The 71,744-nt window shown below is 39.8% G+C and overlaps 4 protein-coding genes and 1 non-coding gene across 8 annotated transcripts in view; 3 read left to right on the plus strand and 2 right to left on the minus strand.

Moving 5' to 3' along the window:
• Window positions 1-7,767: 7,767 nt before the first annotated feature.
• IL6 (interleukin 6) lies at window positions 7,768-13,014 on the plus strand. The gene is made up of 4 exons (XM_041466808.1): window positions 7,768-9,848; window positions 9,944-10,057; window positions 10,269-10,415; window positions 12,634-13,014. Exons 1-4 carry the CDS (start codon window positions 9,591-9,593, stop codon window positions 12,823-12,825), a joined length of 711 nt encoding a protein of 236 aa, XP_041322742.1. The 5' UTR covers window positions 7,768-9,590; the 3' UTR covers window positions 12,826-13,014.
• A 7,892-nt stretch (window positions 13,015-20,906) lies between these two features.
• Window positions 20,907-26,191, minus strand: TOMM7 (translocase of outer mitochondrial membrane 7). The gene is made up of 3 exons (XM_041466472.1): window positions 26,018-26,191; window positions 22,333-22,381; window positions 20,907-21,129 (listed from the first exon to the last, which is right to left on the minus strand). The coding sequence occupies exons 1-3, from the start codon at window positions 26,118-26,120 to the stop codon at window positions 21,114-21,116; spliced, it is 168 nt and encodes a 55-aa protein (XP_041322406.1). The 5' UTR covers window positions 26,121-26,191; the 3' UTR covers window positions 20,907-21,113.
• LOC121352989 lies at window positions 26,159-37,561 on the plus strand. Of its 2 annotated transcripts, none has more exons than XM_041466473.1 (4): window positions 26,159-26,567; window positions 27,222-27,268; window positions 31,593-31,628; window positions 33,247-33,651. In XM_041466473.1, exons 1-4 carry the CDS (start codon window positions 26,159-26,161, stop codon window positions 33,385-33,387), a joined length of 633 nt encoding a protein of 210 aa, XP_041322407.1. In that variant the 3' UTR covers window positions 33,388-33,651. The 2 variants fall into 2 exon arrangements, 1 of the variants encoding a protein (XP_041322407.1); XR_005955018.1 differs by lacking the exons at window positions 27,222-27,268; window positions 33,247-33,651 and adding exons at window positions 34,599-34,647; window positions 35,604-37,561 and having other exon boundaries at window positions 26,335-26,567.
• LOC121353222 lies at window positions 31,883-31,970 on the plus strand. Its single transcript, XR_005955059.1, has one exon. It is a non-coding gene; the product is annotated as a small nucleolar RNA SNORD93 (small nucleolar RNA).
• A 16,700-nt stretch (window positions 37,562-54,261) lies between the features above and the next one.
• FAM126A (family with sequence similarity 126 member A) overlaps window positions 54,262-71,744 on the minus strand; it is a 43,320-nt gene continuing 25,837 nt past the window's right edge. For 2 of the 3 annotated variants that reach the window (XM_041466355.1, XM_041466354.1), the window contains exons 5-11: window positions 70,302-70,382; window positions 69,647-69,762; window positions 69,222-69,317; window positions 67,455-67,571; window positions 66,631-66,718; window positions 65,972-66,131; window positions 54,262-58,615 (exon numbers count right to left, since the gene is read on the minus strand). In XM_041466355.1, the coding sequence (XP_041322289.1) occupies window positions 58,059-58,615; window positions 65,972-66,131; window positions 66,631-66,718; window positions 67,455-67,571; window positions 69,222-69,317; window positions 69,647-69,762; window positions 70,302-70,382 (1,215 nt within the window). In that variant the 3' untranslated portion in view covers window positions 54,262-58,058. Of the gene's footprint in view, window positions 58,616-59,496; window positions 59,792-65,971; window positions 66,132-66,630; window positions 66,719-67,454; window positions 67,572-69,221; window positions 69,318-69,646; window positions 69,763-70,301; window positions 70,383-71,744 lie in introns of all 3 variants that reach the window. The other variant, XM_041466356.1, reaches the window with a different exon arrangement.

The following is a 71,744-nucleotide window of genomic DNA, read 5'->3' on the forward strand; positions in this document are numbered from 1 at the left end:
AAAAGGAACATCCTACGCAAAAGGAGATTTTGTGGAAAACACATTTGGTGAAGCTTAACCTAGGTGCAGGGAAGGGGGTGGGGATACAAAAAATGCATACAATATTAGTAGGGAACTAAGAGCAAACTTCAGAAGTATCAAGGGACTGTGGGATTACAGATTCCTACAGATGTCAGGGGGAGCTATTCAGGGAAAGGCCTTTACTGAACAAATTAGAAGTGCTACAACCTTTTTTCCAAATTAAAAAAAAAGTAATCTATTTCAAAATCTTTAACAATAAGTATCACTTCTGGCAAGTGGCCACAGAAAATCTATTTCAAAATAAAAATCTTGTTACTACAGAAAACCTGTGACTTCATTTTTGGAATTATGAAATGTCATGATCCTATCATGTACTTTGAAACATTTAATCTTCACACTCTAAGAAGAGTTACTCCAGGCTACATCAAGATTACTACTGCTTAAGAGACCAACTTGAAGGAGAAGTGGCAGAACAGGCAGAGTGACTTTGTTCCCTGGCAAAGAAGTGTCCTGCGTCAATGGCAAGCAAAGGATTTCAAACAGATATCATCTAATATTTGCAACTAGTAATTCTTCTTTTTCTGATATCATCTGACTTATTTTCCTCCTTGTGGTATCGCAAAAAAATTAGTGTATCTCTTACTATGCTAGCCTTGGTTTTGATGGTGCTGCTTTTAGAAGAGTTTCCTCGAAGCCTGCTGAGAAGGATCTCAGGCTCAGGAGAGAGTGAACAAATTATACAGATTTTAGGAGGGAAAGTAGGAGTCATTTCCTACTTTGTCTTTGCTTTTACATATAAGACAGTGCCAGTTTCATAATGAATTCAATAGAAATGTTGCCATCGACTTCACCCTCATACAGTAATTTTACGTTGCCTCTGTGACACTGATCTCACTCTTCTGAGAAGCAGATATTTTCATTACTCCTGTGAACTGATTCTCTGAAATGATTTACAAAAATTTTCTCAATAGAGACACAATAGGGAAACATGGAGCAAAACATGAAATGTGGAACAAAAAGTAACGGAATTCTAGAAATGTTAAAGGAGCCTTCCAACCATTTTTTCCATCTTCATCATAAGCCAGGAAAGTCAGCTTTGTTTCCCTGATTGTTTGCAGGCTTTTGTTCTCTGTAGACCCAAGAGCACCGGGAGCTCTGGTTAAACCATATGGCCACACATCAATGCTCCTTTCAAAAGCTGTGTTTCCAGGGGCTATCAGCTCTTGACATTTGCTGTCTGAAGGGTCTTGCAACTTCAACACATTGCTTAGCAGAAAAAGTTGACAGCTGTGGACATTCAGATAGCATGCACTGACAGTGGTCATGTGGCTGCATGACTCTCTTTACTCTTTCATCAGGCAAGTGAAGTTCTATCAAAACCAATGGAGTTATGACAGTTTAAAACATGTGCAATAGCTTTCTGTGGGCAAGAGGGTAGAGCTGACCAAAAAGACCAGTAAGGGATTAATAATAATAATAATAATAATAATAACAGCAACTCTAACAATTTGTCCTAAGTATTGTCTGGAGTTGAAAGCAGGTGGGGAGACAAAAATCCTTATGAATTCAAATTTACTTTAGCTACTAGCTTTGTTAATAAAAAGTGATGACCATATCAATGTCTTAAATCTTTCTCCTTTTTAAATCTGTTTTCAAGAGTGTGCTCTGCTTTGGAGGTGTGAGAGATGACATTTATTTTGAGACAAGGTATAACATTTTCATGCTCAACAAAAATCCACAGCGATTTTTATTCATTTGTTCTTGATACTCTCCCATGAGTCAGGCATTGCAACTTGCTCCACCATACTGACACAAGTGTTCAGGCAGGCAGGCAGACTCACTCAGATCACAGACTGGATCCTAAAGAAAACTAATAAAATTCCTTTGGTGTCTTATTTTCCAGCTAGGTTTCCCCCCCAGTCTGACATAATGGCTCAAACACCAGCGCTGACACACATGGAAGTGGTGAGAAAAAGTGACTCGTGGCAGAAGTCAGACTACAGACTGGCAGCCATACTCTTCCAGTAGCATCCTCCCCACATTTGTACCCATTTGATAGCATGTTCCCACTTCTCAGGAGTTAGCAGGGCTCCTTGAAAGAGTTTTAACTAAATTTGAATAACAAATAAGCCTGGGAGCAGCACACTAATGCATGATTCTGTTTCTGTATCAGCTTATAACAGTTGTCGAACTACATGCTAAATGTTATGCAGGAAGCAGCAGATTTCATTAAATAGTTGTGTGCTGCCCAGGCTGAATGGGAGATTTAATGTGAAATTGGTAACAGCATAGGAGTCTCCATGGAGTCTTCTATATGACTTTAAAAAAAAAAATAGTAGAACGTCACATTTCAGAAAGTAGTTATTTTGCAAAACGTATAAAATATGCAACTTCCCACAAGAAAAATTGCATAGACTATTGCAAACAGATAATGAAAATGAAACACAAAAGTTTAATTTACCCTTCCTTAAAAATGCCTGTAATTCTGACCAAGGCCTTTGCTCTGTGTTCATGTTTGCCAGTTGTTCCTGTATTCATAGGGAATAAAGACAGTACCCCTTGATGGCTTCACATAGGAATGTTTTGAAAGTCTAGGCACTTTCAAAATACTGACAAATCCAGACAAGGAGTATGAGAAAAAAATAGACCATAGAGATCTCAGTATTTGAGCATTTGTGAGCAACAATGAAAATCTAAGTAAGAGCAGCAGGGAGTGATGGTTGATGATGCTGAGCTAAAGTAAAAAGGGAGATTTTTAAGAAGTTCCCTCTCCACACCAAAACTGCCATTGTCACATGTAGCTGCAGCTGTAGAGAAGGGCAGGGTATAGCATCAGCTGTACAGAAGGGCTGGGGGGAAGGGGATGGTTTCGTATCAGAGCAGTTCAGCTTGACCACTTCTGGTTTTTATTTTTAACTTCTGGTCTCACACAATTTTAACATCAGCAGGGGAAACTGAGTACATTCTGCATTTTTGACGTGCGATACCAGGGGACTTCTCAGTGAGCAGTGTCTGTCCCCAGCGGGCAGAGCTGTGGTGTTCCCCTGCCAGGCACATACAGAACCTCTGCCAAGGAAGGGGTATGTGAGAGCTGGTGTGTTGCTCTTGAGAAGCTCTTGCACCAGTACAAAAGAAACTCCAGGGAGAGGAGCTTTTTCCCCTCAGGACTCAGGTGTGACTCCCATGTAGCCAGGACCCTTTGCCAGGGAGGACCTGCAAATCCTCCTCAATTTCACCATAGGAACCACCCAATCCTCCTCAATTTCACCATAGGAACCAGCTCTTCCTTCAAAAAGTAGCCCATGGAGGAAGTGAGGCCTTCACCTCCGCCCAGGCTTACTCAACAGCTCTGGGGTCAGAGTGTCCCTGGAAATCACTTTCTATTTCTGTCCAAGGTCTGAATTTTTTGTACTACATATTTGAGCAAACTTCCCTTGGAATCCACTAAGGTGGCACACAGGCTCTCTGATCCTTTCTTTCTGACCAAAAAGAAAATGGTTCACTTTAAGAGGAGCAACAGAAAAACATCTTGGCCAATATTCTTCTTGGGAGTTGGGAGACTTTCCTGTAAAGGAGTAAATCTGGATTCATGATCCATTTAAATAAGGAAGGGATATGATTCAACATCTCCCACATCCTGGTTGAGCAATCTAAACAAAAAAGCATCAGACCATCTAACTGGCCATCTGAAGGAAAAAATTAGCTGGACCTAGACCACTCAGATCCTCTGGTGATGGGACCAAAGTCTTTATAGATAACCTGGCTCCCCAGGACACTTTTGCTTCAAGAACAGCAGTGTGGGAAGAGTGACTATTACATAACTAGCACAATCTATTAACCCTATTATAGTGTGCAAGCATGCAATTAGAAAGGGCTCCTGCTACGGTCAGTAGGTTCCCTTTCACAAGTTTAGTTTAGAATAATAAAGAAGTTTGCTAGAACTCACCCAGAAAGGAAGAAAGACTCAAATACCCCAACATGCAAGGCACTTTCTGAGTAGTGATACTCAGTTTTTCTTAACAAGATGGTGTGACCAAAGTGGCAAACTCCACAGCAGCTTCACTGCATCACTACAGGATCCTTGAGCTAGAAAACCTTTATGAAAGCACACAACACTAATTGAAGGTGCACTCTGCATTTTGGTTTTCCAGTTACCCATCTGCTAAGAGAAACTTCCAACACATATAAAGTGCTATTGAAAAGTTATCTCCCAAAAGGACTGTACTGAAACTTTGCATCTCATTCTGACAATGGAGTTACAATGCTTTTACCACTTCTGTTCTCACTGCAGAGAGAAACCACTGCTTTCCAGGAAAAAAACATAAAAATTTTGTTTATGACTTGCCTTATGTGTAGGTAATTTGCAAAGTCACAAAGGCAATCATCAGGAAAAGCAGAAGGAGAACGCAAGAGAATGCACAGTTAAATGTCAAACCAAGTGAGATGATAGTCTGATAATGAGATTATGGGCACAAAAACATTGGGCGTGGACAAGGGTAAACACAGTTAGATTTACAGATGTCTCATGGATCAACACATGAGCTTTTGTTTAGGAGTGAAATAGATCCTCTTTACTGAGGTGAGCTAGAGTTGGTATGCATTCATGAGTGGGATTATAAACATTGACACCCTTCAGTTTCCTTTGGCATTGAGCAAGTTCCTTGGAGGGAAAACCCCCCTTTTGAATGCTTTGTAAAACACAATCTACATCTAATGTACCATGTTAAAAATGGCAAACAATAAAGACAAATACTTACACCATTCAGTACCTCCCATACACTCAGGCTCCTCAGTGTTCTCTTTTCAGTTCTGTCATCTTTTCTGGTGGCAGAAATACCTCACTCTTCTTTATCATATAACTTCTCTGAATTTTCATCTTTCATGCTTAGAAAGCAAGCTCAATGGGAAGTGAGAAGTTCCTTAAACACAAGTGGAACTTACAGTCAATTAACTTTTAAAAACAGACAGAGATTTCTTTTAGAAGTACAGCCCTATAATAATTCAAAACACAATGATGACAAAATGGGATCCCTGTCAAAACAGTGTTGTCCTCATGGGTGATGCTCACAAAACAAGCCAGATAACAGCATGCTGCTTGTGAAAGACCCACAGCCATCAGTATTTCTAACTTGACCAGCCCTCTGTTCTGGTGTCTCAAGCAGCCCTAAAAGGGGCACCATCCACCCCACCAAGCACACTGTGCTGTGATGGAGAAAAAGCAACAGCTGCTTTCCTTCCATGAGAAAAGTTTGTCAAATTGGTTCCTGGTGCCATTTAACAGTGCAGCCACAGCAGCAGAGTGCTCCTAGTGAAAATCTAATTTCACTGTCAGGTGCCACAACATTCCCATTCCAGCATTAAAATGCCTGCAATAATTTTGACTTGAAGGACAGGTACATTAGATGTGTCTTGCAGCATTCAGATATTCCCCAAGAACCATTATATTTAGGACCTCTTTCACCTAGGACTGCATGCTGGAAGTTGTTGTCTGCTGGAAGTTGGCTAGAGAAGACCATAGCATTATTTAGCTTTTTGAAATTAATCAGATAAAGCTGAAAACCAGGACATAATTTAAAGGTAAGTAAAAAATTTTTCCTCTAAACCTCTGATCTAGCTTAAGGCAAAGAAATTCATGGTACTTGCATATGATGCACTCAAGAAAAAAAAATCAAGTCTTACTACACATCTTAGCCTTTTTTAGAATGATGCAAGTCTTCCTTTAAGAATGAAAAATGAGCAATCCCCAAAGCTTTTCACCAAAAAATCCCCAAAAAACTTTGAAGTTACTTGGCAAAAAACCAAGAGAGAAGGAAAGAACTTGCCAAGCCACAAATCGATGGCCGTTAGTCAAGTGCACCAGTGCTCTTTGGTGACATGCAGCTTGTCAAAGCAATGTTTGCTTATGAGAGACATGAACACAGGGTATTACTGACCTGCTCAACCTGTTCACTTCAAATACAGCACAGAGAAGCTTGGTTTGACATTACAAAGCACTCTTTACAAGATCTGTAGGAATTCGAGTTCCCTTGTTACAAGCTTTGAGGAATTCGACCAAAAATATGTCAGGGGAATCAGGCATCAGCTTTCCTCCTCATTCAAAATATTTGGACATTATTTGCTTAGTGATTGTCATGATCCCAGTTCTGACAATTGGCATTTTCTTCCACACACAATCTAACACTTCTATAGAAGAACAACACATTTTCCAGTTGTATTTCTTTTCTTGCTACCAACAGTACTATTTTAAGTCATAATCCCCAAATAAGCATTACTGGTTTTCTTACTACTGTAAAATAGTGGAGATTATTAGAAAGAAAAAGACAGTCAAACCAAACACACAGGTCAGAGTGGAACTTACTGCAACCCTAGTAATTCTGCTTCATTGAAAGACCTTATTTTTCCATGTAGGAATGCCAGTTATGTTTGACTCACAACACTCAGCAAGCAAGGTCTTCTGCTGCTGCTGATAGCACTGGGTTTTGCCCCTGCACATGGTGGGGCTCCTTGTAGACATGTGCCTGACGGCTGACAGAAGAGGAGAGACAAGCTTTGACCATGACAGCTCTGCAGTTTGTTGAATTCTTCAGTGGCAATAGCATTTCCATGTTGGTGTCACCCTCCAAATCTCTCACCCAGCTTCTCTCTCCAAATCTCCCAGGTTATCAAGAGCAAAAGTGGCACAGATTTGCTCCCAGGAAGAGCAATTCTAGAAGAAAAATAACCTCTTCCAGAATGGGTCAGTGAGTTGCACATTGATCCCAGAAAACACACATGGGACAATCCTTGATTGGCTATAACTTGACTGGAAGCTGGAACAATTTTCATGTGTGACAATCGGAGAGGAAATATTTTTTTACCATTCAGAAATGGTCTCTCTGATCCTACAGAAATGTGCAGTAGTAGTAACAATGTAAATGTGAATAGTGCTCATTTCTCAGACAGAAGAAAAAGTTGGTTAAACACTGAGAATTTCTGAAATCCTACCTTAGGAAGTTTTTACATACCAGGATGCAGCCATCTTGTTGATAGTATAAATGAAAAGAGAAAGAAAAAATTTGTACAGTGAAATGAAGTGCAATAGAAAATAAAGGATGCAAGAACAGTACTCTACAGTATTACAAAGATGCTATGCAGGAAAGAAATTCCTTGGCATCTAGAAACTATGCCTCAGAGTCTCAGTTATAATACTCCTACATTTTAAGTACCAGGATCTCCTGATCTGTAGGTAACTCATGAGCAAGTGCTGTTTTTTCAAAGCTTATTAAATTTTGAACAATGTGACTACTGATGAATCAGTGTAATTCAGTGTAGTACAGTGCCAACTAATTAGTAATACAGTGTGGATCTCCTTTAAACCCTCCCCAAAATTTAACCATTATTACAGATAGATCAGAGCAAAAGTATTTCTTCTATGTACAGCACCAATTAAATAAGTGATTTTCTGTAAGAAACTGTCCAAAGCAATAGAAGTATTCTAACGCTATTGTACAAATTCCAGTTCCTTCTTCCTTTGAATGCTATGCTTTGTCCTAGATTATCAAATGGAGTTTCTAAGGCATTAATGAGCACCTTTCACTGGAGCATGTAAGTATACTTTGTACTTCTGAAAAGTCACATGGACATTCATATAAAAAAAAGTAAACAAAACCCCAAAATGAGAAAACAGTAACTGAAGGCTTAGAGACTTTTAGATGAGGAACAGTTGAAACTTGCTTTTATTTCACTCTGCAGATGCAACTACATACATCAGCAAGACTTTATAACAGTGACCAGCACAAAAATGTTCTCTAAAAATTTCTAAGGAATAGAGACTTTCACAATACAATGAGAAATTAATAAAATAAGTTTACAAAATTAAGAATTACAGAGCTACAGAGAAGACTAAATTACAAAATGCTTGCTGAAAAGATATTATTAAGGAAATACAACCTTTTACCAAGTTTTCATCATTTTAAGAATAGTATTTTCACTTAGGTTAGGTAAAGGAAAAGTTTGACTGTCTGCAGGGAACAGCCTATGAGTCGCCTGGCAGCGGAAGGAAATCCCTGAGACGTACATCCATGTGCTATCGCAAGTGGAAAAAGAGGTAGGCAGGACTTCCCTCCCTGATGTATCTGCCTCTGATGGTTATCCAAAAGCAAATACCAGGCTTTGAGCTCATCTGGCCTGGCTGTTTTAATCCTTTAACACATTTCAGTTGGATCTTTTCATTGATAATAGTCAAACGTACTGCCGGTGGCATGCTTTCTTCTATGCCTAATGCCACAGACCTGACATTACAGCAAATACTGTTCTGGCAATATCCCCCCTGCTGCACTCAGGGACCTGGGCAGAGGTGGATTGCTGCTGTTGAACACTTGCGTTCCAGCTCTAATACCTCTCCACTGGGCAAAATTACCGCAACAGCTTTTCTGCCACTGACAGAAAAAGACATTAAATAAAAACCAGTAGTACTCTGCTTCTTTCCTGAGGCTCTATTTTCAGGCTGTGCTTAGAAAATGAAGTATCTAGGGCATTTTTCAGTTTCTGTATTGTCTCTAACACCTCTCTTATGCCACATGTTCTGTTCTCCCAACTCTGTACTCTCCTGTTAGGAGTTCCCAATGCAGACTCTGGTCTTCCTTTTGTGAGAAAACATACACCAAAAAAAAAAAGGCAATTTGGCCAAGATCAGTTCAAGACATTCCACAAGTTCAATGTCAGCACGCCTTAAACAGTTTGACTCAGCCTGCATTCTACAAGATTGATCCCAACAGGCACACTTGCCCTGGGTGAAGAGTCCCTCTGAAAGGTTAAAATTCCTGCAACAGCTACCAGGTAGGCAGAAAGAGATAAGGCAGCAGATAACAGGGAACTTCGTGGCATTTCCTGCAGCCACCCTCCCGTAGGAGCTGGCTTTGGTCCATTTAAAGCATTTGATGTATTTCATCCTACTCACAAGTAGTTCACTCAGAAAGAGGCAACTTTCGACTTGTACTACCCAGCACCTAAAACGGGGCGTTTAGTTTCACACATATAGAAAATAAAAATAGCTAAAATACAGAGATAAATATACACCATACGAAATCCATAAAACATTAAACCACGTTAGAAGATTAAAACACACGGAAGCGTGTCACATATATAAAGTATGCGTGTATATAGGCAGGTATGCATGTATAATTTCCAGGAGTTTTTGTGCGGCTGGAGCTGGCAGGCTCCGAGGAAAGCCGGCCCGGGGGGCTCCCGCCCCGGCCGGGACCCCGCGGGGCAGGTGAGCCGGCGGTGCGGCGGGGGGCAGCCCGGACCTCAAGGAGTTACGGAGCACGATTACTTCATGTTCCCACCGGCCGCTTTCGGCTGCCCCCCCCGGCCCGTTTCACAATCCCGGCTCTCGAGCAGCCCTGTCAAGCCGGGCACGCTCCGAGAGCACACACCCCCCCGTGTTCTCATGCCGGATTTTCCCAAAGCCATGAATAATCTCGAAGCCCCCTCAATAAATACACGTTCAGGGATGCCCGGAGCTCATTCAACCCGCCAGCCTCGCCGACGAGAAGGGGCCAGGGCCGGAGCCGAGAAGAAGCCGCACCATGAAGTTTCCCCGGGACTGTGGCTGCGACCGTGCCCGCGCCGGCCGCCGCCGGCCGCCCGCCCTCCGCGCCGCGCTGCTGCTGCCGCCGCTGCTGCTGCTGCTGCTGGTGCCGCGGGCCGCCGCCGCCCCGCTGCCCAACGCAGACTCCTCGGGGGAGGCCGAGCTGGACGAGGCGGCGGCGCGGCGGGCGGCGCTGCCCGACAGCCTGCGGCTGGCGCGGCTGCTGCACGACCGGGCGGCACAGCTGCAGGACGAGGTGGGTACGGCCGCTCCGCGGGCTCGCACACGCCCGGCCCGGCCGCGGCTGCCTCCTGACAAGGTGCGACCAAATCTCTCCGTGTCTCTCCCCAGATGTGCGAGAAGTTTACCGTCTGCCAGAATAGCATGGAAATGCTCCTCCACAACAACCTCAACCTCCCCAAGGTGACGGAGGAAGATGGGTGTCTGCTCGCCGGCTTTAATGAGGCAAGGAACAGCTCTCCTTTTCCATCTAATCCTGTATTCCCGGGGCAGGTTTTGCCTGCTCAAAAGAACTGGGGAAGTTGACGTAAAGATTTGTACCAGCTCTAGCCAGACCTCCACACTATAAGAGCATCATCTGCTAATCTGCACACAGCATTGAGATCAAGGCACTTTTGAACTCTTAAGTGACTTTCTCACCTTTCTCTCATTTCAGGATAAATGCTTGAGAAAAATCTCCAGTGGACTTTATACATTTCAGACATACCTCAAATACATACAAGAAACTTTTATTAGTGAAAACCAAAACGTTGAATCGCTATCCTATAGTACAGAGCACCTGGCACGTACCATAAGACAGATGGTGAGTTGGTTTTAAATTTCCTCTGATGATTTTTGTGGCTTAATGCTGATGTGAAGTCAGAAATAGAAGATGCTATATGAAACAGAGGATGCTATGTTTCAGTTCCTTGAAAAAACAGGTACCAGTTCCTTATGCTCAGATCTTACCCTTATGACTTAGAGGTTTTACAAAGTTTTGCTTTCTTTTCTTAAAGAAACAACTCTTCTTCCTAATTTCTATTGTTGGTTATACTTTCCAAACCACCTAAATGCATCATTGTTAAGAACAAATATACGAAACTGGCTGATAGAAGTAAGATTTCTCAGCTTGTTTATAATTGCAGAACTGCAATTCAGCCTGCACTAATGTTGGAACCCATTGAGAAGTAGAAGTGAGCAACTTTTTTTTCAAGCCCACATTAAAAAAAAAAGAAAAAGCCAAGTGTATTTTTACAGTATTATTCATTTTTAAAACTCTCCAAACCAAACTTTTAAGTCAAGCTGTATGGTATATTGAGATATTGCTGTCAATATACCAGATAGCTCCCTAGTGAAAAACACATTTTTCTTGCAAAAAAAAATCTTTTTTCATAAAAATACCAATTTCTCTCTTGATTTGGTAAACTAAAATGGTATTAATTTCTGGCAGACACTTTTCATGTTTTGGAGAGCTTTGAAAGATCACAGTTTAAAATTTTACTTAATTACTGCAGTTCTTGCTCATTTTAATAATCCTTAATATGAACACTTCCTTTTGTCTTTGGGGATAGCATTTGCCTGATTAAGGCAGAAGTCTTGGGGCATTATTTCCTCCCAGGCAATTTTTGGCATGTGAAAAGCCTATTGTGTATTGTGTGTTTGCTATACTTTTCCTAACATATTTACTTATGCCCATCATTCTTTATGTGAAAGGAAGCTGAACTGCTTTTTTTCACACTGTGCTAGCTGAGAATAATAGTCCTGTCATAAGACAGCAACTGATTACTGACTTCCAGCTTGTGATACATGAGTTTGCAGAAAGTTTGTTTCATAACTGAGAGAGACTAGGTTTGTTGGGTTTAGGGCTTTGGAATTTTTTTTTTTTTTTTTTTTTTTTTTTACCAAGATAATCAAAAGAGGCAGAATTAAACACAGTGATCAAAAGCAAAAATTGCACCTGTAGAAACTGTGGGGTTTTTGAGAAAAGGCCTTGATCTTCACAATGTAAATTTTTCTTTGTGAGAGAAAAATCTGCTATTTAAGGCAAGGACAGCAAAGCTAGAATCCATCACTTGTGGTTAAATAGATCCACCAGCATGATACCATGTCTGGATATCCAGATACAAACTTTAACAGAGTACAAAAAGGAGCTGGGCATACCAGGAAAAGCGAATGTGACCAGAACACACTCCCAAGCAGTCTGGATAGGAAGAATATTTCTCTTATATCTCACAAAAAAGATGTTCCAGAAGGAGGTTTGCATCCTTTTGCCACTTGTTAAAGGGTAGGAGGGATCCTAAACACAGGATTAGGCAGATACTTGCTAGAATTTTGGACTCCAAATCACTTAAAACAGCTCCATTATTTGGGTATCTGACTTCCATTTTCAGAAGTCCCACTTCTTGGGACAAGTTCTTCAAAGGCCTTTAGGTAGTGGGTGCACAGTGCTGTGAGTCAGCATTAGATAAATAACTCATTAGATAAATAACTCTTACTCATCTTGTAGTTATGCTCTCACACATCAGTGAAAGTGGTGGCACTTAGTCTCACATGTGACTAAATGCCTGGAAAGTAAGAATTAAGCAGCTAAACAAGCCTGACATCTTTGGAAACTTGTTAATCTGTTACAAAATGTGAGAATACTCCAATGTCAATTAATTTATGACTCACAACGGAGCAGTGCAGGTTAAGACAAACCATGATCAGCATCTCCCTACCTAACCAACCACGTGACTGCCAAAGAGCAGGAGGGGTGTAGTGATCTGCTCAGAGCCTGCTGGACCACCATGCCAGAGGCTGCACTCAAACCATAACACCATAGCCCAGATTCCTACGCAGGAGTCATAGCAGGCAACAGCATTCCTCACACCTCTCCACAGAAACAGGGCTGGAGGAAAGCACGGGTCCCAGGGAGGGCTGGTGTCTGCAGTACAGAGAAAGTGGATAAGCAGCAGGTTGGGAAAATACAAACGGATGGATGCTCTCCAACAGGCTCAGTGACAGTGCTTTAACCAAGGCCCCCAATATCGTCTTTCTCACAGGTGATCAATCCCGAAGAAGTGATCATCCCAGATGCAGCTACCCAGGAATCCCTCCGCACAAAGCTGAAGTCCACTAAGGCCTGGACAGAGAAAATCACCATCCATCTCATCCTCCGAGATTTTACTTCATTTATGGAGAAGACAGTGAGGGCCGTGCGCTATTTGAAAAACACCAGGAGTTTCAGTGTTTGAATGTTTTAGTTCAGGCACAATCCTTTTGTTACAAATCTGTCAGGTGGCAGATAACAGTGTTGTTCTGTTTTAAGAACTAGAAATAGTAACAATGGTTTGCATCTATATACATTCCCATTTCCTTCTAGGAACTTATTTATTGTATTTAAGATATTTATTAGTTTTTAATATTTCTTATTTATATTGTCAATATTTAGAAATAATTTAAACAAATTATGTATTTTATTTCCTTTCTAATGGTACTATTCAGATTTAAACTTATTTAATATGTATTCAAAAAAACCATTTTCAGAACCCAGAAAAATTTTTGTATAACTTATGTTTTTATATATTTGAGAGATGGTATTTATGACTTTTTTATATTTTTAAGACAAATAAAAGCTGATTTTTAAAAAAAGCTTGTATAACCCCTGTGAATTTTAAGTAAGACTAAAGCACTCTAATATATCCAGTTTTTAATACCTGCAATTATCAGAATAACCATATTCAAGATCTTCTCTGTATAATTAGGCCAGTTCTCTACACAGCACATATGTACACACGTAGACAACTTGATTACTGTATAATTCTTAAACTGGGATATGAAGGAACCAGATGCACTTAAAAGGGCACTTAAGAATGAACAAGATAATCCATCACTGCTCCTGAGAAACAAATGGAGAAGTGCCTTATATTTAATAAGGAACACCCAATAAAATTGTTTGTACGTATCTTCTTACAAGTCAAATAATCTCTTAAATAAATAAAGTGGTGAGACAACCACATTAACCACTTTGACATGAATACTATCCTCTGATTAGTTTTATTGCTGTCATCCAGGGGAATTTTCCAAGTTTGGTTAAACAGTTCTGGCCCCTACTGCAAGAAATAGAAAAAAAAGAAATTTAGGTTATTTCCTTAAGCAATATAAATCAACATATTGCTGCTGAGCAATGCAGCAACATGCATTTGTCTTTTATAATTTATATTTCACTAGTACGGACAAGCTACATACCATGAATGCATTTTCTTGAATACTTGTGTGAAAAAAAAAGAAAAAACCAAAACAGAACAGGAATTAAGCCTGAGTACCAAACCACTGAAACTTTCCTTGGCTGCATCATCTGCATACTGTAGCTGTGCAGATACCTCTTATACCCAAACTCAGAGGAATTCACAGACCACACAGGGGATGTAGGCAGCAGAAGTCCCTCAAGCTTTGTCCCTAAAAATGGTAGATTATTAATTACCCTCACTTTTCCTTCTGGCACAGTGATGAAGATGCACAGATGAAAGGCATGCCTTGGAATGTGGATAAGGATGTCAGTAAACTCTCCTCTTCCTCTGAGTGATCTGATTGTCCACATATGCATTCCACCACTGGGGATGCCAAAACAGTGACCAGTCCACCCACTGCTCGCATCTCAGATGCTCAAAACAAAACAAACCACTGCTTTGCCCAATATGGTAAAACTGTCATCTCAAGTTGAGCAACATCTGGAGAAGGAATGAGGAGATCTCAAGGAGATCTTGAAAGACGTCTGTAGTGAATGGGTTTTCTAACAGCATGTAAGATCCTACTTTAACTGTCCTGGCACATGCTCAGGAAACATAGGAAAGCCTGGCTTGGCCTTTTCACTGCTTACCTTCACAGGAATTTTCTTCTAGTGACCATTTGTTTAGAGACCCTTCCGGCCTTTATTATGCCAATAACAGCTATAAGACCAAAGTGGACCTAACTACTTTGTGAGAACAGAAAAAAAGGGGGGAAAAAAAAAAGAAGGAAAAAAAAAAGCTGACCAAAAGGAAAGGCATTTCCTGGTTTCACTTCTCCCGGTAGAGAGGGGCTGCCTGAGATCACCATTACTTACTATGTACACTGCATCTAACAAACTCACACTGATGTCCTGAAACACTAAAAATCGTGTACGAATTGGAGTGCTGAAATCCCTTGCAACAACTGACAGACAAGCACCGACACTTCCACCAGCACCCTTCAGCTGATGGCTACCCCAGGCTGTCTGCAATTCTAGTCAGTATGTAAATGCTGCCACACTTTAGGGTGCAAAAGATGAGCAAAGATTACCCCTTGTTGGCTGGGGAGGGCAATTTTCAAGTCCTTCCTGGAGGAAAGTGTTATCCCTGATGGTGTCACTGAGCTGCCATTACTTCATCTGCGGCCCCTCCACAGTTCTGAGGGTCCTTCAGTGCAGCAGCTGCCTTGCTGGCCATCAGTCTCCTGTCACAGTGGCAGCTTCAGGGACTGCTCTCAGGGTCAGCAGCACTTGCTGAAACCAACACTCACTGGTGCTTCTGACACACAAATATTTGCAGTAGGGAATTGAGATGAAATCAGAGAAGACCTAAACACTGCTAAGCGTGTTACCAGGCCTCTCAAATGAACCAACTTCGCATTCTTTTTCTAATTCGCTGTGTAGGCTATTTTACATTAGTAAAACACACAAAGGCATATATTTTAGTTGGCAGACCAGCAAAAACACATAAAAAAACCTAGAACAATAGTAAAAAGTGAGCAGCCCTAACTACACTCAGCAACAATGACACAACACTTCTATTGAAGAGAGCTCTTCCTAACTGACAGCCAACTCACTGAGCAAAGAAAACTCAAAAAAACAAAACAAAACAAAACAAAAAAAAACCCCACTAACACAACCCAATAAAAAAAGACCTGCTAATAATGACCTAAAAAAATACGAAATTACCCACCAAAGCAGCATTTTGGCTGCTGCTGTACAGGACCAGCCTCGCCCTGCACATCCCAGCTAGCCTTTCCCCACATTTCCATTCAGCCTTAGTCGTTAACCTCACACTGAGATTCTGGAATGCTTCACAGATTACTAGTTCCCTTCATCCTGATTTTAAATTCCCAAAGAAGGAAAAAGGTAAAGCTATGTTGAAAAGCATGCATACATTATACAGTATGCAAGAAAAGCCCACAGTATTCAGCCCACAATATTCAGTGTTTAAGATGAGAAACAAAATATCCCCAACAGCAGTTGCTGTAACACCAGAATGCTGGACAAGAGAGAAAAAAATCCAAAACAACCCCCAAAAAACCCAAAAGACAGAATTAAACCTAATATTAAAGTCATCTGTAATAGAAAAGTGGAGGGGTGGGCGTAAGGGATAGTCTCTGAAGTACCATTTTTCTATTTTTTAACCATACTTCACTGTGTAAGAAACTCTAAAGGAAAAAAAAAAAATTGAAAACATTTCAATCTGACCAATTTCCCAGGTTGCAGTACCATTCCCTACCCGGCACTGGTGTAAACACTAAATTTTGTCAGAAAGAACAACAAAGAACAACTACTTGAATGAGACTGCATGCATCTCTAGAGCCTCTACAGATTTTATCAACAGCTGATGCTACAAGAGATAGAAGAGTTACACCACCAGTAAAGCGCAGCAACAGCATTACTTTTCAGCAGTATGGAGCCAATAGGTCGGCTCAGCTTGATGGGGAACTTCCCCCTATGATTGCCACTCTTATTTGTAACTAATAATATTTCCCAATTTCAATTTCAAACAAAAAATGATGGAAATATAAGTATGCAGTAGTATACATCGAAGTCCTCATGGTCAAGGCATTGGCAAAAAGAAAAGAGCATATATATAACAAGAAACCTTGTAACTAAGTCCTTGCTTTTCAAGTCAAATGATTAGATAACAATTTCCAACCTCTCTCAATGAATTTCTTCCCTCTTATTGACAAGGGGAAAAACAAAACCTACCTACCTCCTTGCTCCCAAAAAATGCAACCTCTGCAGGCTTCAACCTTGAAGTACTACCTCCATGAATTACTAGCAAAATCAACCAATCAACCAATTACTAGCAAAATCAACCAATCAAATATGCAATTAAACATATTTAACCAAATCCTCCTATATGCTCACGACTGACTTTGGCAGTCATCAGAAAACACTCTACAGAAATTTTGCAATCTGGATTTCTATTCAGTGACCAGAATCTAAGATTCACTCTTTCCTGAGAAAATCATTCCTGAGAAAATGTTTAAAACAAACATACCTTCACCATCGGAATCAAAACACTGAGATTTGATTTGCCCTGCCATAGTCTTTTCCACACAGCACACATTCCCCTCCAGCTAACCCATCCTCTAATCCTGAATTAACATAACCACAACCAAGAAACAATGTATGTAACCCACAAGATTAACCAAAAATGGCTATTGCATCACACACCATCATGGAAAAGTATTTAGAAATTGCAATTAAGTCGTTATTTGTAAAAAATAAATAAGTCATATGACATTTAACAGGATGTGGTCTCTCCTCCTGTGGTGAAAACAGATGTAATGAGTTCTAATTTCCAAATATCATCAGTATCATCATAGCTTAAATTCCAAGACTGTAAGAAAATATTTCCAAAAACATCCAGGGTATATACAGTTTGATTTAGCAATTCTCCTGATAAAAACCATTATGTTAGATGTGTGTTTCATTTACCACACAATGCAAGAAGATGAGATCTGAAGCAGCTCTTTGTCACCTACAGCTATTTTGGAAGACAGCCGTACAAGTAGCAAAAGACAAGTTTTATACTTCACCAAAATGGGCCTGTTGTGACAAAATTGTGAACATTGATTCAGTCTGCAGACTGAGTGTGTCTAAATGTTATAGTTCAGCTAATAGGAGCTTTGCTGATGAATTCATTCAAGGAAAAAAAAAAACCACACAGCCTCTGTTTTTCATCTATGAGATACAGCACAGTTACTTTGTACCAGTTGTGTCTACACCAGGAGTTTGTAGCAAAATTAAAAGCCTGTTACAAATTCCCGATCACCTTAATTTTACCTCACAACTGGCCAGGCCTTGAAAAGTTTATGGAGCACACAGATAGGTTTCTTAAAGATTGAATTATTAAGAATGAAATTATACTGAAAGCCAATTGTTTTTTTTTCCTTTAGTGATCTAGACACTAAACTCACCATCCTTTTTCTACCCTGCTAAGCAGGAGACCCGCAGTCCATACACCAAGACCAAGAAAACCACCAAACTCACAAGACTCCCTCTTGGTCCCTTGCACAATTGCTTGGCACCAGGTCCAACAGGCTCCAGTGACAGGTGGCATTTCCCTGACACCGAGGCAACAACAAGCACACTCCACATCCCTCCACTTTGAAGGCACAAAGTAAAAAGCAACAACAATCCCTATCTCCAGGCTACAATCAACAGGATACCTCAAAGTCAGTACAATCTCCAGCAAACTCAGGAAGGCATCAAGGATTTTATTTCACATATCTAAACTGTAGCCTTGAGCTCAAATCAAGTGCTAGCCAGAGCCCATTTTTTAGTAAACTATGCTCACTGGCTTTATTCCAACACTAAGAGTTCACAGGACTCCACCACAAACCCCATCACAGAAAATAATCTGCACCTGGCTGCAGAAGGCACTGATTCCGTGACAGAGCTCAAAAGTCAAGCAAAAACTCGTATTTGCTCTTTTCTAAGTGTCTCCCATGTGACAGTAAAATAAAATTTTCTCAAGTTCTACTGAGAAAAACAGAAAGGACAAAATCATAGATTGGAACACTTGAAATTAGTAACACCTAATTACAGTCCCCAGCATTGACAAACATAAGAGTTCTTCCACCCCACTCCTTAGACCTGCTCTCTTCTCCCTAGCAACACCAAAAAAAACCCCAGTCTTGCTGAAATGAGCATACTTCCTGACCTTACTTAAGGAAATTAAGATTCTTCACAGGAATCTCTCCAATGTATAACTTCCCAAATCCTCTTTAATGTATAACTTTCCAAACCACTAATCTGCTCTTACAAACACAACCAAATTTTGTGAAAATGACAAAAACTGCAAAGTAACTTCACAACATTGACACCAAAGATTTCTTCATCCCAATTCTACACCTCCAATTTTTTTTTGCTACCTTACAATTAATCACCAAGATTTAATGATTAATACTTGTTCTTTTCTTTTTCTTTTTTTTTTTTTTTTCTCCACCAGGGAAGAATATAATTGTTCATTTAAGTAGAAGTTTCACTCACCTTTTAATTTCAGTAAGAACACTATTTGGAATGAAAGTCTGGACACATAAACAAAAAAACATTATACAGCATACTGGCATTCAATTTAACCTGACTTGAAGGTACTATAAAAGACTTTTTCCCCCCCCTCAATCTGAAAATCCAAGATTTCTATGTTAATAACTTTACTGAAACATACTTCAGTAGCAGTGAATTACCAAAAATTTCCTATCCAATGTGCTAAAAGTAAGAATTTCATAAGCAATATTTATCCAGTAATGCCAAGTCGCAAAAAATCTGAAATGCAACTATTTTTAAGAAAAACTTTCAGCATCACAGAGAGACGTCACAGAATCTTGCCTGTGCTTGACATATGCCTGCTTTTGTAAAACTTTTAATGAAAGAGGAAACACTTCCCTATTTCTCTACCTCTTGCCAAATACTATAATTCTTGGAAAGCAGCCAGAGCAACCGTGTGGCGGTTACCACCCAGAAACCACATCCCCAAATGTCAGACACACAACAGGGCACATGAAATACACTTCTGCAGGTGTTTGGGTCCATCCACCCACTGCTGCATTTTGGGTATTGTACACCCATGAGAAATGTAAAACCTGATTAAGAAATACAAGTTACTTCACACTGAATACTGTATTTCTTAGTATTTGAATATCTCAGGCTACTGCACAAAATTCAACAGAAGAAAAATGTTCCTAATCATGATTAAAGCCACTACCAAGTACCAACAGATTATTTCATTACTATTACCATTAGGATCAGTCAATAAAATAATCAAAAATTTAATTTCTTTCATAATACAAGACTGTTAGCAGTTACATTGGTCTCAAGTTACTGTAAGAGAAAAGGCACTAGAAAGGCTGCACTAGCAAAAGGATAAAAAGGTCATGAGACACTGTTCTGCATTCAGCCCTTGCACTGTTCCACTGTCAGCAGTCTATCAGCATTAGCCATGCCAGTATTCCACGACATTTGGCTGAGTTATCATGATTAATGGAATTTTAAAGAACATGCTCGTTTGCATTAGCTCTCATAAACATTTTCACTTTTTTCTTTCCAATTCTTGTCCTTCATTTTAAGTTTTTTCCCTTGGTTCATTTCTCTCTGATTCTCCAATCAGAGCCCTTGAACACAGTAGCATTTTATCATGAATTGCTGTGGCAGATTAAAAACAGAGGAATCTCCTATTCTTAAACATTTAATTAATGTAAAAAAAGCCTGAAAAATCTGTGGGGTTAAAAAGAAGCCATGCCAAAATCTAGAATACTTTTGTTGCAGTGCTAATTTGGGGCCAATAAATACAATAAAATCACTGCAGAGATACAAACTACCCTGCACAGTTCTGGAAGGGAGAGCAATCTACCCAAAACAGCTTCTATTTAACAGAAATCAAACAGTCACCATTTTAAGTGCTTGAACTTCAGTGTTAAAAGGGAGAAAACCAATTGAAACCAAAACAACCACGGTCCAAAGAGCAAGACTTCAGCATAACAATGAAGCACATACTTGTTTAGTGTACTTGTTTTCTTCCTTCAGTTATACATTAGCAACTTTCTCTTACAGCAAGAGCAATTTATACACATGCACACAAAGCACTCAACTGTTGTGTCCTCCCACCCCATCCTAAATCCCAGAAAACACAGGGATCATTTAAAGGTAAGTTCAGCAGGAAAGTATACTTTTTTAGTATCTGACTGTGCTAGAAAACACAAACATACACATCCCTCAAGCCTTAGTGTATCCACAGATAAAAGAATCCAGAAGAAGATAAAAAACCTGAAGTGGATCAGCACAGTAACCATCCACAGAGGCTTACCAACATTTGGGCAAGGAACTTTTGAGGAATATTGAAGTATTTAAAACATTAGCTTGATTTTCTGGTTACTGTGAAGATAAAGAGGAATCTTTACCCAAAAGGCAATCGTTAATAGGGATAAGTATGGGAGTTAAATATCATCATATTCTGGAAAAAAAACGCAACAAAACAAAACCCCCACCCTGGCTTTCTGTAATAAATAAACTACTACATTATATTATGTAAAGACTTAAAAACAATATGCATCCATTCAAACAGTATTTATTTAATTACACCGTAATGCAAATAAGTTAGGTCCATATAAACTTCATTTTGTTGTATGTACAACCTATGGCATTAGCAAGCTGATTGAGCCAGCTGGTCTAAGTGTCGGCCTCATCCTCTGGAATGTACGCATCTTCTGATACTCTGTCTGTCCATCAGCTGCGTCTACAACAGGACCACCACAGCCTTCATCCCCAAAGTAGACTGAAAGGGGAGGGGGAAGGAAATCAAAGTCAGATTTGCAGCAGGTACTTCTCTTTAAATCCATATTTGTAAAACACAAGCCTGAAGGAACAGCCCTACAAATGTATACTAAATAAACACTAGCCCCCAAAATACTGAAATAATGCCACCTTTAAAGTAAAATTTAAGGCTACAGAGCACCAACATGTGCTCACAAAAATGAGCATCTGTAAAGCTCAGATTAGATGAAACATCTGTTCATAGTATCTATGTACATATACTCTGGTACAAAGCACGTCTTTTACACTGTACAGATGCACACCAAAATAAGAAGTCTCAAACCACCAGTGAAGCTAAACATAGAAACACTGTCAGCAAGCAAACAACTTCAGCAACTTGGTTATTAAGACAACAGTAGATTCCACTGAAATTGTAATATGATCTTACTATTTTTTTCCCACATTTTCTACTGTTTCTACTGAATCACTGAATCCTAAAAATGGGATTTCTATCACTGTAACTATGTAAATCAAAAAGAGTTAATCTATGACTTTGCAAACAATACAGTCCATCAATTATTTGTTTTAGGAATACCTGGTCCTGCACAGTAATCAAAGGCATTTCTTGAAAAACAGAAGAACCACCCTCTCTCCAAAACTTTAATCAGTTAGACCCAAGGAAGCCCTTCAATAACACTTAAATGTCACTAGAACATAAGCATTACTAATGCTGTAACAATGCAGCATAACAAAGAGCCCCACAAGAACGAGGCAACATGAACCAAAGCCACTTTGGTTCATGACAGTGACTAATACTGAAAGATACAGCCCTTTACTTCATGCACCTTTTATGCAGTGTTATTCCCTCATTTGCAAAGGCAGAAGGAGATTAGATTTTGGTTTCAATTAGTGCTAGAAATCTGAGAAGTTATTGTTCAGTGCAGAAACTTGTACAAACTAGCTCTACAACAGATTAGAAGGGCAGCTGTCATGCAAAAGACACAGGAAGTTCCATATCGTAAAAACTATGCAAGATTAAGAGAAAAGTCTTCCCAAGAACTAGAACTTCGCTAATTTGTCATGTGAATTTCCGAAGAAACAAGAACCACAAAAACAAAAAACAAGGGATGGAAGCATCATTCACAACTGTTGCTGGCCAGAGGTAACACCCAAACCAGTAACTATCTGCACTGGGTTTGTACGTACATTTGGAACCAATACATACCTCCAGATAGTTGGCTCAGGCATTCCAGGATCTGCACCTCTTTTAAAACCTGAAATGAAACATACATTACATACATATATAAAAATAAACAAGTATGTGCAGATTCCTACACAGTTAAATCTCTATGAGGTTATTCCAGCCCATTAAATAGCAATAAGAAAGAAAACTACTGAACAGAGAACTGTGATTCAGCTGTGCACTAACCTGAATAAAAAAATGCACATTCTTACAAGGGTTAGAAAGCAAAGAAAATAAATATCAGTGTACACTTTTCTTTTTTTAAAAAGTCTTACCTGCATCTTTATCTGACCTTAAATTCAGGATCAACTAATTGCATGAGATGAAGGAAGTCATCTATGCCAGAGATCAAGACATACATACTTTTACACACACAAACCCACAGACATTAAATGTTGTTCAGAAAGCAACCTAGCAGGGCTCTACCAACAGAGACACCTAAAACTGGTGTAGAGTAAGCACCTTGAGGCCTAGCAGACAATTCTACAATGACATCTGACACAAAAAAGAAGTATTTCAGAAGCAGTTCACCCAATTTAGCATGACAGAATGCTAAGTGTTAAATCAATTTAACCTCCAATCTTTTATTCTGATTGGCACTCTTTGGAGAAAGTTACATACTATTAAAGCCTGCAAACCAACAAGCTGTTTTCTAATACCCGAGAAAATGAAATGAAAGCTAACTACAAAGAGTTCATCCCCAGCTCCCAATGACTCAAATTTACCAACTGACTAAAGTATATGTATACTAGGGAAGCAGCTGAAGGTTTAGTATATGAAGTACCTTTGCTCTCTGGACTGTAAAATAAAAGTCTTGAAAAAGAATCATGCAATTCAGGCACTGTTCAACATTACACTGGCTAGCTAGAAGTGAATGTTTCAGGAAAAGTATATTATTTCCCTCGTTTACAGAAAATAAATAATTAATGTCATGTTGCCTGAAACACAGGCCACAAAGGTTAATGGAAAAACTTCCATTAACTTCACAGGCACTGGAAAAGCTCTTTGAAGATAACCCTGAATGATCTGAGACTACTAGACATCCTGACCTAAGTGCTTTGGCTGCCATACTGTCCAGAAACCCAGCTTAAAAATTCATCAATTGCAGCCACACTCTGTGTCTGTAAATGTTTCTGCCTCCTCCCCTCACCCCCAGTAATTTTAAATAAGCAAACCACGTTTGACATAACTGCATTGATCTAATTTACTGACTTAAAACCAGGGCAGCCACTTTAAAGAAAGTCTAAAAAAATACAACAAAACCCCACCAATGACCCATAACTGCACAATCTCATACTGGGCTCCTTGTACATGCCCTGAGCTAGAAAGCCTTACAGAGAAAGCTACAGGCCCAAATTTGCTGACCAATTCCTTGCCTATTTTTAGTTCAGCGTGTATTTGATACACACGGGGTCACACCTTCCCTCCCAGATTAAAAAGTAATCCTAGCAGAGAAGAGGTTCTTCCAATCCTGCAGACTCTGGGTACATGCCACCTCCAAACGTCTATGGCAAACAAGGTGGCATATGCACTTCCCATCTGCTTACACTTTCATTACTGCAGATAAATTTACAGGAAGGCAATGTAGATGTGGTACAGCACACTTATTTTCTGGAGATATGAACCTAAACTACTACAGCTTAAATTTCTCACTGCTACATAACAAAAAATATACTAGGCACCCTGATGTTTGCGCAACTGTAAATACAGTAAGTAAGTAAGTGGCTTTATACAATTTGAAGTAACTCATTTAATGTCACCAATGTAACTTACTAGTGTCACTAGTGTGACACTCTGATGTCACCAAGAAGAAAGACCATCTTTCCAACATCCACAGACACTGTCATGGAAATAAAATCTAAACAAAACTTCAACTACAAATTAGGTCACAAAACACTACTGAAATTCCACCCAAAAATTATCAATTTAAAATAATTTATAAACTGAAAATGGAAATGCAATTGAAGTTAAGACCTAATAATGCTAATTAGCTTTCTCCATAGTTTTTGAAGTGACTTATTTTGCTTGCAGTTGTTGTTAAAGCACATCTGTAACAGCTGAAGAGACTAATGTTTTCCCGGTTATTATCTATAAACAATCAAAGCCCTTCAAACCAGGCACTGCACTCCCTTCAATTAATCAAAATAACCTCTCAGATTTGACTGGATCAAGCTCCCAGCCCTCCTTCATGTTTGCATTCGATGCAAAGATGCCTGCCTGGTTTAGGTGCTTTTCCCAAAAGGCCCAACAGAAAGTAAGCCAAATGAATTGCAGGGATCAGCCTTCCTGGGCCCCCTGTTATAAAAAAAAGTGAACAAAAGTGTCCGGCCTGTCTTTAACAAGGACGGCTGATGGCATACAGCTCTAACTCAGCGGGAGAACTACCCTGTGGTAGTGATGCCCGGCCAGCCTGATGACAGGAGCAAGGAAAATATATCCTGAGCACCAGGCACAACATCAAGGCATCCCATTAACATTCCACTGCAGCTTGGAAACAGGAGCCACACTATTTTTGGAGGGAGAGACTGTAACCTGTATTCCTGTTGCTGGAAAGTCAATCTCAGCCGGAGGCTGGCAATGTCCTCAGTGCCATGAAGCAGAGCTCCCAGCGTTCTGCTCACCAGAGACTCCCCAGAGCACAAAGCACAGCCTTGACTACGACAGCAGGCAGTCACTGACACAGGGTTAAATGGCAGCCCCATTCACTGTTTGGCTGCTTCGGTGCTCTGCCCACTCCCCAGAGGGGCACTCACACAGGATTATCCTCCAGGGAGGAAAAGGGGCAAAAACCTCTTTACAACAGAACCACAGAATCGTTAGGGTTGGAAGGGACCTCTGGAGATTCCCAAGTCCACCCCTGCCCAGGCAGGGTCACCTAGAGCAGGTGACACAGGAATGTGTCTAGCTGGGTTTTGAATGTCTTCACTCCATGACCTCCCTGTGCAGCCTGTTCCAGTGTTTTGCCACCCTCAATGTGAAGAACTTCTTCCTCACGTTGAGGTGGAACTTCTTGTGTTATAGTTTATGGTCACTGCTCCCCATCCTGTACCTGCACACCTTTAAAGAGTCTGCCTCCAATCTCTTGGCACTTGCCTTTAAGATATTTGTATGCTTTAATGAGATCTCCTCCCAGCCTTCTCTTCTCTGGACTAAACTGGCCCAGCACCCGCAATCTCTGCTCATAGGAGAGATGTTTCAGACCCTTAATCATCTTCGTGGCCTTGTGCTGGACGCTCTCCAGCAGCTCCTCATCTTTCCTGTACTGAGGAGCCCAGAACTCCACAGCACTCCAGATGTGGCCTCGCTAGGGCCGAGCAGAGTGGGGAAGATCAAATACTTCTTCTTTACAAAAAAAAGGGGGAAAACAAATAAAAACCATACAAACACACAAACAAAAAAACCAACTATAACAAAAAGCCACCCCGTCTCAGTCCTGCCAAGGGCAACCCCGCCCTCCCCTCCGCACATGCGCGGCGATGGCCGCGGGCGGCGGGGGCAGCGCGGCGGGGCGGCCCTGGGCCCCCGGGCCCTTCCCTCGGCCCCGCCGCTCCCCGGCAGCGTCCGGACGGGCCAGGGGGAGGAGGGCAGCCATCGGAGCCGGCCACCCCAGACCCGGCCTCGGCAATGCCCGCCGAGGGCCCCCGCGCGTCCCCCGCCCGGCACTGACCGAGATAGAGCACTACGGGGATGAAGCCCCAGCGGATGGCGAACTGGCCGCCCTTGAAGAGCTGCTGTAGCCGCTGCTTGGCCTCCTTGCTAAGCTTCGGCATCCCGGCGGCGGGGCAGAGAGGAGGAGGAAGAGGAGGAGATGGAGGAGGAGCGCAGCCGCGCTCGTAACAGCGCCGTGCGCTGGGCGGGACCCATCGCTGGGCTGCGGGGCGGGGACCGGCGCTGGCCGTGCCCTCGGGCGGCCGAGGAAATGGCGGCTGCGGGGTTCCCTTCGTCCGCTGGGTGTTCTCTGCCCTGCCGGGTGTTCTCTGCCCGCCACGACCCCAGCGCGCTTGTCCCGCCCGCCTTCCAGCGCCGCAGGCTGAGGGATCGGCAGCGGGATCGGGATCGGCCCAGCGGGGCTGGCGGCTGTGAGGGGGCGCGGGGGCTGCAAGCGCTGTGGGTTTCCCTGCCCGCCTTGGCTCCTGCCGCGTTCTTGTGCTTGTTCTTCCCCGGAGCTCTCGAGGTGTTGCTCACACGCCGCCTCTGCAGGGTAGGAAGTGCCTTTGGTAAGTGGAGGGTAGAGATGGAGTGATAAGAAAAGGTGTTCCTGGAGGAAACTGGAAATGCCTCTCCATGAAGCTCTCCATGAGGCTGTGCCAAGGAATGTTTAGGCTTGATATTAGAAAAAGGTTCTTCACCCAGGGGGTGGCTGGGCACTGGAACAGGTTCTCCAGGGAGGTGGTCACAGCACGAACATAACAGAGCTCAAGAAGTGTTTGGACAGTGCTCTCAGGCACATGGTGTGACTCTTGGCATGCCCTGTGCAGGGCCAGGAGTTAGACTTCGATGATCCTTGTGGGTCCCCTCCAACTCAGGATATTCTGTGATCTTTGATACCAGGCTGTGTGATATATCCGGTCCATGGAAACAAGGAGTTCAGGGGGTGAAAACTTGACTAGAAATATGGGGAGAGACCTGATACCTAAAAACTGCCAGTACAGCGCTTGGAGCTTGTTGTCCTAAAAAACCTCAGAGCCCAGATAAGCACTAAGGCATTTTGGTTTTTAACTAATAAATGAGTGACCTCTGTCCGTGCAGTGCCCTAACCACCAAGCTACTGTTTACTTGATACAACTTACATGACATCTTGCTGTGTCGTGTCTATGCCTTTGACTCAATCATTTATACCATGTTTTTACCATGTTTTCATTCTTTCTCAGGTAACCTCCTGCCTTTTGCTGTAATGCCAGATCCAAGCCAGATGCAGGTCTTCAGGTTCTGCTATTACTAATGCAGTTGCAGCAGCTAACACCATCAGGCTGTATCATGTCTGCTACCTGTAGCAAAGTTTTGTATGTCATATATTGGTTTGCCTACAGCAGTTACTTGAACTTCTGTAGCCATTTTGTCACATTAAGACTAACAGCAAGTCAGTGCTTTTTAGAGACAAGAAAAAATCCAGGGATATAATAAATCTTGCTTATTCATATATACCATTTACTCTTCCAGTGTATGGGTGCCTGATCTGCCATTTCAAGATGATAAAAACAGGAGCTTTTAGCTCACTACTTGCTCTCCAGGTACAGGCAGGTTGCAAACTGCAGGCAACATGAGGGGTTCTGGCAGCCCACGGCTTGCTTTTGCCATGGTCTCTGAATTATGAAAGTATGGGGGATGAAAGAATATTTTGGTGAGGTCATGGCACATACGTGCAGTCATGTTACAGAATGCACAGCCTTTCCTGCTCTACGCCAGTCCCAGTGACCTGTGCTTCCATACACATGAAATACATATGGGATACACCCGTATTTCTGGTCATAGGACTGACACATTTAATGATATCTGACAAGTAAAATAGAGGCTTAGATTTTGTGAGTGAATGAATAACTTAGCCCTATGGAAAAGTTAGGCACTAGTGCTGTCTGTATTCAACATGAACATCAATATGAAGTTCATAGGACTATAAGCCTACCTTTCCCAAAAGAATATGCCTTTGGTGGGGAAATTCTAGGAATTCTAACTGAAAATTGAGAGAACAAGTCTCTGTATCCATAGGTTTGTGTTGGATTTCAATATTTTTGGTATATCTTGTCAAACTTTTCAAATTACTATGCATAAGTAGAATTGTAAAAACATTCAAAATTACAGATTTACTCTTATGAACCAGTGTAGTGCAAGAGGCACATTCATTAATCAGTAATGGCTTGTCACACTCAAAAGAAAACTCAAACCATTGAACCTGGTTTTTTGACTTGCAGGAACCTATTTTTCAGCAGTTTGTATTAAATTGGTTTTCCTTTGTAGATGAGGCCAAGTAAGATCTGTTTTCACACTGTGGTTACTGTTACACCTCATTCTTTCTAAACGTACAAAACCAACTGTTTATTACAGCACACAGCTTGTTAATAATCTCTTACAAAATATGGCAATAAAATATGACCCATTGTGGTGAAATGGAATTCAAAAGGTATTTTTCCTTCCTGTAATTTTAGTGCAAGTGGGATTCAGAAGGTCAAATGTACAGATCACCTGATAGGAAGGGTTATCTTCTCTTCTTCCCGTCACACTTTGAGTCAAGGAGTAATTTTCAGAGCACAGAAACGTGTTAGCCCCCATTTCTCATGTCTGCCAATTTGAATGTTTGACTAAAAGCTTGCAGGTTATTTCATTAACTACGGAAGACAGGAAATTAATAGCAAGAAAGTTAGTATTACTTTGCCAGTTTTCTCACAAGCAAAATCGGTGCTAGAAGAGCACCAGGGTGTGTGTTGGTATGCAGATAAACCAGAGTTGATTCTGTATAGTTACCGGTCTAGATCTACATAGTCTTATGTACTGAAGCTGTGAAAGCATGTCTGTAAACTAAGAATTGTGACTGGAGAAGAGCACTTATTTCATCATAACACACATCCATAGTCTCAAACTGTCCAACATAACATATTTGCACTAAAAGACCTCAACTAGCTAGCCAACCAACCAACAAACCCACAAAACACCAAAAAAACAAATCCACCAAAATAAAAAAAAGATTAAAAACCAACCCAATAAATGGTTGTGTGGACTCCAGAAGTTTTCCATGCCTTTGTTTGGCTCTTGTGTCACCCAGGATGTTAGACAGTCTAAGAGTCCTTCAGTGATATGCTCACTCAGACAAGAGGGAAGGAGAGCAGCAGTCATCCTCCCTGCAAGTTCATGGGATTGCACTAGTCACATAAATAATTGGCAATTAGCCTCTAAAAGCAAATGGGCCTGTGATGGGGCATGAAACAATGAGCTGTTTTGAAGGGAGAAAGCCTGATACCCAAAGAAATGGGTAGTGTAAGATGGAGGTGACTCTGCCTGGAGAAGATGGAAGTGGGATTTTATGGGTGTGTTTTGAGTATTCATGTTTGTAAGTTACTGTGGTTACACTTCTATGAAGGATTTTTTTTTTGATTTTTTTCTTGTGGCTGATAATGAAGACAAAACCACTTGAAATGGTGTATCCATTAACTAAGGAGAGCAAGAGCCCCAATTGCTGGAGTGACAGAAGAAAATTAGTGATACCATAGATGTTGAAAGTCTTTTGTTACAAAAAAAACATCTCTTTGAATTTCTTTTGCCTTGTAGCTTCATGTGATCAGCAATAACAATAAAATCAGAAACAAAATTGCAGAGGTTTCAACTGGGACAACAAGAACATGAATCCCTGCTGTTTTATTATCTCGATTAGCAATCATTCCACAAGTGTTTTCACAGCAAATAAATATCACTAGTACTCATGGTAAAATGGCCAAATATTTCCATTTTTATTGGTAAATGAGGGAATTGAGATTCTCATAGACATGACTGAATTTCTGAAGTATCAGATTCAGGGAATAATGTCACTGGATCAGATGGCTTTAACATGTCTTTTTGAGTGCAAAGGATACCCTTCAGGTTAAAGAATTCCAGACCTCTAAAGCTTTATCTCAGCAAACCACAAAGTAAAGCTACATGCAACAGTAAACAGTACATGCAACTCAGAGGCTGATGAAGGAGACAAAGTGCAGTGACACATTGAAGTCTGTGAAAAATCACTGTAAACTTTGTAGGAAATCCCTGCAGGCCTCCATTATGCATTTACCAGTCTCACTTTTGAGATTTCCCCAATTTACTGACAAGAAGTTGCATTAAATTCATCTGCTTGGGAACAAAGTTTGAGTTTGACCCTATTTAGGAGGAACTTAGATTTCAAAGACTATGGTGGATGCTTCATACTTCAGTATTATACCATAAATCAGTATAAATAGCATAAGAAATAAGGAAGAACTCTTCAACAGATTTCCACTGCAGGCTGAATCTTTATGATGTCAGTAAAAACAGTAGTATATTACGACTAGACATTCTATTTCACTTCATTGTTACAACTAAACTTCCTATTTTTATTGTGCCCTAATAATGATGTTCCTTCTATTCCATTTTAGTATTCCTATTCATTTGGTCTAATAAATCCCTGCTTCTTTGCAGTACCACTGATATAGGAAATGTTCCTTTTCATTTCACAAAGACAAGAAAAGACAGAGACAAAGAGAAATGGAAAGTACTATGGTTAAAAGAGCAAAGACTTAGGCAGTCCAGTTAGGTCATGTGCAAAATAAGCACAATTCTAAAATGTCTCCTGAATGTTATTGAGACCTAGATTAGTTTGGGGTGAGTATATTTGAGTTCTTGCATTTGGCATAGTTTCCAAACATGCTTGGAAAGCAGAGCTGTAATGCATATAAAAATTTTTTGTCCAAATTAGAATCTTCATATGATTTTCTGTATGATACTTGTTGGATATACTCTGGTCACTGTCTGATATGGGATATTTCCAAGAAAAGTGATATTGCCAGTTGCTGTGCAGGTTTCAGCTGGGGTAGAGTTAATTTTCTTCATGGTGGCTGCTATGGGGCTGTATTTTCTACTCATGCTGAACACAGGGTTGATAATATAGAGAAGTTTTGTTACTGCTGAGCAGGGCTCACACAGAGCCAAGGCCTTTTCTGCCTTTTGTACTGCCATGCTGGTGTGGGGTCTGGGGATGCATGAGAGGCTGGGAGGAGACACAGCCAGGACAGGTGACCCCAGCTGACCAAAGGGATATTCCAGACCGTGGGACATCATGGTCTGTATATAAAGTGGAGGGAAGAAGGAGGAAGGGGAGACATTTGGGGTGATGGTGTTTGTCTTCCCAAGTAACTGTTAGATGTGATGGGGCCCTGCTCTCCTGGGGATGGCCTGCCCATGGGCAGCAATGAATTAATTCCTTGTTTTGCTTTGCTTGTGTGCACAGCTTTTGCTTTCCCTGTTAAACTGTCTTTATCTCAACCCATGAGTTTTCTGGCTTTCACTTTTCTGAATTTCTCCCTGATCCCAGTGTTTGTGAGGCATAGTGAGCGGGTGGCTGTGTGGGGCTTGGCTGCTGGCTGAAAATTGCTGAAAATGAATAGAATGATCAGAGTGGCAGGAACAAACAGCAAAATGTAATAATTTTGTATATTTACAGTAACTGTACTATTTACTTACTTAAAAATAAACCAAAACTGAGTGGTGACATGGAGTTATAATCTCATTATTTTTCATTACAGCTTCGGAGGCCAGGGAAGGAGAAACAGCAGTCTGAGGTGAGACAGCATTGAAACAACCTCATCAAAAGCTTTTAGAGACCTCTGAGAAGAACTGTTGATGTGCTTAAAAATTGAATATTACCTGCTTCAGAACTATAGTGTTGTTTGAAGCGTGACTTTCCCATTCTGCACATCTTTGCTTAATAATGAAAATTAAATGTTACACTTAGACATGCTGCTACCTTTTACCATATATAGTTTTTCTAAAAGTTCAACAGTTCTTCAATGCATGTTTTTGTGATTGCAATATTTGGCCAAGGATGAAAGCAATAATCTGATTCCTTACATATTTTCAATGATACGCAAAAATCTGATGGATAAAAGGATTTTCTGAGGCCAAAATTAATACCCATATTTACTCATTAATTGTTTTTTTAATTAAGCTCTTTTTTAAGCAGCTGAGCAGCAAAGGTTTTGATAACTCTAGGAGGATTTTCCTCTAAAGGTGTTTTATTAATGTAAACCTTTTCTTTGTAGACAGATCTCAAATAGATTTTTGTTGCTGAAGAATATGTTGTTTTAACAGCACATATATATAAAGATTTTAAAGTACTTAAAAAATGCTTATTTTAGGCAAATTTTTACTATGATTTAAACAAGGTGAGGAAAACAAATAATATATTCTGATTTTCCAAAGTCTTTGCTTATATACTTGCCTTTATATCAATTCCAACCTTAATAAATTGTAAAGTGGTGAAGCAACCATGAAACTGATAACTTAAGTCTTTGCAGAGAAAAATGAAATATTCCTCTCTGATACAGGACATAGAATTGCAGCATTTGAAAAATAATGATTCTAACTATAAGTCATATTCTGCTTCCTCTCGTCAATGAGTGTTAATAGTCTTTCTTAGCATCCAACTACAAAAAAAGTGCTGCTGAAACAACTTTTTCTGACGGTGCAATATTTGAAAATATAACTGATTGATGCACACCACTTGCTTCACTGATTTACAATACAGCTTTCATATGCATGCTCAGATTTTGCAAGAGAAAGGTATACAACAAGCTACTAATTATCTCTGGTTATAAGATAAGAGAAAACACGTAGTAAAGCAAAAAGAACTCTGAGCTGAAGTAGGCCAGGTAGACCTGAAACAGGTTGGTGTGGGTTTTTTGCCAGTTTATTCTGGGTTTTGTCTTAAGTCCCAGTAACACAAATCATATGTAATTTCAGTTACTGTATATATCCTTAAGTATAATTTTTTGTTGTAACTAACTTCCAATACAAGAAGGGTGTTTGTTGAAACTAAATTTTTTTGAAGTGTAAATTAAAGTTTAATTCAGTATAGCTTTTATTTCAATAGAATTAAAAGCATAGCACAATCTAGTGCTGTCATTATTATAGTTTTTAACAACCTGTAATGCAAATTACAGAGTCCAGATCATAAAAGGAAAGGTAAAAATATGTGTATTTTCAGATCTTGAATAAGACTGCCCAGTCAACAAAGAAAATGAGTCACGTATGTGAACAAATAGAATAATTAGTAGTAAATCTAAATGTTGAACTAATTATTTAAACTGAACATAGGTATTAATTTATCTTCATTGTTCACTTTGGGTGAAGTGACTTCAGAAACTTGAGGACAAACCTATTGTCATATTCCTAATTCAGCAGGGCCTAACCATGCCCAGCAAGGTGAGGAGCAGCTCACACATCCCCTGGCAGAGCCTCGTGCTGCCTGAGCTTCCTGAGCAAGAGCTGCCTTTCACAAACTGGAAATTCAACCAGTACAAAGGAAAGTATCAACGTTGATGTCTGTCTTTAGTTTTTGCATTCCAGTAGTTCAGATTTCACTGCAAATTCTTTAAGATCTCCAGCACATGGAAGATTAGAATCAGTAATTTAGTATCATAATGAAGAGTAATTAACGCCTTTCCTAGATACCAGAAGGCGATCAAGGAAAGCTCTTTTCTTTCTTTCCAAGTCTCATCTGCTGCTATCAAGATTAAATGAAGCACAACTCATGGTTAATGAAGTTTTTCCTATCCTACTAAAATAAAACTTAGTCTCTTAAAATACTTCCCTTTTGCCTTTCTTACACAATTTCTGTCCATACTTTGTCTATTTTAGTGGAGTGATATGACATATTTAGCCCAGACAAATGTTTTTAGATTTTACTAATTTCAAAACATTGTCAAGTAGACACACTACTGTGTCTTCTCTATATATTGTCAGCCTGATTCACATGCCTGTAAGTTCATCTAAGACTATTTCCACTGTTGCACAGAAAACAAATGATCTTTCAGGGAAATCCCTATCAGTATTTCAATCATTGCTGCTGCTTTTCAGTTAGGATTATTAAAAATCTCAAACTTTATTCTTCTAGAAGTGCAGAACAACTGCATTTTAGTAATTTTAGATGCTAGAGTCCAGTTTAAGAGGGTAGCAGTAGGCACTGCAGTGATTAATGAGATTTCAGTAGCTTTTCCACAGCTTCCTGCCTATAGCAAAAAACAAAAAAGAAAAAAGAAAATCAACAAACAAACCAAGCAACCTCAAACCCATAACAGCAGATTAGTTGTGTGCCTTTCACTGCTTCTTGTAAAATGTTAATGGACTCCCAAAGGTTTCATTTTTGAATGAGAACCATTTCAGGAAGAATTTTAGCAGATGCAGAGGACATTCAAGGAACTTGTGAAAATTCCTTATGTTCTGCTTTATAAAGTCTATTAGGCACATTTGGCACAAGCTGTGAATCTGACACTGATTTCCAAGCATTTAAATGGTCCAAATAAAATGCCATTTCTGTAATACTTTTATATTTTCCCTTTTTTCCAAGTGTATATTAAGTACACATCTGAAGAAACAATATTGCACTCCTTTATTTTAGATGTAGGTAGCAGTCACAAGAGATTAAATGCTGTTATGTGTAATGAAGCCTGAAGATGATAAGATATATGAACCAGAGGTTTTCAGCTCAATCACATCATCCAGCACATAATTATACAGATTTTGTATTTCAGACACCCATGTCACCTTGGGGTAGAAGTCATTCTGGATGAATCTGTGTGAGTAAGTATAAATAAGATAGTTCCGCACATCCCAATTACCTTCCTACTTTAAAAATAGAAAGGAAAATGAGTCGTCCTGAGTTTAGAGATGAGTTATTTGTGTCTGGTATTTGTGATGGAAAATTCTTTCTAAAATAAACACAGTAATAAATGGTCTTCTTTTTTCCTCTCATATTTTAAGGGGACAGTCTGCTTCTAGTGACAGAGTACTAGACCAGATTTATCCTGCTCTCTTTTAGTACTTTACTAATACATACAGCAGTATCTGAGTCATTAATTGTATCAAGCAAAATATTTTTGTGTAGTTTTTCTATTAAATTTCTTTAAAGCTACATGCAGAATGATACCTCCCATGCTGTATTTTAGTTCCAGTGACTCTAAGATGGATGATACGCTGATGGGCTTTTGAAATCCTGAAAAACATGAATGTGACTAGGGAGCCTAGATGAGACTTCAGAAAATATTACAAGTCACGTAACTACTATTACAAAATTTTTATAAATGAATAAAGGTGTCAATTAATAAATGTATTAGCCTCTATTAATTTAGTTCCTTCACTCCATTACAGAAAGACACTATTGATCCAAAATTTATTAGCAGTGTTCTGGTAAAGCCAGCGGAGGGCAGACTTGAACTGGAAACTCTTTTTCCTACTGCAGTTACTTGAAGTTAAAATACCAGATATATCGTGTCTTCAGCTCAAAGTCTCATCACTTCTCTACTATTCTAATTACACTTGTGCTGGATAAAAGCCTCTTTGCAGTTGCAGTTTGCTCATTTGCAAAATGAGTGTTTTGCAAATGTTTAAATAAAGATGCTAATATGAAAGTGAATAAGTCAGTGTATTAGCAGCTGTGTGTTACTCATCAGGGATAATCCACACTGCTTAATCCCTAACCATGTATATCTTGAAATGTTTGTTAAAAGCTAGTGAATATAATTATCGCTATTTTACAGATAAAGAAACCGAGGAATAGAGTGGTAACCTCGCAGATTACCCATCTGGGTGACCTACAGAAACAAGAATAAAGTCCATTTTTTTTGAGATCTAATCCAGTGCTTTGCAACATAAACTATTTTAACTCTTGCAAACATTATGGAAATGATTGCTAGGATCCCAAATTGTGGAGACTGAGGAGCTTACACTGATGAAATAGTAGGCAACCTGACAGTCAGGTTGTAGATCTTAAGAAGAATATTCTTCCCAAGAACATGGGTGGCAGTCAGATCAAAGGCCTAAAGATCCACTATAAAGTAGTATTTTATTATTAAAACGAGTATTTCTCATTTTTAGGCATATTTGTTATTCATTAAGTTAGGTTGTAGTCTTTCCAAAAACCTTTATGATAGCCTGTGTCTGACTCTTGTTATGTAGAATGCATTATGACTTCACACATTTTTAAGTTTTCTGTGAAGTTTTGTAAGAATATATTATAAAATAGGCCACTTTAATCTTCTTGGTCATTTCTCCTGGACCTTGTGCAATTGTACCTCACAAAGAGTTGTCACCTCCAAATTCATTTTCCATAATTCACAGAGGCCTGAATATGCAATTATCTCAAAAGGGAAAAGATTCATTTACTCTTCTGCAGAACATAAACTCTCCTGAAAATAACCACCAATTGAAGGCACTTGTATACAGGCTCCTTTTATAGTAAACCACTGGGTGCCTCAGCTCCAGAAGCAGCAAGAAAGATAACAACTCAATTAACAAAAACTGCTGCTTTGAGAAATGTGGTTTCCATCTCAAAGTTATTTTATTCATTCCTAATTTTACATTGCTGAAAACTGTTAACCATTATTAGAGGCAAATAAGTCTGAGATTTGGGGGTTTGGCTGGTTTTGCTTGCTGTAAGCTTCACAGGTATACACCTCCACCTCCATAATGATCTTTTCTTTTTCTAATCCTAGATGGTGTATATTTTGTTTGTACCCAACTTTCCCTTCTATTTGTAAAATAATGTGTGAAATGTTCAAAGCATTAGTGATTTAGGAGCAGTGAAGATATTAATTCCTCAGAAACACGTCATTGTTACATACAGTTGTGTTTGTTGTGCTGAGCAGGCCCAGCTGCGTTACAGAGGGAGTTATAAATAAGGCAAAATAACTGTATTAGAGCAGCTTGGCCAAAAGCTTGTCCCTGTATTTCTACATGGAAAATAAAGGATAGATGTATGTACTGTCTGAATAGAGAACATGATGTGCCAAAATAAATCCAATAGTATTTTATTGGAAAAGTAAACTTAATTTTGGATTTTTAAAAAATGGAACATGCCATGTATAAAATACATATTTGATCAAGATCATTTCCTCTGGTAATGTTCCTTCTGAGGTGAGAGTTTTAATGACAAGGAAAAGATACTTCTACATCTATGGAATTTAAAGCCTGCTGCTGTCAAGTGGCCAGGACCCTTAAATGTGTGTTGAAGTGTCCTACTCTTAGTAAATTAAAAATGTTTATACTTTCTGTCTCAAGTAGTAGAAAGAACACCAGCAACTGCTTCCATGTTTAAAATTCTGTGGAGTCTGCTACCTGTGAGCAGACTCCACTTAAATAAAGTCTCTGGAATTACTAATTGCTAACCTCATTCTTGACATTCTTCAGCCTCCAACAGCCTGCTGCAACTTCTGTTACACCTTCTGGGATTCTATCTATAGCAATTGCTTTCTCTCCCCAGTTGGCTCCAAGCCAGAAATATATCCATTTGCACAAATGCTTTTTAACCTTGTTCACACTGGGATGGGGGGAGAAGAGGGGAGTCATATTTTTTCTTTCTGCTTGTCTAGTTTGTGGATACTTTTATAGTAAATTCAGTACTTGCCATGTTCACTCTGTAATGGCCAAGTGGTTACAATGCCTTTTCCAAACTACTGTTTGTTTCACTTTAAGTGCACTGAATAAAACTATTTCTCCGTGGTCATTTTGTGGGCATCTTACTGTAACATGGGAGTCTTAAGCAAATACATGTAATCAATTTTCTGATAAGGCTGTATTCTTCCCTCTCAGAAAGGGCATTCTCAGTTGACAGAGAAAGCCTTCAAGACTTGCAGAGTAACCAGCACTTCTGAAGGCTGAAGAAAACATTAAGGCACAAACATTTCTCAGCAGCTACCTGGCAAGTTCCAGTGTCCCTGTCCTGAAGAAACTGGTTTATAACTGACAGGGAAGATTGTGTTTACCACAGGAATGCTACTGGTACCCAAACTCGCTCGTCAAAACCTGCAGCTCACACACATACATGTACAGCGCCCAGCGCTGGGGTCCTGAGTGCAGGAAGGACCTGAATCTGTTGGAACAAGTCCAGAGGAGGCACCAAGATAATTAGAGGGATAGAACACATCTCATACAAGGAAAGATTGAGAGAATTGGGATTGTTCAGCCTAGAGAAGGGAAGGCTTCAGGGTGACCTAATTGTGGCCTTTCTGCACCTGAAGGGAGCTTACAGGACAGATGGAGATTGCATGTAGTGACAGGGCAAGAGGGAATGGATTCAAACTGACAGAGTAGGCTTACATTAGATATTAGGAAAAAATTCTTTGCTGTGAGGGTAGTGAGGCACTGGAACGGTTTGCGCAGATAAGCTGTGGATGCCCCATCCGTGGAAGTGTTTAAGATCAGGTTGGGTGGGGTTCTGAGTAACCTGGTCTAGTGAAAGGTGTCTCTGCCCATGGCAGGAGGGTTGGAACAAGATGGTCTTTAAGGTCCCTTCCTACCCAGGCAACTCTATGATTCTATGTACATGTGTATAGACACTTACATAAATGTACATAGAACTGCAGGTTTATCAGAATTAATTGAAAATGAGCCAGCCTGGATATCAATACCAGCACCATTTCTGAGGATATAATGTATAGACACATATAGCAAACTTCAGCTGCAGTTTGAAGTCCTCAGCATTTCAGCTACCTAGAACTACTTACGCAAATATTTGACATTAGAAAATTAGAAGCACTTTGATTGGAGTAATTAGATTGTTACATAGGAGTTCTATGGTAGAGGCAGGAACAGACAGTCCTGATTTTTCTGACTCAAATTTCCACAATGAATTTTTTTAAAAAATGTTTTCATGCACTTCTGTACAGTTGTGGTGAATGTTGTACCAGAGTCCAGTCCAAGCTCTGAAAAAGACAAAAAGGGTGTGGTTACAAAAATAGTCACAGACCATGGCTCTGTGTTTGTATGCTAGATCATGAACAAGGATTCTGCATTAAGATTGTACATAGGACAGTGTGTGGCATCTCTCACTGCATTCTTCTGTGGCATCTTAACCACATTTAACTTCCATTTTTATTAGATCTCAATGTTAGTGAAGAAAAAAAAAAAAAAAGCCAGTTCTAGCTTGTGCAAAATTTATTTCCAGCTCTAATAAATCCAGCCTTGCAACTTCCAGTCCTCTTGGGTGTCCAAATACCTGTGCCTAGAAAACATTCCTCTGCATTAGAACTCATAGGGTAAAGTGCTGGATCAGTAAAGTTCTGTTCTCTCTAAGGTACTGCATCATGCACTTGCAATTTTGTTCTCCCCTTAATGCAGCTGGAGTTTCAGGCTATCCCATTTAACTGGGCCTGTGCTGCAAGTCACTGACACAAACACATTTTAGCCTCAGTGTCACAAATTAATCGAGTTACAGAAAGAAGAATAAGGTTACTAAAAGAACATGTTTTAAGATTCTACTTTCAAATAATAGTGAGTAGCTAAAAAACACTAAAAGCCAGGGGCATGCAAGCTTCTACTGGTCAGTTTTCAGTTAACCAGCTTTTAATAACTACCTGCAAAAGACTAATTAGTGACTTCACTGTGCTATCCTACATTTCAAAGTGTCTAATTGCTGTCAAGTAGCTGCACACCTAACACTGACTGCTAACTCGATTTCATACCCAGCACTGGTCAGCACTAGCAAACCTCAGCTTCAAGGTTTAAGGTAGAGTCAGCATTTTGCCTCCTGTCAGCAATAATCTATAACTTCCCTTGCTGGGAACAAACAAAAAGATATTAAACCAGGAATGGTTTGGTTTTCACCTTCTAACAGTAAATTTAGTGCAGTAACTTCATGACATCAGTGGGAGCAGTCTGTGCAAATCTTCCACCGCGTCATGGGAAATACAGACTATCAATTTTCCATTCCTATTTTGGCAGGCATATATTTTGTTATTTTTAAAGCTGTTGATATTGGCCACCCCAGTGTTTTCATTATTTCACACATATTTTGGCATTTCAAGAAGTCTGTGCTTCAGCAGATATAGGGGATATAGTGTGTGTGCCCCCTGATTTAAAGTTTCTTTCACCAAGTATGATATATTACATTTACAAGCTGCATTTGCACTTCAACAGAGCATTCATCTGCGTGCTGTCAAAGACTGGTGGGGGCATTAAATTAGTTATTTTAGAGAGATTATGAATTCTAATAAAAGGGCATCAGGACTGTCTACAGCAGTTGCAGTGATCTGTAACAGCAAAGCAAAGGATGATGGGAGTTAAGAATGAATGAAAATGTGCGAAGGCAGCAGCAGGGACAGCAGAACAAAGGGTTAAAAGGATGGACACTTGGAAACACAGAAAACCATTCCCAGCAGAAAAGTTCAGGAATTGCTCTGTTTATGTCAAGGCCAAAGACCTGCACTTTGAAAACAGCCACAACACAGAGACCTGTCAGCAAAAGACCCAGGATCCTGATCCCAGGAGGATGGTACCAAGGCTGCAGTGTCAGATATGCCTTGCCTTTCCTGTTGTCCTGCCTGGAAAACACACGTGTTGAAAACAGGGAAAAACAGGCAATGGGCAGCATCCTGGCCTATCATTTGTGGAGAACAAAGTAAACAGGATTCTGAGGTAAAAGATACCAGCTGATGCCTCCTAAGAGAAATGACAGATCTGTCCAGAAACCACTTTGTTGTCCCTAGTCAAGGGCTTGTAGTGAGGGTGTGGCAGCAGCATTCCCGTTCCTTTGTGTCGAGCTCAAGGGATCCCGGCCAGGCCACTGGGATTCTATGGGTTGGTGATCAAGAATGTACAAGTATCAGAGTGTCAGAGAATTAACTCTACAGCCGAATGAGTGTGAGTGCATAAAACCAACTTGCTTAAAGATTTTGTAAATAAATACCTTTCATAAGATCTCACACTGAACTTTCTCACACTGATTCCTGTGTTGCAGCAATTTCCCACTGTTACACAAATGAACAGTCAAGCTTGCTGAGGACCATATCATAATTCCCCAAGAGAGGGACAGAGATGCTCATGATTTGCTCTACTTCTTGCATTCCTTCCTAGCTGTGGCATAGTAACAAACTCTGTGGCAATTTATCTACAAGTACAGAGATGATAATTTCCTCCTAGAGTTTTTCCAGAAGGTTGGTTTGCCCAGCACAGATGGATTTTGTACAGCATTTCAATGGAAATGGAATGGCATGGAATTTAAGCTTCTTTGAGGAAACCCATGTACTACTGGAGTAAAATAATCATCGAATCATAGCTGAATAGTTATTGATAAAAAACAAATTACTCCATGGAAAGCCACATGAAAAACAAAGGGTTGGAAAGAAAGTGAAGGAGGAAGGCTGAAAAAGTGTGCTGTAAGACCTGAAACAATAAAAATGAGGAAATAATGTTTTAGCCTGATACAAGGACAATATGGACTTAGCCAGAGTCACAGTATTACTCAAAGCTGGTAGGACATGTGAATAATGCCTTCCAACACCCCACACTATTCTGGATCTGTAGTGCCAGAGGAGAAGACTGCTAGAAGGGCTCAGTTATAACAAGGCTGGGCTGTAGCATGCAGAAAGGGAGATTTGGATTTGTTTTCTTTCACGATCTTTGATAGGGTTCATATATCAACTTCTGTAAACAATGAGATTAGGGCAGCAGACTGCACGGCCCCTTGCACCTCCAGTAAAAACCTCATGGAGAAATGAATATCTTTGTCCTTCTCCCTCACCACAGTAACACTAAAATAAGCTACAATATGTATGTCCATTTACCTTGTCAGCCAGATGTCAGTGAGGCTCAAAGTCCTTGTGTTAAGTACTGCAAAAGCCTTTTCCCAGAGGACTAATCAGATGTTACCTGGGAGCTGGCTGTCTTTGATCTTAGACACATATCTTGTTTGTTCTGACACAATTATATATTTATTCTTTCAAATTTCTTTTGCAGAAAGTAGAAAGTCTATTGGTAGCTCACCAGCCAGTTGGTCCCTGCTGTAACCTTGAGCTGGCCTTTTCTTTCTAAATGTATTGAGAATGTTCCAGCTGCTAATTTAGCAAGGACCAGTGACATGCTCAGTGCTGCATGAAAGAGCTGCTCCCTCACAGCAACTGAAGGGAAAGAGGGCAGGTGCTATAAGGAATTGATGCTACTTAGAGATCAATGCCTGGCAGTGCTAAGTGTGAAATCTTTGAGACACTAAGTTTGTGTCCAAACATTCAAATGTTTTATCATTAATGACATCACAAACAGGATTTTCTACACAAGGAAAATGTCTTAAATCCAGCACAGTCTCATAATTGTCCTCTCTGGAATGCCTCTAGATCTGTAGAGCTCAAGAGCAGACATTCTCATTGTATTTCTTCTCTTACAATCAATCCTAGAAGGCTTGCCAAGCTTCTGCTTCATAAATATTTGCCACTCAAATAAAAAAATGAGTTCTGGGGAGGAGGAAAGCCTGGTTTGCTAAGAACTGTGTCTGCCACAAAATAAACTCTGTATTTGAGGGGTGAAAAAAGTGATTTGCAAAAATAGGTTTAAACCAAATTTGCTCCCTCACACAGCTGGACCAAGGTAGGTGACCTGAGGTGTAGTCTCAGTTGACTACCAAGACCTGCTGGAGGAAGGAGGTGACCTGACTGGAAGATGTCCAGCCTAGCCTGGAGTGACAATGAAAGCTGCTTCACTGGGAGTGCTCAGGATGTCCATGCTCATAGCCAACAACATCAACTTCTGACTTGTCAGGCAAGACAGGTCACCAGAGCTCAGCACAATGAATAATCCACTTGCTAGATAATCTTCAAGGATAAAGAGTCTTAATTCGGATATTACTAAATTACAGAGCTTCAAAACGACACTGCTGAAATTTAATTAAGCTGTGAAAGCTGCCAGGCACTGGGTACTGACAGTAATTCAGCCGCACCACAAGCCCTCAGTCTCAGTTCTGCTGCAGCTCCATAGTAGGCAGCGAGGCAATAACCAGGAGATCGAAAAGAGGTGCATGAGCCACTGCCAAAATGCAATGAGCCCTCATTCGGCTGTGTAACAGCTTTTTTGAAGCCATTACATAAGCATTGTCATTAAAATATAAAGAAGCTCATTGGAAAACCCTAAAAAAAAAAAAAAAAAAAAAAGCCTGATGAACCTGCCTGCATAGAAGCACAATGTAAAGAGGCCAGCCCAGCCATCACTTGCAAATGAAGCTCAGACTATCAAGTCTCCAAGAAGATGAGGCACATGCTGAGGAAAAGGTTTGGTGTGTTACTCTGGCTACAGAGGGACAGGGTGCTCTATCATCTGCTGATAGGTACGTGGTAAATACTGCTTTGCTTAACTAACTGCAAGAGAGAAATCTGAGAGGAGCTGACTGAAAGGCTGGCACCTCTGACAGCTGTTGTCTTGTGAAGTTTATGTGACAGTAATACAAAAACAGATCTTTGACCATGAGGGCAGAATTCAGCTCTGTGCACAGTCTTTGGAAGCCATCAGGAGTGGACAGGATATGGAATAGGATCATAGAATCATAGAACAGTTTGGGTTGTAAGGAACTTTACAGATTTCCTAGTCTCACCCCCTCTGCCATAGGCAGGGATGCCTTCCACTAGACCAGGCTCCTCAAAGTCCCATCCAGCCTCACTGCGATAATTTCCTTCTATGTATTTTATATACAACACATAGACAAACAATTTTACAGATTTCCTATTCTCACCCCCTCTGCCATAGGCAGGGATGCCTTCCCCTAGACCAGGCTCCTCAAAGTCCCATCCAGCCTCACTGCGATAATTTCCTTCTATGTATTTTATATACAACACATAGACAAACAATGAAAAAGACACATACTAGTGCTTCTAACATGCTTTCCTAGTAAAATTCCCATTTAGGAATAGAGCATTTTAAAATGCTGGCATTTCTGTGTAAGAAAATCTCATGTTTCCTTCCAGGCCTGTATAGATGGCAAGTGTTTCTCTGATTGCAAGGTCATGATTAGGCCTAGCAAGTGAAACACAAAACATTAAAAAAATCACAGTGCTGTTCAACAAGCAACTCTGTATGCCCTGACCAGCCCATTGAGAAGACACTGAAATTATGGAATAAATGCTTTGACACCTAAACTATAGGATACTTTTAAACAGTGGGATAGGTTCCCTTCCTCCAGAGGCAGGTTTGCACTACTGTCAGAAAATCTGGTTTGTTCTCGCTCACCTCAGGGCAGCTGAGTTTCTGTTAACACAGAGGAAAGGTGAAAAATCTGATAAACACTGTTAGAAGACTATCTTATCTGAAAACATTCAGTTCATCATGCAAGGAGGACAAACAAATTCCATTACCTCCAGCTGTAACACTTTGATGTCTGTGTAGGCTGCCAGTGGTATCAGTGCTGTCAGGTCTTTTTTGACTCTTTGACAGAGATATTCCATTTTCCTCCTTCACAGGAATCATAAATGGTAGCTGTTCCTTATGCAGAAGGACTCCTTATTTCTTACACTGCAAAACACCCTCTGACTAAAAGGGAGAAAATGGAATGGTATTTTTGTTTCTGCCTGGAAAAGCAGATCCATACCATAACTACACAGACAAATGCAGGAAGTGGGATTTATAAACATATTTTCAACCCAAATGCCAATATCTCTGGGCATGCTGCCCCAAACAGTCTGGTGTTTGAGTAGATACCAGCTCTTGGATAGATTTCTGCACTTTGAGAAGTAAAAGTGCCTCTCAGAAATGCCATTCCTCTTGGCCCTTTGGAGCAGGGAGACCCAGAGTGATACCCACTTGCTTTTCTGCTCATGTGCTCCTAAGAGGACCAGGGTGGGAGGGGCAACCCAAGGTTTGGTCAAATTAGAGAGGGCTCTTATGCCATAGAGGCACACATGACTGATACACCTTTCGAGCAGACACCATGTGTATGACTGAAGGATGGTCTCTAGAGATGCTCCAAAACCAGGGCCACAGCACTAAAGACCTAGGACCGAACAGACCAAGTCACCACAGAAGCTCAGAGTTTGTGTGTTGAAAGCTCTGGTTCCATGAAGCATCTTGGTCTTGGCCTGGAAAAAACAAATTTGAAAGTCATTGACTTTCAAGTAATAACCTGCATGCAAGTCTTGTTCTTCTAGGAAACTATGGATCTGAAAAAGGATGTTTAAGGTAGGTGCAATAAAAGCACGGTCTAAGATGAAGGAGGACATTCTTCTCTCAGAGGCATCAACACTGCCATTCTTACTCAATTCAGAAGTTAAGATATTTGCTGATAGAATACAGAACATCCACCTTCATTCCAGGTAAGAGGAAATATTTTGAAAGGATGCTGGAGCCTCCCATGAAGTACTGTGAATAGTGACAGAAGAAAGCAGTACTGTAGCTGGTCTATTGAAATCAGATCAATGCTGTGCTCTGATTTGGGAGCAAGCCTTTTTGGCTGTCACGAGGAGGAAGTGACATCAAAAGCTCAAATCTAAGTCAGCAACGTATTAATTACCCTTTAATCTTCCTTTAATTTTTTTTTTTATCCATGCTTTGGAGTCCTTAATGTAAGTAAGTGCAGATATTCAGGCAGATACTCAATTCCCCGTTTTCCAGACACAGGTGAATAAATGGGATACCTTCTCATCTTCAAACAACTAAATGTTGTAAAGACTCAACTCCCTTTTTCAACACGTTTCTCACTTTTTTTTTAAAATGTTATTAGGGAAGAAAAATTATTAAACACACTGGCTAATGCACAGTCTAATAAACTGGACTAATAATGGTTTTCCTGCCATCATAAAACATGATATTTTTCCATCCCATTTTCCAGCCTGAAGCAGAATGGAAGAGACAATCAATCTGGGTAGGAAAGTGCCTCCTTTTCGCTGTTTGCCTGACCAGCTTCATTAAGGCACCTTCTCTACTGTGCTGAATTGCTCTTCCTACCTCATACGCATTGTTAGATTCTGCCTGATCCTCACAGATGAAAAGGGCTTACTCAGGGGAAACTTTGAGGAATGTTTGGCAGTGTATTGTAGTGCATATTTCTTATTAACTTTTTAAATTGTGATGATTATATCATCATCTCCAGTTCCAGGGGCTGCAGGTTACAGGTTTGGGCTCTACTGTGCCCAGCACTCAGCCTCTGAGGTTTAAGGCTTTGCCTTCATTCCCATGGTCGTTTTTGCTATCTGCACCTACATAGGCCAGTCCTCAAGCCTGAAAATCCATCAGAACGGGAGAGATAGAGGATCAGTTTCTATGGGACACTAATTTGCAAACCATGCTTGGTTTCTATGCAGTGCTGTAGAGCAGGCACAAGTAAACGATCAAAGGGACAATAAACTTTTCAGAAAAGCAGTCCTTTAGACGACTCTGCATTTTTTAGTGGACAACCAAAGTTGTTATAGATTAAAAGTAGTCAATTTCCAGATACCCAGGAACCTTAAATCAGTTTCGGGCAGCGCTGCTTAGTTTCAAGGAGTCTACAGAAAAATTGCACTTGGCAATAGCCAACTTTGGTTTTCAGTCCAAAGAAGGGCAGCGAAGCTGGTAAGAGGTCTAGAACACAAATCTCACAAGGAGGAGCTGAGGGAGATGGGGGTGTTAAGCCTGGAGAAAATGAAGCTCAGAGGGGACCTTACTGCTCCCCAGAGTAAAGGTGGGGGCCAGTCTCTTCTCTCAGGTGACAAGTGACAGGAAAGGAGGAAATGGCCTCAGGCTGTGTCAGGGGAGGTATGGATAGGGTGTTAGAAAAAAATTCTTCCCTGAAAGGGCTGTCAAGCACTGGAACAGGCTGCACAGGGAAGTGGTGGAGTCACCATCCCTGGAGGTTAAAAGATGTGTAGATGTGGCACCTGGGAACGTGGTTTGGTGGTGGGCTTGGCAGTGTCAGGTTAGTGGCTGGATTCAATGATCTGAAAGATTCTTTCCAACCTCAATGATTCTTTGATTTTTTACATCTATTTATCATTCAAAAATCAGACTAATACAATGTACTATACATATGTTAGATTCTGGTTGGATATATAGCTTAATTTTAATCCCTACACTTAGAATGAAGATTAATTTTATGCAATACTGAAAGCAGTCACCTCTCAGTAAGGCATTTAGCACAGGGGTATAGCAGCTCCAGCTCCTCCAGTGCAGTGATCAATAACAGTGACACGTTGCTCTTATGCCACAGCAAGTGACATATGGCCATGTAGCTGCACATTATAATTAACCACTGATTAACAACAGAAAGAGCATTGACTGTTACATTCAATTAACTTGCCTTCCTTTCAGCTGACAAGCAGCTGAGTGCTGAACATTTAATATACTTTTTGCAAATTTCCTTCTCTGCAAGTGTTATAATTGCAGTAATTAGCACAGATCACGTACAACAGCAAAACTCTCATTTCATCTATACAATGCAGTAGCTTAGAAAAGTTAGGTTTTATCTGTTTTATTAATTAACTAACCAGTATTTCTCTTCTAACACAAATTCTCATAGAATTCAATGTAGTTTTTCAGATAATTCAGTCAACTTCTAAAAAAGTTTCCCAAGAAATATGATTGGGGTTGTCATCATTTGATGACAGTCGTGCATATCTACAAAGAGGTACATTTGTGTACCTGTGTGAAAAATGATCCAGGTGTCTCACATTTACTGTTGAAATGGGTAGGTATTTTCTCTCATGCTGTTTCCTTTCCTTTGGACTGTATATTATTAGTCCATAGGGAAAAGGCTGCCAAGGCATCCTGAACCTCCTCTTTTACTTTCTTCTGTTTTCCATATGGTGGCCTGCTCATAATCCGTAATAGGGACTCGATGTTTTATTTGAGTAGACATGTTGATTTGCCTGTCAGAATAGCGTAGAGGTTAGAAGAAGTGACTGGCAAGACTAGAGAGCAGTTTATGCTGGCTAATAACCTGCCCACTGAGCAGATATTGAGAAATTCGAGCCAAAGTTGTCAAGTCAGATCACACTTCTGACAAAAGGACCCACAAAGTGCCTTCAGGAGTGTAACCCTGCTGAGCTCCATGTCATCCATTCAGGCAAGGAAAGGCACAAAGAAAAAGGTTAATGCAAGTACTTTGTATAGCACAGTCCCACAATCCTCAAGGAAACTTTATCTGCTGTGATAACTGAAAGCAGATCAGGCACTGACCTTGTGAGTCACCGAGTTGTTCCTCCTGGCACAGAGTCCCCTCTGTTCAGAGGGTGGTGCCACGCAAGAGCAGCTGTGGGGTCACCAGGGAATGATGCACAGCTCAGGGTGGCGCTGCCCGGGGTGCCCGTCCTCCCGCTGGCATTTCCGAGGAGCAGTGCTGAGCGACACCGACCACAGGAACAGCTCTGCCTTCGGATGTGCATCACTCTGTATTGTAGCACGGGTGACTCCCAACGAAGGGGAGAGAATGACAAGGCATCTGTCTCCATCATCAGAAGACTAAAAAATTACTTTATTATTCTGGACTATATACATTGCATCTAAAGTGAATCTGCCTTGCACACCCCTTGCTCACAACTTCACAGCACTGCACTCATCCTCTGACTCTCGTGACTGTCTCGTGACAGTCTGGACTCTCACACACACTTGGTCTTGATAGGCCAAGAGAGCAAAACATCCTCACTTTGGGTAAACAATCTCTATATTGCATTCTACTTTGGCAAAGCAAGCGAGATAAGAATTATATTTTCCTTCTTGTCTGCTTGTCTCACAATTTCTCTCTGTTCAGAGGGCATGTGAATACCACATCTCCCCCTGTTTACTATAGTAAAAAGAAAAGGAGCTGCGTTTGCAACTTTTCTGCTGGGCCCTTGCAGAAGAGAGAGCAAACACAACTCAAGAGGTTCATCGGTGGCCAATCGAAACCTCAGTCAAGGGCTGATGTAGAATGGTCAAGGAGATTCTTTACCTGTAGAATATCTACTTCTATTATATCACTAAAACAAGGTTTACAATATCAGAAAACCCAACACTGTGCAAAGAATGTTCATTGTTTCAAGTGCAAACAAGTCCTGAGTTTCAGGAGAAAGTCCATTCTTTGGAGATGTTGCTCTTTGACGTCCCTGAAGGTCCTTCCTGGTTCTGAAACAACTCTGTGCTTGTACTGACTGGCCATGGGGTGGCAACGTCAATCTTCTAAAAAATACTTTCTTACACTTGCTTCCTGCTCCTCTCCCTTTGTTTTTTCCCTTGTTCTCTTTTTATAGCGAAGGAATCTGTACTTACATTTTCATTTCCTTGCAGAAGTTGGATTCTGCTTTTTCTTCTAGCAATATTTCACCACGAAGACTTTCTGATCCCACTAGGCTAGACATTCTCTTCTGCTCCCTCTTCATTCAGTTCCTTGCAGGTGCTCAAGTATATTCCTTAAATTAATTTTATGTTAAATGCCAGCTTTCCACAAAATTTTCCTCTCATTCTTAAGGTGGCAAATGCCAGAGACTCTATCCTTTGGCTAAACCTTCTTTGAGCATTTCATTTTGTGCTTTCCAAAAGGTACCAGCCATGCATTTCTTGACAAACAACAAAGCAAACCATGACAAGAAAATCAGCAGCGCTTAAACTTATGAAGAGGAGTGCAGCCACCACTGCTGCCCACAAGTGTTCTAGTCCCGTGGTAGGTTGTTTCAGGACTAAAATCCCTGAATTTGTTACTGTGGTGGTTCCAGCGCTTCGCTTCCCCTCCAAGAAGGAAGCAGAGGCAGGGAAGGGGCAGAATGCCACAGCACAAGTTCTGCCTGATGGGAAGAAGCCTGCCCTTGCAGTCAGGCGGGAGCCAGGGGAGAAGAGATTTCTTCCAAAAGCTCTCAGCTTTATGTGTGTCTCATTTTGTGCAGTTTCCTCATTCATACAAAACTGCCCCCAGAAAGAGGCAGAGAGGAAGTGACATTTTGAACTGCTCTTAGGGCTTCTGGTTTCGCCTCCCATTCACCTCTTTTCCCACAGCTCAGTACAAAGTGTGCTTTGTATGACATGTTCCTCCTTTCAGGCATGAAACAGAACTGTCCCTCAGCCCTTGTGCTGTACACTGCCTACTCTTGTTGGAGTAGGAAGGAATAATTACAGGGATTATGAACGTGGTACTGAATGTCAAGGCATATTAAAACTCTTCAGTATCTCAAGAGCAAATCAAGATTCTTCCAAGGGGCTGTTTTTCTGCCTGAAATTGAATTACAGCATCGAGTACCTTAAAAGTAGATCTACCTAGTAACTAATTTTGTTGGTGTACTTAAGAAGTTACTTATCTCACCATTACCAGAATGTGTCAAAACTCTTCATGCTCCCAAACATCACCATTTTTCATGCAGTGTGGCTCCTCAGCTACAGTAACACCCTGTCATTCATGGAGAATGGGGCTCACGTGTCGTGCTGCAGTCTGTATAACGTGTCAGGTTTTAAGAAAAAGGTGGATCATACAGTCTGGATCTTGGAGAAATCCATTGCTCAGTAATTTCGTATTTGTCCACAAGCACATTTTATTTTGTGCAGTGATGCCAAAGCAGGGAACTAGCAGGAATTTTTCCATGTTTTTGTAGCATGGCTTCCTATGCAGGCAGCAGGAAAAAGCAAGTTCTCATGGATAACCAAGGAAGCTTAAAGATATGGATTTGATACAGTATGCAAGACAGTCAAGGAGCTCTTTCCCAACCCAAATAGTTAAGAATCAAGATTTGCCAGAGGACTCAGCTAGAGCTGAACACAAATCATCCACTTATAAGGAAGCATTAACAGCCTTGCTGCTATTCCACCTTAAAATTCAAAAGCTGGTAAAGGTATTGCATACTTCTAAGTGGGATCATAAAGCAATAGCTTTGTGAGAAATAAGAATGAAATATATGAAATAAAGAAATGAGAATGATAGAGTGAGATTTGTGCTCTCTTTCTTTCCTCCTTCCCTATTTTAGACATTTGAAAATGGTTGAAAATGCAACTACTTCATGATTAGTCATACAATCTGAACAGATGCAGTTTGAATGCTAAATCCCAGCACCTGTCCACATTATTTCAAGCTGATCTTTACAGCCTGGCCAGAAAACGACGAAACCAGATCTATTCTTCCTAGACATCTGCCTGCTTGTAAGGCCTTTAGCAAAGGGGACAGCTGCTGACATTCAGAGCTCTGCTGAAGCCACTGATGCTGTGCTAAAGCTTCTTTGGGCTTAATTCAGCAAGAAAGGGAATGTAGGGATTCAATTCAGTCAGAATCAGAAGGAAGGCAGCAATGCTAAGCCAGTTGTTCAGGGTGAAAAAGGAGGAAGACATGGGATAAACACCTCGTGGGTGTCAGAAAGGATTTTCCTAGCTCAGGATGTCCTGAATCGGTTTGACAGTGCCTGTATCTTTCTCCAGGGAGAGATGAAACCAGTTCTTTTGCTAAAGAGCAGTTGGACTGGTATTTTCTAATGTCTGAAATGAGGAATATAAATCTCAGTGAACTAATAAGCAAACAAGTAAATTAAATATCAATGATGTTACCTCGTGAAAGTAGTTATACTGATTTATTATAGCACATTTCTTAAACACCAACATTTGAGGGGCAAAACAGTCTGCTGAAAGATGACATTTGGTATGACAGTTGGTTCACAAAATGTTATCATATATAATACTATCTTGATTCCCTCCCAATTATTATTGAAGTCTGAACTGCAGGTTATTAACAACAATGAAAGCACAATGCAATTTACCAACTAAAAAAGCAAAAGGAAAAAAATAGGAGCATTGTGATTTTTTAAAAAAAGAAAACATCTTTAAGGAATAACTTCAAGAGCCTTTACAATTTATACTCAAATCAATTTACTGCTGGCAGATAAAACCACAAGGAAAATACATGAATGACAATACAACCTTTCACTGCCTAGCTACATCTACTTAACATGGTATCCTAGGTCATTGACACCAGTGCTGGTCCAAGGTTTTGCCAGCTCCAGCAGTCTCCATGGCAGTTCTACAATCTCCATACCTTGATAGCTGAAGAGGAAAATAAAATGGGTAAAATACACACACACACAAATATGTTTTATATGTAATTTTTTAATTAGTGATTCAGTGGAGTTGAAGATGATGTACAAGAGAATGTAGTGGCATGACACGGGATAATGGATTCAAACTGAGAGTAAGTTTACATTAGGAAAAAATTCTTTACTGTGAGAGTGGTGAGGCACTGGAACAGGTTGCCCCAAGAAGCTGTAGATGCCTCATCCCTGGAAGTGCTCCAGGCCAGTTAGATGGGGCTCTGAGCAACCTGCTCTAGTAAGTGGCATCCCTGCCCATGGCAAGGGAACTGAAACCAGGTGATCTTTAAGGTCCTTTCCAACCCAAACCATTTTGTGATTCCATGACTTCATGCATGAAGAAAGTATCTTTCCAGAGAAAGCACTGAGCATTCATTATTCTGCTTGACTATTTGTATTGCAGAAATGACACCAAGGACAAATGACACCAAATCCACACCAAGGACTTCTTACGCCAATACGTGACACACCTTCATTTACTTTGTTGTGTGTTGTGGAGGCAGAAGCTGACATTTCTTATCCCCTCTGAAATGTGCCCTCTCACAGCACAAAACCTCCCCTCGTGCTCCAGACCAAGCAAGTCTGTGTGGGGGACTGCCAGGATTAGTCAGCACTGCTGATGAGAACAACAAGCAGGCAGCTTGTCAGAAGTGCTGTGTGACTCAGACTGACTTCCACCAGTCCTTCCGCACCATTACATTTCTGTATTGTCCCTGCACATGCAGAGTAGCAGCATTTAATGACTAAACACCTCCTTATTTTAGAAATCAAGCTAACGAAGCGAGCGCCGTGCGATGTGAGGGCTTGTTTCACAAAGGCTTCTGGAGTTTCACAGTGACATTCTTCCCACTTCCTTGAATTAGCAGGTGTATTTATTACCTGGCAGCTGTGGGCTGGGAGAAAACCCCCATACTGAAGTCATCTTTAACACAGAGCCAGATTAACATAAAAACTGAAAAACAACTATTACAAGTTCAGTGCAGGCAACCAGCTGTGAAGTCTGTAGGAACAAATGTAATTTCTGTAACTTGTTACTAATTGCCTGTAATACCTTTATACACCCCTTTCCCCATGAATTGTCCAGCAGGCTCTCAACTATATTCTCATCTTCAAATACACACAGTATTTTGAAGTAACACATTTTGGGAAGTTTTGAAATTTTGAAATTCATGTTGTCTTTCACTAATCAATAGCTATTTGACCCTGAAACGACATAAGAGCCCATTTTAAGCACTGCCTTTCACTCACTGTAACTGAAATTGCAAATCCTACACACTTACAGGACAATCATAGCATCAAGTCTAATTTGTACCTTCTGCAAAGGAAAACTTTTACCTACTCCAATGCTTGGAATCAGAAATTGAGTTTTGTCCTTTCAAAAGACACAGTTAAACACCGACATCCAAAAAATAGGAAACTATGCAGTGAGATCTCCCACCGTTGCCCTCTACTACAGCTCTTTCATTCATCCAGCTTTCTCTACAGCATTGCACCAGAGACTACATTTGTGAGGGCAAAGGAAAAAAACCCTGAATTAAACGCAGGATCACAACCTTGGACCTACAGAACAGAGCTTGCATTGCACAGGAATTTCTCTGCTGATGGCCATGGGAGACCATCCTAGAGAGAAAAGCCCAGGAGAGCTGGAGGATGTTCAAGAACCATCTCTACCATGTTTAAGAATGGTCTATGGCTACACACAGAAAAGCAAGCAGAGGTGGCAGAAGGCATGGAAGCATGAAGCAGGAGCACCTGACTAGACACGAAAAAGCACCATACAGGAGGTGGAAGCAAGAGCAGGCGAACTGGGGAGATGCACCATCCAAGCATGCACAGGTGGGGTTAGCAAAGACAAACCCCAAATGAAGTGGAATATGGAAGGTGGAGGGCAAGGGGAAAAACGAATTAGCAGAGAGATCATCAGCAACAGAAAGACTAGGGGAAAAAAAGACACCACAGCTGAGTGGGGCAGAGGAGCTGCTGACAGAAAAGGCCAAGGCACTGACTGCCACCTCTGCCTCTGTTGTTACCAGCAAGAACAGCCCCCAGAGGTATCCTGGACACAGGGCAGATAATGGTATCAAACCACTGTTAATATCCACACCACCAAAACTACCAATCTGCCCAGGTAGTGCTGCTTTACTGACAGGATCACCATCTGCTTCTGCCAATTTGCAACTCATGTGCTTGAACTCGCCCTTCACCCACCAGCGTTCCTCAGCCACGGTGTCCTCCTGACAGGGCTGCATTTGCACACCCTATGTTGTATAAAATCGGTACTCAGCATATTTTAAGTAATGCAGTCAACTTGACTATGACTTCTGGATGTGTAGGATGAAAACTGAAAAAATATGTAGCTATGTAATGTGTATTTCAACAAAGTCTGTAAAGAGGCAACATTTTCTGCTGTACAAAGTACTTACAAAAGTATACAACTTCAAAAAAAACAAATTTATTTTACTGCCAAAATTATTAAACATTAAAAAGACAATTCTGTAGCCTATACATTAGGAATGTAAGTTTTCATGTACAATCAAGAGAACACTTCACTGCAAAAAAGGTGAAAAACTGTTTCTAAAACAGTGTCACATAATGAGCTGAAGAATGAAAGTGTGGCAGTTGCTTAAATTCAGGTTCTCATGTGAAAGACATACATCTATAGACTGATGCAGATGTTCCACAGACTTCAGGGAATATCAAATGTGCACACCTAGTCTCAGAAGTAGAATTATACAAATACAAAAGGCAATATATTATACATCTATATACAGCACGGTAAGCCTCAAAGACCAACAAAAGGTACTGGACAATTACATTAGAAATTTCTAGAATTTCTCATAGGAAACCTCCTTAAAGAGAAGTGTGGCTAAAATAGCTCTATTTCTGTACCTTTCAAATTTGTTAGGTAATCAAGGCAATTCAAGATATTTAAATCCATTCAGAAAAGTCACTGCAGCTCTACAGCAAGTGGTCATAGGCCATACGCTTTTTGCACAAATGTTACATATTCTCACAACAAAAATAATTCTTCTCAGCTTCAGTAAGTTTTGCAAGTGTTGCTGTTCAAAGCCATCCTTGGAAAACAGTGTGTCCTCTGATTTGGAACAGTAAGGTCAGTTATAAACGTCAGCATTGAAACAACTTCTCTTATTACAATGTGAGATGATTCACTCCCACATAACATTTTTCCTGCAGAATGGTGCAGCTGTGTATGTTTGGAAGGTATTCATCAGAACTACCCACTCCTGGGCAGACTAATGTGTGGTGTCTTAATGGGTTTCCTTTACACTGTTAGCAGACATTTACTTCTTTAACAAAGATTTTCCATCTGACAGTCTGAAGTGATTGGATAACGCTCAAACCCCCAGAGTGTGACAATTTTAGAAATATCTGCTTCCTGCCCAACTTCCCTCATCACTCTTCCCACCCCTCTCCCAATCCTGCACCATGGATATTTGGTCAACAAATAATTCTGCCCTCACTCCCCTTGTGCCTTTTTTTTTTTTTTTTTTTTTTAAACTGTTCAATTTTTAAGAAAAAAAAAAGAAGCACAACTCAAAGTTTTGGTACTCCGGAAAGAAATTCTTTAGACTCGATCAGTATGAAGGTGTGATGCCAGCTCACAAAAACACACTCCTCACTGGGTAAGTTACTCCAGAGACCAATACAAACGTGTTGATATGAAGCCACATGTGTATGGACAGAATAGTCTTTAGTACCAAGAACCTTTCCTTTTATAATTTTCTCAAAAAAAGTGTGAAGATTGATGTTATTTCAGTTGTACCAATATGAGCCCATGTCTTGGGTTCAAGCCAGACCAGCTGGATAAAAAAGGATAAACAAACTTCATTTCAACACCATTTGGCTTGTAGTCAGGAGTACTGGAAACATTATGTTACATATCTACACTTTATGGCATTTTAGATCCTAATTTGAAATCCTAATTATTTAGAGCTAAATCTTCCCAGTACAATAAATATCTTTTATGCCAACACCCAGCTTGAAAGAGTGTCTACCACGGAGGTAACAAACAATTATGAAATAAACCAGCAGAATTCTCAAAAATTCTAGCCCCTCAACACTACCTCACAACTAATACCATAACAACAAATATTTGTCTACTGCAATTTTATTTATCTATCCTAGTTTCATGTCAATTTAAATCACTGCAAATTTTTTCTAATGCATTCTTTAGATCCTACACTGCAAAAGTGGATTAGGAAACTGCTGTAAGTTTTGCAGGTTATTTCTTTGAAACATCCAGATCAAATTTCAAGGGAAGGAAGAGCTCTACATTCATTTGGTGTAGAGACAGCCAATGCCATCTATCAGCTGCTAACACCCTGCTGCTGCTGGTGGCCCTGCATGTCCAGCAGCCAGATAGATGCATCAGTCAATGTGAAACAAGTGTCCTGTCTAATGTGTATTGCAGAAAAGCCTATAAAAAAGAGGCTAAATTTTCTGCTGTAGAAAGTATTTACAAAAACAACCTCAAAGAACCAGTTTTTCTCATTGGTCAGTATTAAAAAATAAACAGGACAAATTTGTATTTTATCCATTAGGAATATAAGTTTTCATGTAAAAAGGTGAAGTACTGCATTACTAGAACAGAATGGTGTCACACAACAAAATGAAGAATGAGAAATTGTGGCATACTCCTTTAAATTCAGGCTCTTGGGTAAATATGAACACCTACAGACTGATGGGGTTATTCTGCATACTTTGGTGCATTCTCAGGAATCTACACATCCAGCGTGTGGTCTTATTAGTACAATTATACAACTTACTTACTCTTTTCATTCATTAATCAGCTTATTAATTGCTATAAACCTGAATAACATTAGCTGTTTAAAAGTTACTTGTGCTTCAGTTTAAGTCAAAAGTATCTAAACTTATCTCCAAGCAAATGGGAAAGTCTACCAGAACTTTAGTGTTTGTTTTTTTACAATGTTCTTGACAAGAAGGGATTATCAGCTGTAGAGATCTGGACAGTTGGGAGCAACTATGCCTTAGATCTTCATCTTACTTCTCCACTCATAATGATATATTGTCTGTTCATCAGCTAGTAACTGCTACTAGAGTGGCTTTGTCAGCAGCTGCTTCTTCAGATTTCTGCATAAGAAGTTTTAATGTCCATTTTTAATTAAAATCTTAACATTACAAAAGTTGTTGTCAAAGTCACTGAAGGCTAAAGGTTAGGTAAAATCTTGAACAGGTTGCTGGTTTAGAATTTCGAACTAGAAAAATAACAGGTATAAAAAACCTTAGGAATTACAGTGCTACTTATATTTACATTATAGTTCCCCTTTGTGCTTGCAAGTTACTGAAAGTACACATCCTTTGGTAGTGTTCTCTTAGTCTCAAGTATGAAATTCCTGTTAAGCACATTCACACTCCTGATTTGCTTAAGTCAGTGCAGAGGGCTCGTATTTCTACATAACATTGGTACACAAGCACATCTCTTCCCCACAGACAATAAAAATACTGATGACTGGCTTTTCAGTTGAGTAGTTTTGGAACTGATTTTAAGAATCTTAAAGAAAGAGTCTGTTACATAATTTTTAAGTCTTAAGAGTAACTACTACAGCAATAATTCCCAGCCACAAGCTCTGCTGTTGTATTACTTCAGGCCCAGTTTCATAGACATACAGATAAACCAAAATGCATCTAAAATTGGACTTAGACAGGCATAAAGAAATATGAACATTGCTACGTGTACTAACTACCAATACAAAAGCCACCAGAACACCAAACACTGAAGTGATGTTTCTAGTTTATATTTACACGTAAGCACAGCTCACATGTAAGACAATGTTCTTACAATGCTCTTCCAAAATTGCATGATGATACAGCAAGACTCCTCCTAAAAAAACCCCAAGTACTTGCAGTTTTGCCCATGCCAAGTGGAAGACAAAAAGTAGAATCTGGGAGAGACACTCTATTTGTTCCCACATTGTACATCTGTAAGAAGCCACACACCGTGGCCAGTGACAACCAACCAATTAACGCTCGTTCAGCTGGTGAAGGTATAAACTTTCCATGAAGCTGTAAAGATAGCAGAAGCTGACTTAAAATAATTATAACTGTTGCCTATTCACTGTTACTGTCACACATCAGCCAAATAAGAATTTACAGGTTTGAGACTTAAGGAAGTAAGGTATGGCATATTAAGAGCTTAATGTACCAATATCAGGATAAAGTCTCAGTAATTTATTTTTTATACTGGCCAATTTAATATCAATCTGTTGACAAAGTTATGCTAATACTAGGAGGTCGCTGCTGATTAGGTTGTTTGCTTAAAATAGGAAGATCTGTTCTTTCTGTTCCATATATCAATTTTTCCTCCTGAAGACTGCAAGCTGAAAACCTGTTTGCCTCTGTACCAGAGACACCACCACGATTATTTGGAACTGGGACACCACTGACCTGTTCAAAGGATTTACTAAACACAGTAGTGGTCGTTCTGGCCAGGCTATGGCTGCCAGGCTTAGGCAGGGACTGACTGGTTGTCAGTGTCAGTCTCTTCAGAGAGACAAGCTCTAGATTCTCACTCATGGCTCTCTGAGTTTGTTTCCGTGATAAATGCTCTCTGCAGGTTTCCCCTTCTTTTTCTTTTCCTCCGGGTTTGCTTCCTCCAGACCTTCGCTGGCTCTTCCCTAAGAGGTTCTTGCTGCTCATGGTGCTGCTGTTAGATAGGGCAGACTGACTTGTACCAGAAGTAGCCCTAGAGTAAAACCCTTCATCGGTTTCAGACACTTCTATCAGTTCTTCTTCAATTGCTAAGTCAGAATTATCTGCATGAGAGAAACAGAAATAAAAAATTAGCAATTGATTGTCTCACATTCACTGATTTTATATATTGTTCAATTTTGATATTTATAAGCATGAAGCCATACAGCAGTAGAACAGAGAAGAGAAGACAACGCTTACCTATTCCATGACATTTTGGAATTAAGGTTCATTTGGATATAGAGTTACAGCAAGTAATGCCACATTAACTACATCAAAAAGCATGCCCCCAATCTCATTTTGTTGTGATTTTGAAGGAAAAAAAAATGCAGTCTTGTTAATTCATGCAGGAAATTAGAAACTTAGAGATTAGAAAGTACCATACAGAACAAAACAAAAGTGTAAATCTTATTTTGAGCAAGTGATCCACTACAGGATTTGGCCAAGCTTTTTAATTACAGAGGTATGTGATCAATGCCCCAGGACACCCTATGGCACCTGCATGTTTAGCAACCCAAGAATGCTTTAGGACTGAAAGGTCACTTTCTGCATCACAGGTCTGGTGGTAGGAGTTACAGAGTTGGAAACTCAAGCACAACATGAGATCTGCAGTACACCGTGAAAGGTAGAATTTGGGAAATCTGAGTTACAGAGCAAGATACTTTTAACATCCATTTCGATGGATTTTTCATACCATTGATCACTGGATTTTGTAAACTCTTATAAATATGCTCAATAAACACAAAGGTATGTTGAGTCTTGGTGTATTTTCTCCAGATTAACTAGTAGATCTCCAGATCTACTTGTAAGTATGTCATCATTGTCTGTGGCACAGGCACAGCTGTGTGCAATACATGCAACTGTGTTATTACACATGCAAATATATTAACTGCATACTTTAATTCTTGAAACATGCAGCAGTGACCCTTTCAATCAACAGCGGTACCTTACAGTGCAGCTACAAGTGCTCTGCTAAAACTGCACTCTGCCAGATGAGTTTATTCCATCCTCCATCATTTTTCTTACAGATTTTTGCCTCCTGATTTCTGGCATGCCTTTGCTGTCAGTTCTAGGTTCTGTAGCTGTTTCCTGTACTCCCTGTAAATGCTGAACATCATTCTCTGCTAGAGCTCTGCTCTTTTCCCCATTCCCGGTCCTCTCTCCAGCCACACTTGTGACACTAATCTCAGGTATGATAAAGTTGCCCAATTCAGTAGCATCATTACCATTCTCTGGTTGTTCTAGAATTAAAGATGGATAAAAAAAAAAAAAAAACAAACAAAAGATGTCTGAAACAAAACATGAAACAAAAGCCAATAGATACAGATGACTTAAGCATTATAAATTAAAGCAGATGTAAACATATTAACCTCTTGTTAATTAGCAACATTAGCAGGTATGGAATTTTGCTTTATTTCTAAAATGGCAGTCTTCAATCTTCCAGTTATTGGCCTGCATCACATACTGGAAAGGCCCATGCTTGATCTTTCAAAACTGAAATTTCTGAGGATCATGAAACAGATTATCAGAAACCAAAGAACAGTTCATAATTCCCTTTTATGACTATATTCTCCATATCACCATGCTAGAGTGACAGTTACTTTTACAATTAAATGGCATATCAATTTCATATATTGTCAAGACTATTTTCAAGACTAGAAAATCTACACATACAATGTCATGATGTTGCACCTTGGTCAGCTTGAAAACTAACAGTGAAACAACAAAGCAAACTCAAGCACACTGATATAAATTTTCTTCCTTCATTTAAAAAAAACTGTTTTCAACTGGAAAGGTATTTCTGGATATCCCAGGAAAACTAGTGGAGAAGAGCACTGTGGCACAGAAACTTGATGAGACTAAAAATGCACTAAAAGCACAGCTCAGAATAAAGCTCAAGTGAGTCCCTATTTTATTTGTAATGCAGCTCTTTCAGCCCTGAGGATTAAGTAAGAACCACCCAGACCATACTGCCAGTCTGCTACTGCACATGACAGAAGCTGGCAGCATCCTGAACTGAAGTATGAAGTCCAAAACCAGAGGAATTTGCAATGAGATGATTTTTCACAGTGGCAGCTCTAATGCTCTTTAGTTCAAGGGGATCCCCTCTTCCTTCTGTCCCCTCCCTGAAGACTCTTGTGCAGGTACAGTGCACTTCTAGGTCAGGTGGCTCCAGCACTGGGCTTTTCACTACCATTTGTGCACTGATCACTACTGAGCCAGAAGGTTATTCTGGCAGGGATGAACATCAGTGTCCCCTGGTGTAAGAGCTATCCCTTATTTTACTTGAAAATTCTAATAATCATAAGTCTTTCTAACTAATCAATGACCAATCAAAGTATCTATTTAACAAGCTGCACCACCCAAAGGAAATGGCATTAATAACTGATGCTATTCCTCACTAAATTGCTGATATTTGGGAGGAAACTCAGAACCATTCACTTGTAACAGCACTTTCTGTAAAAGTCTTCTATTTCCAGTAGCAAAGGTGGCAACGAGTTCCATGGACTGGAATAGTAATAACAATAAATAAACAATTGTCATAATGAAAGCACCATCAAATATAGCCCTTTTTTTTTTTTTTCTAAAAACACAGAAGCAGAAAGGTTAGTAAGAAGACCAATGCTCTGACTGGCCTCAGTGCTCTAACTTCACTGGAATGAGGAACTTGTGCCTCTCCAATGGCAACCTGAAACTCCTTCCTGCTGCCCCAGCGAGAGAAAAGGACAGAACAGAGCTTAGCTGTCAGAAAAGCACTGATTATCCAACTCCAAAGAAAGAAGACTCAAAGTACACAGCAGAAATCAGAAAAACAGAGGAAGATTTTTTCTTTTTTTTTTTTTTTAAAGGTTCTGTATAAAAGCATTACCCAGTTATGGTTATTTGGTGGTGTGCACTTCTAAATGTAACATCCAGCTGTGATATCAGCACTTCACCCAATACTGCTGCATTCCCACAGCTGAGTAACCCTTACTAAAACAAACTGAGGGAAAAAAACCCAAAAAGTTAAGAGTTTTACTCATTATAATGATGTCTAAAGGAAATATAACTTTCTCTGAATTTAACTGACTACAGGAGGAAACTAATGGAAAAAATAGGATATGGGATATCTCAACTCCCATTAACACTGTCTACCATAGCAGCTACAGGCTTGGGGCAGGGATAAGAGTACACAATCCACATCCTCCACAGCAGCACACCCTCCTTATTTTACAGCTTTTAAGGACACCCAAACCTTCAGCTTCATAGTGCTTGGTGGTGAAGATAATACTGCTTAAAAGCTGGACAGCTCTGGGGGTCTAGCCTTTGAGAGAGAGAGCTATTAATACCCAGTGCACAAGGTAATGTAACAAAAGAGAAAACCAAGGACACTGCTGAACAGTGTAGAGATGGAAATGAATAATTACATCAGTTTGATTGTTAACATAGATATACCCATAGAAGTTGAAGGAAAATGTATTTGGTGTCACATTTCTGAAAGCTTTGAGTAGTACAACCAACTCTGATAAATGCATTTAATGTTTACTAATTGCTAAAACTTAATTCAAAATTATAGTCGACCGTATTACAGTTGCCCAGATAATTTACCTCAGACAGCACAGGCAAACTGACCATTCAGAATGTAATTCAATTTTAACCCCCACAAGCTCAAACTGCAAGTCCTCCACAACTGTGTTAGCATATTTAATTAGTCATAAAAGGACCAGGCTTATACCCTAAAATTAGCATTAACTTCAGATTCTTGCAAGTTACAATTATTTCAGGAATTAATAAAAAAAAGAAAAAAAAGCAAGAAAATTCTTTCCACAGAGAGAATTCAAAGACTAGTATTTCTAAACTACATGAAAGTCAATTTCTGCAGTAAAGAAAAAAGTAACTTCTTGTCCTTCCTCGCTAGCTGATGTCTTTGTTCTTGTGTTATGTATCCCACCAAGATCTGGTCAGCTCTTCTCCGTCTGTTCCATCAGAGTATTTCTCTTATGCACACCTCTACACACAAGAGCTAATGCTCCCCTTCAGGTGTGATAATTTAAAGGCAATCTAATCCAACAGCACTATATAATTTGTTGCTAAGTAGTGGTTAGTATCAGCTCACTCCATAAACAACACCCATTTGTGATTAGATGGATCTATTTTACAAACCACCCTCACATTTAGTACCCCTAAAGTACCTATCTGTGAAGTCCAAATTCACATTACTGATTGAATTTTAAAAGTCCTTCTAAGTAACTGCTCCTAATGAACAAATTACAGGGTTAAGTATCACAAGAAGATTCAATGTTAAGTCAACCTTTATTCAAAACTGACTTCAAGAGTTCTAGCAAAGGCTAGCAAGATCTAATGTCTGAAAACTTTTATAGTAAAATTAATTTTTTAAAACATAAATAAAATAAAGCCCATGCTTCTCAGCTGGAAATGTGATTCACTGGGTTTCTTCTATATTATTTTACACACGTAAGTAGTGATTGAAAATTACTGCCCTTGCTTCCCCAAGAGATAATTTGCTTCATCAGTCCATGTAAAGTATAACATCAAATACCACTCAGTTGTCTCCTCTGACTTCCAAATCCATTTACACTAATTTTTATTATAATGAAAATAAAAATAATACTTTTTTTCCTCTTACACTGTGAGAGAGTTAGAAAGAATAATGGTCAAGAGGTACAAGGTTTGTCATCTAATTTCTACCAATTCCAGTATTCATTTTAATTTAAACAAGCATGTGTAAGCACAGCCTTGTTATTCTTTCTGCATGCCAGTCATGAAGATGTATTTCATATCTTCCTTTCCTCAGGAAATGTGTGGCACTGAATTAGTTTGGTAAGAATTTTGAAAATGGGAGACCATCCCCTCTGACTTTAAAAGGGCTGTCCAAGTCACAAACAAAAGGTTTGTTAGGATTTTATAACGAGAATTTTGAGAAGATTAGCTGAAGTGATTAATGCATGGAATATTTACCATTTAAAAGCACACAACTGGCAGTCACTTAGCTAGATACCACAGATTCAGCTTTGGACTCTTAATCAGCCTAGTCTTTGCATAGCCTTCAAATTTACAATTACTCCCACAGCCTGCCATGTATTCCATTCCAACCCACCTTACACCACGTGATTTTCTTCCTCTTCATTAAATCCTGTACTGTTGAGACAAATCCAACATTTCCACAGAAACCCAAACAAAATGTTGGCATAAGCTGTTTTGAAAAAGTCCTTAATCTTTCAGTCTTCATCTCTGAACACTGACTACTCACTCCTTGCTTGGAATGCACTGACTAGATTATTGCTGTTTCTCTCAATTTGTCCTACTTTATAAGACTCTCATAAAACACAGCATTCCACTCCACTTCTGAGTTCAATTGGTATTTTTATTTCCCTTTCACCTTACTGTTATCTGCTGCAGGGCACACCTGTCACACACTTTTTTCCTTGAACTTCACCAAGCCAGACTCCCTGCAAGGAGGCAATAACTGTAGAAACTTCTCTATTTCTGTATTTGCTGAAAATTTTGCATTCTTATAAGGACGTATCCAATACTCATTTTGTACTACTTTGATCTCCTGTATTTTCTCCTGTAAACACAAAGGGAATGTTTATTTTAATACACTTTCAATTTCTCTGTATGACCAAGCACTAAGTATCCTTAACCTATGTTACTCTCCACCATCTCATTTGTACAAGCATCAAAACCCCTCAAAAATAATAGCTAACAAAATTGCCAAGCTTCAGAGGGCATTTGTCCATTTAAAAGCTAAGATATCATATAGTTTTCTTGCATCTGGTCAATAATCCATGCTTAATAACTTTAAGGCTGAAGAAAGAAAGCAGCCTTGAGATGTCAGTAATGTCCTGCTACTCCATCTCACTAAAGACACTAATGTTTTGCTCCTCAGGTTTGTCTGATGGTTTTAAGTAGTTTTTAATCAACTGCAATGAAATTTAGTTATTTTATCTTTCTTCTCTGCCCTCCACCCTCTCTGGCAGCTTACTATTGGTGCAAGTACCACAAATGTGCTCTACCACCAAGTGCTTCTCAACACTTATCTGAATTACCTCTTGGCCAATTTATGACAAGTAACTTTGCAAAATTTTTCTAACTGTCCATATACTACAAAAGCTCACTTAGTAACATCATACAGAAATTTTAATGGTACTACAAAATCTTCAGTGAACCTATTAGAAAAGCACTCTTATCTACACTCACACTCTTAGCTTGTTACCAGGATTACAATCCCAACAGAACAATTGCCAATTCTGGTCCAGTGGCTCTTCCCTCATCTGAAGATGCCCAAGGTGAAGGAATACAACATTTAGACTCACACAATCTCTTGCTGGTATTGCTACTTCTGCAGCACATTCAGCACCACTTTTTCCTACTTTTTAGCCCAGACATGTTCTGCTTTATGGAAGCCCTTAAACTAGAGTCTGCCCAAATCTACAGGCTTTGGCTGGAACAGAGACAATTTTCTTCACAGCAGCTGGTACGGGGCTGTGTTTTGGATTTGGGGTGGAAATGTTGATATTTTATTGATACAGGGGTATGCTTTTGTTATTGCACTGCTTGCAGAGAGCCAAGGCCTTTTCTGCTCCTCACCCCACCAGCCAGCAGGCTGGGGGTGCACAAAAAGCTGGGAGGGGACACAGCTGGGACAGCTGTCCCCAACTGACCCAAGGGGTATCCCAGACCATGTAACATCATACTCAGTATGCAAAGCTGGGGGAAGAAGGAGAAGAGGGAGGATATTTGGTGTTTGTCCCCCCAAGTAACTGTTAAGAGTGATGGAGCTCTGCTTCCCTGGGCATGGCTGAACTCCTGCCTGCCCATGGGAAGCAGTGAATGAATTCCCTGTTTTGCTTTGCTTGCAGGCACAGCTTTTGCTGTATCTCATTAACTGGCTTTATTTCAACAAGATTTTTCACTTTTACTCTTCCAGTTCTCTCCTCCATCCCACTGTAGGGAGTGTGTGAGCAGCTGTATGGGGCTTACTTCTTGTGTGGGCTTAAACCATAACACCAAAACATAGTAGTTTACCCCTCTATCCTTAAATCATATTTTTATTTAAGTACTTTAAGACAGATGAGGTTCTGTGGTAAAGTTCTTAAATATTTATTTTGCTTCAGATACTAGAAACTAGTTTTCAGAAGAAAGCAGGAACATAATTTTCTGAGGGAGCACTAATTGTGTACAACTCCCTTTAACAAAAAGGGTTTGTGTGTGCTGTGTTTTTATTAAAACATGGTTAAGGAAATAAAGCATATACTTCATCTGAATTGTGTTGAGATTCCCATTCACCAGTCAAGAAAATAAGAACCTCCAAATTGCTGCTTGCCTATATGCAATAAATATGTGAAATAATAAAATTCTCAGTATTATTTAAAAAACATGGAAAAAACTAAGAATTCATTGCAAAATGTGTTTCTTACCATGCCTTTTCCATCTATGCCCTCTTATAGACATGCTAGTCACAGCATTTCTTGATATTCTGGATGAAGTAGGTGTAATTTCAACCTGAATGCATCTTGTACCTTCTTTACTAGATTTCATGGCACCCTGAGGCAGTGAAGCTTTTATTGCATTAGCAACCTAGAACAGAAATGATGCACTTAAGTTCTTATCACAAAGGTACAAATTTTAGAAGAATTCTGACGGGGATTCTTCCTATTTCAAGAAGAATACTGTGTACAATTCCAATTTATGGTCAAAAAGCATGCCACCTTTTTGCACTGGCCTATAAAGAATGCCAGTTTGCAATTAGCTCTCAGAACTTATACTTGCCACTTCCTTAAAACAAAGTTTCCAGTTTCAAGATGTGGCTATTCCTTCTGCTGCACCATTATGCTGGTTCTGAAGATTTAAAAGTGTTCTGTTGAAAACAGCTTGGTCACAAGGAAACGTGACACCACGACTAAGGGCAGTGAGAGGCCCTGCGTAGTGTGTGCACTAACAGATCGAGATGTTTGCACAAGCACACACACAGCTTCAGGTTCCTGGTATCATCTTGTATCATGCATGCTCACAGCAAGGATCTCCCAGGTTAAAAATTCTACTGAACAAATTGTTGAGTAGAAAATAAAATACCTACCAGCAGAGGTTCTGGATACAGCTCAAGCTGTGCTCTATACAAAACGTCATCCATAGCTTTACGAGCCAGATCCCATTCTCCATTATAACTGCAAAGGTAAAATTATGTGTAATAATAAGCATCTGTGTCAACAGATGAACCTTCTTGGTCACCTAACCTTCACAGCTCTGGTGTTCCTTAAGAGTTCAGTTTAGAGAATTGGAACTGCTTGTGTTTGTTAGCAGTAAGCCTGCTAATTAGAGAACACTGAAGTAGCATCTATGGAGACAAAGATTTATTTTCACTGGCCATCCCAAGCAGTTTAAAAATTATATCATTAGCTGTTGATCAGCTAATCACGAAATATTCTGAAATACAATCAGGATTTTTTAATATTACTCCACCTTTTGAGTATTCCTGTATTACTAGTCTCCAATTATTTCAGTTACTGAGTAAGCTTCACACATGAATATGACTTTCAAAGGGTAGGTGACATCAGCATTTCAGAGAAAAAATATAACCTCTTCTCCTTAACTAGACTGATGTCAAAACCAACCATGCAAAAATGTGAACAGAAGACAATGGCTGGAAAAGTTTTTACAGTATTTTCTTCCCATCAGCAGTTACACCTATCAAGTGCTGCTCCAGCAATCTCTCCCCAGTATGACACAGGTAACTTCATCCAACTACTTGAAGAACTGTCTCTTCCCAAGGACCTTACTGCTACACACAACATCTGCCCATAGAAAATGAAGTGTCTCCAAGGTAGTGTGTCTGAACAAGTACACAAATTAGGCTGGCATTTTGTTTGCATATTAGAAAAAAAAAAAACCCAAACAACTTACAAGGCATAATAGATCCCTGTTAGCAATTGCACCATGAATTCAGATGAAACTGGAATTCTACTGTTGACTCCCTTGTACTTTCTCACTTGTTGGCGAGGATATCCACAGACACAAATTCTAAAGAAATACATTTGTCATTAGTAAATGATGTGGAACCACCCTTGTAGGTTATAGACTTTCAATATTTCACCAGTACTGATCAGTTTTTAGAAGCCCTGAGTTACTTCTTCTAAAAATGCAAGAATGACATCCATCTAAGGTAAGTTTATGAAGAGAGACTTAGTAACTGCCCAGATGCAAAAAATCTGGATTTGCAACTTGAGATCAGCACAAAATATTTTGTGCTGTAATTTTCACATTTACAATCCATATTTGTAATTTAAGAAAGTGATAAAAATTGAATTAGACTTACTAGAAGAAAACACATTTATTGTAGATCCTAAAGAAAACCCCCTAATTTCCCATTGCTCAAACCAATTAAAGGAGTTATTCTATATATCCAAGTAGCAGAATATATATTCCACTACATCCAAACAGGACACTGAAAGATATTCAGGGCTTCAGATGCATATTCCCAGTATTCTAACATGTTGTCTATTCTAAATTGCTGTCAGGGTAAGATTTTCAGTAAGCAGACGAATAACAAAACCAGCCAGGAATGAAGAACAATGAAAGAAGTTAAATTGCACAACATTAAATAATTCAGTATCCAGACATTCACATTTTGAAGCAGAAAGACTTGCTTGCATCTACTGGTAACTCGCTTGGGTTTTTTTTTGGATGCTTTAAAAATTATTTATTCCAAATACAATCAAAACCTAATCAAGCAGAATAAGCAACATCAGTCTCCTTTCCACAATCCTTAGCTTCTAAGTATTTTTACCTCCTATATTAAAGCAGTTTATCTAACAAAGATCTTATAATTACTCTTGTAAATATTGCCAGGTGCTTCAAACTCCAAAGTCTCTTGCCTCCTTTGAAGAGAAGGAAATCTTACAGGCACCCATTATCATTTTTTCAGTTTTGAGAGAAGCCCTAGGAACTATCCTAGAAAAAAGCTGCTGCAGATGACTTCTCGGCCTCTTGGGTTTCCTGGGTTAAGGAGAGCATTCTAATTTTTCCCTTAACATACAGTCCACTTTTGAAAATCCACAGACAAACATGTTTACTACCCATTTCTCTTCTTTGAAAAATGGTATTGATCAAAAAATAGACACTGTAATTAAAGCTGAAGTAGGCTTTGTTTTGTTTTGAGGTCAGGAGGGGTGTGTTGGCATTGTTATTTTGGTTTTTTGAAGCAACAGCTGATTTTGGAAATGCTGAATGTATCCATAAAAATGGGTGTATGTCAAGTTTCAACACCTACTATAATTACAAGAAAGTTTAAACCTGTACAGCATCTGAATTTATTTAATAAATCTGCAATGCAAAATATACCACACTTCTAAAAGACACTTCTGGTTTTCTTTAGTTAACACAACTACAACTACTTTTATTAAAAACAAAGAGTTCCCTTTGACTTATCTTAAAGGAGAAGCTTAACCTGCACATAAGCCAGGTTACTGTTCCCCATTTTGAGATTTCAACCCAAAGTTATATAAGAGATACTTTAAAAGCAAATAATGCAGCTGTAAACACATACAAGAAGAAGTCAAGTTTAAAAGCGGCCTTTGGGAACTCAAAGCTTATTTTTATTAAAAAAGTCCAAACTGACTGCACTTCAATTTGGTAATGCCATTTCAAGAGTAAACAACCTACAGAAATTACCTTGAGGAAATTTGACACAATGACTGAAGAGACATTGCAGGCATGTAGCTTAAGGCAGCATTGTAACAGAGAAGAAGGAAAGTCAGCACTTCAAACCTGGGATTTGAAAGAAACATTGGAATTCCATTACCAACTTTATTTTTTAAAAGAAAACAAATTTACAGGGAAATTTTTAAGAATTATTTGAACAGATCTGGCATTGTATTGCAATTTCATCAACAACTGAGTAAGCTTTTCCCCTACATTATCAGCAGTAATACGCCCTGCTGATCTTTCTGCATCTACATTTACACGTGTTTAGAAACAAAAAAACACATGACAAAACATAACATACACCTATCCTCTTTCAGTCTGCAACTACACTAAAAATCAGAAGCTCAGATCCATTAGGGACTCTCAAGCTAAATCCCACGATACAATTTCACCTGTTCTGGGCTGTCAGCATCTCCCTCTGAGGATGAGGTCCACTGTACACAACCCTGGACAAACCGTGCTGCGACAAAGCTCCTTCCGTGAGAGCCATGGAGCCAATGCTGGAAGGCTGAAGGAAAAAAGGGTCATTCAGAGCATAACAACCTCAAATCTTGCTAGAATGACAGGGAAAATAGACAACAATAAGCATCACCATATTTATATATTAATTTTCAACAGGCTTGATGTTATCTGATTGTTCAGATATTATCTGTTCATTTTACACCAATAAGGCATATGGCTTCAGAAAAGAAAAAAAAATACATAGTTGCTGCATGGGTATCATACAATTATGACTATTCCACCTTGAAAAGGCCTTAGAGACCAGTTAGCAGTACTCAAAAATCTCAGAAGTATGTTCTTATGTCATCATACAACGTGTTAAAACTACTTTTCACTTTTGCTCTTAACAACCAGGCTCCCAAAGCACACAGGGCATCTGAAAGATCCAGTCTGGATGCTCTCATTGGTTTGAACTCCACTCCCCTTCAGGTTCTGGCCAGTGAGATGCCTCCAGCCTTGGGAGATGTTTGACTGGCCAAGACCCCTGACAATCATGGTAACACTGCCCTTCTCAATCAGGAATTTCACTTTGTAGGTGTCACTTACTTCATGATAGACCGAAGGTTTGGACAAAGATGGAATTGTGAAACTCAGCACTTTGTTATGTCCCTCTTTGTCAACTATCTCCTGAAAAAGACAGAAGATACCAATGGTTACACTGTACTACAGAAATCAGACATCCTCAAGTGTTAAATACTATTTATTATAGGGACTGATAGGGATACTGTAATAATCCAAGCTGCAAGCTAGAAATTATCTCTCTATTTGCTTTCTATCACAGCACATTTTGTTTGTTTATGAAAACTCTTCAAATAACTTAGCCAAGGGCACATCCATTTGCATACATAACCCACATTAAAACACTAAGAGGAAACATGTTTTTTTAATTATACACTATTTGCTAGTTGTGAAGGTTTATGATCAATAATTCTGTTCTGAAAACTATTAACCATCAAGTAAGCACTCAACAAGCAACTTGTTTTGGAAATTACAGCCCTGGAATGACTGCAGCCTCATATGGTTTGACAGCAGCAGACCACAGCACTTGCAAAAGCCCAAGTGTGCTAACTCACTCTATGGAATTAAAAGAAGCATGGATGCAAAGCTTTAGAGAAGCTACTTTCCTGAAAGATACCACCACAGCAGTAGCTGGCAGACTTCTTGCTCCTGTCAGTTAACAGAAGACTAATGAGTAAGGCAAAACAAGATGTGGTTTTGCACCACAGAAGAACACTGGAGTATTTAAAATAAAATTAAAAATTAAAGATCCAAAGCAAACTTGACCAAAACAAACACCACACACTAGATTTTACTTCCCTCTTTTCTAAATTTCAGCAGCTTATTTCATATATCCAGAAGTAATAATCAGAGAGAAGTTTCAGTGTCTCCTAACACCCATTGCAAGGCTGAAGGTCTAACTTCACATAGCAATTATCAAAACTCCTGTCTTAAAATCAAAGACAAAGCACTAAAGGAGACTGAAAAGGATCAAAAGGGCACACAGAGCTGCTCCTTCTGAAAAGCTGCACAGCTTCTCCACTTCCACATAAACCACTGATACTTTAATTTTTAATATTGCTCTTGGATAAATGTGGGAAACACGTTCCTCAATATACAGGAGAAATGGAAAGAAAATGGCTACATCCAAACTTCTAAATTCTAAAAATATTAATATCTGTATTCCTCATTATAATCAAATTTGTAATTAAGTTTCAGGAGTACATTTCAAGATGTATTTGTAGTGTATGATGTGTATTAAAGCTTATGAAGTGTATTAAAAAAACCCCTGATGACTACAGCTAGGAAAGCAAAAAATTTCAACTGCACGCACTACCACTGTACATCCCTAAGCTGAAGGTAGAACAATCCAGTTCACGGTCTCAAGGTTCAGCCACAATAATTCCACAGCCCTCACAATGCAGCCAATTTAAAATTATTCTGAGCAATATTTTTCATTTTTCATTTTCCTTCAGTAAGAAACTGCAGGGC

Source organism: Pyrgilauda ruficollis, unplaced genomic scaffold (genome assembly GCF_017590135.1).
Source record: "Pyrgilauda ruficollis isolate IOZ18807 unplaced genomic scaffold, ASM1759013v1 scaffold2, whole genome shotgun sequence".
In the NCBI taxonomy this organism is placed as follows: domain Eukaryota; kingdom Metazoa; phylum Chordata; class Aves; order Passeriformes; family Passeridae; genus Pyrgilauda; species Pyrgilauda ruficollis.

Coding starts and splice junctions, on each gene's coding strand:
- TOMM7 (XM_041466472.1), bottom strand. CDS start 26,120: ATGCCGAAGCTTAGCAAGGAGGCCAAGCAGCGGCTACAGCAGCTCTTC. Junction 22,382..26,017: donor CCCCGTAGTGCTCTATCTCG/GTCAGTGCCGGG, acceptor GTTTCATTTCAG/GTTTTAAAAGAGGTGCAGAT.
- LOC121352989 (XM_041466473.1), top strand. CDS start 26,159: ATGGAGGAGGAGCGCAGCCGCGCTCGTAACAGCGCCGTGCGCTGGGCG. Junction 27,269..31,592: donor CAGATCCAAGCCAGATGCAG/GTCTTCAGGTTC, acceptor TTTTCATTACAG/CTTCGGAGGCCAGGGAAGGA. Junction 31,629..33,246: donor AGGAGAAACAGCAGTCTGAG/GTGAGACAGCAT, acceptor TTCCTAATTCAG/CAGGGCCTAACCATGCCCAG.
- IL6 (XM_041466808.1), top strand. CDS start 9,591: ATGAAGTTTCCCCGGGACTGTGGCTGCGACCGTGCCCGCGCCGGCCGC. Junction 9,849..9,943: donor CGGCACAGCTGCAGGACGAG/GTGGGTACGGCC, acceptor GTCTCTCCCCAG/ATGTGCGAGAAGTTTACCGT. Junction 10,416..12,633: donor CACGTACCATAAGACAGATG/GTGAGTTGGTTT, acceptor TCTTTCTCACAG/GTGATCAATCCCGAAGAAGT.